Source organism: Onychomys torridus, chromosome 1 (genome assembly GCF_903995425.1).
Source record: "Onychomys torridus chromosome 1, mOncTor1.1, whole genome shotgun sequence".
Classification (NCBI taxonomy): domain Eukaryota; kingdom Metazoa; phylum Chordata; class Mammalia; order Rodentia; family Cricetidae; genus Onychomys; species Onychomys torridus.
Window position 1 is genome coordinate 3,717,966 of NC_050443.1, and position 72,089 is coordinate 3,790,054.

The 72,089-nt window shown below is 40.1% G+C and overlaps 1 protein-coding gene and 3 pseudogenes across 1 annotated transcript; 3 read left to right on the forward strand and 1 right to left on the reverse strand.

Moving 5' to 3' along the window:
* The first annotated feature begins 9,414 nt into the window (after positions 1–9,414).
* Positions 9,415–10,362, forward strand: LOC118590560 (annotated as a pseudogene).
* Positions 10,363–21,419: 11,057 nt separating this feature from the next.
* Positions 21,420–22,337, forward strand: LOC118590629 (vomeronasal type-1 receptor 4-like). Its single transcript, XM_036198446.1, has one exon. The coding sequence runs from the start codon at positions 21,420–21,422 to the stop codon at positions 22,335–22,337; it is 918 nt and encodes a 305-aa protein (XP_036054339.1).
* Positions 22,338–37,521: 15,184 nt separating this feature from the next.
* LOC118593984 lies at positions 37,522–41,955 on the reverse strand (annotated as a pseudogene).
* Positions 41,956–62,808: 20,853 nt separating this feature from the next.
* On the forward strand, positions 62,809–63,283 carry LOC118594104 (annotated as a pseudogene).
* The last annotated feature ends 8,806 nt before the right edge of the window (positions 63,284–72,089 follow it).

Below are 72,089 nucleotides of genomic sequence, written 5' to 3' on the forward strand. Positions count from 1 at the left end.
ATTCCCTCTTCCATCTCTTCTGTTCTATTGGTTATGCTTGATTCTGTATTTCCTGCTCATCTACTTATATTTTCTATTTCCAGCATTCCCTCTCTTTGTTTCTTCTTCATTGTTTCTAATTCCCTTTTCCAGGCTTCAACTGTTTCCATCACATGTTTAGTTTCTTTTTCATGGTTTTTTTGGTTTTCTTTAAGGGATTTATTGATTTCTTCTAATTTTTTATTTGTCTTTTTCCTCAATGTCTTTATTGATGTTTTCCAATTTTTTGTTAGTGTTTTTCTCAATTTCTTCAAGGGATTTTTAAAATTTATTTCTTGAAAGGCCTATAGCATCTTCATGAAGCTAATTTTAAGGTCATTTTCTTCTGCTTCTTCTAAATTTGATATTCAAGTCTTGCTGCTGGAGTAGGGCTAGCTTCTGTTGATACCTGTATTGTTCTTTATGTTGTTATGTGTATTTTTCCCATGAAATGTGTCCATTTCCTCCTCTAATAGGTTTAAGAGGGGCCTGTGTCTGAGTGTGTTGCTATTGGTCCACTTTGTGCTTGTTGTGTCTGTGTCTCAGGGGGCCCATCTAGGTCCAGTCTTAGCTGTTGATCTCATTGGAGCTGGTAGATTCTGTATCTCAGGGACCTGCTCTTGGCTCAACCCAAGCAAGCTGATTCAGTGGCTCAAGTTCCATGATATTCAATCATTTTATTGTGATGCATGTGGTACATATACAAATATACAAGTAAACATTCATACATACAAAATAAAATTTAATTGTTTTCATTTGTTTCCTTAGATTGAAAGTAGATTCTGTTCTCATACAATCTATCTGATGACAGTTTCCCCTCCCTTTTTAAATGAGTCCCCTTCTCTGGATGCAGTCTTTCTGTCTCTAACAAGAAAAGGATGGTCTTTTTAGAGATGAAAACCAAATGAGACAAAACATAATATACTAAGAGAAAAAACCCCTCATATTGTAACTTAACAAGGCATCCCCCCAAAAAGAAAAGATCCCGAAGAGTAGACACAGGAATCAGAGACCCACTCATTCCCACACTGAGGAATCCCACAGATATACTAAGCTAAAGGCAGTAATTTATATGCAGAGGGCATGGTGAAGACTCCTGTAGGCCCTGTGCTTGCTGCTTCTGTCTTTGGAGCTTATATGCATCTTGCTCAGTTAATTCTGTGTGCCTTGTTTTTCTGGTGTCCTCTGTCCCCTCTGACTCTTACACTCTTTTGCCTTCTCTCCTGTAGTTCAAAGAGGAGGGTTTTGATGCAGACATGCCATGTATAGCTCTGTGTTCTGAATGTTGTGATTCTTGTGAATTCTCAAATCCCAATGCAGTGATACACCTCTGCCAAGGAGTCCAAACCTCTTCTCCTTTCTCATAGAGTTCCCCTAACTTAGGAACAAGAATACAAACATATGAGTCTACAGGGGCCAATCTCATTCAAACCACCACATATCTAAATCTAATCTTTCTACACCACAAAGGAACCAAGCAATTCTCAGATGATGAGTCCAGCCATCAGCCAAAGGAAAATGATAGAGGAGGGTAATGGGATGATTTCGTGAACCAATCATAAGTACAAAGGCATTAATGGGAAAGTTGAAAAACTCTGATGCTAATCCTCCTAGTTTCCTGCCTAGGATTCTCCACTCTAATAATTCCTGCTTTTAATTCACTCTCATCTCCTCCCAGGCTCCAGTCAAGGATCATTTCCCTCTCTCTACCTCTAACACAAATGGAACTTCAGTGTCCTTCTGTGATTTATTAGACAGATCTCTCTGAGTGGTCCCCCTTCTCTTGTACTCACTGTCCTACATCAGTTATAAGGAACAACAGGAGCAATCTCTCCAAGAACATATTGAAAAAGGGAGTTAACTTCAGAGTAGGCATTGTCTTTTATGGTTTGCCCATGACTCTCCTTTGTAAGCATCATGGTCTAGACCAGTGTCACCATGGTGCTTCTCCTGCACAGACACTGCCAGAGAGTGCAGCACATTCACACCTCAAATGAGAACCAGTTCATCCCTATTCATATGGGGAAGATAAGAACATGGTGGCACATATTGCCTATGAGGTTTCTACTAATGAGATGGAAAATAAAAATAACCAGATTCTTTCTTGTCTACAACCAGGAATGTCTGTGGACCTCTGAGCACCATCACCCTCTCCAGATATCAAAGATGCCAGAAATGGCTGGGATCTCTGATCCCTGATCTGGTTCCTCAGTGATTTTGTGTTTCCACATCAGAGGGGAGGACATTTGAGTAACAGTGAAGTCCATTAAGTAGAAACCTGGTCAAGGCTAGCAAGTACATACTCTGGCCTAATTCAACATTAAAGTTACATGGGTCTATCACCTTCCTGAGGTATTCTGACTCAAGGAGGAAGGGCCACCTTAGGAAGTTGGGCTCACCTTAAGCCATGCTAAAGAGAGTTTAGAAAAATTATCGCCATGATGAAATTCTTTACTTTTCCAGATTCTCTGCCTAGCACAGGCTTATACAAGAGCACAGCCAAGCTGTTCTGAGTCACATTCCTCTCTATCTCTGCTCTAAGCAATCTTGCCCTAAGATTGGCATTCTTTAGTCTCTTCCTACCCCCTCAACTCAACTCCCACTACGTGGCTGTCTTCCATTGTGTGGCTGAATTCCATGCTGGCTTAACTGGAGTTCATAGCTCTTCTGCATGACATGTTCCTTTTCCTCCTGCCTCTGAGATTTATGGCGTGCCTGCCTTTTCTTTTCAACTTGAATCAACTCATCCTTCAGCTTGTGTTTTTAAATCCTTTTGTTAACACTAAAAACTCCAAAAGAGAACCTCCAGTTCCCTTTTATAAACCAGGTATGATTAAAAAAAGTCCCTTTTAGTTGAAGACATAGAGACATTCATTTGGAGCATTCATGTTGTTGGTGAGGTGTGATGTGGCAGAACCTTGTTCCTTTGTCTCTGTGATTTCCCAGCATTTACCCCAATATTTGGCTCTGGGTTTTTATTATAAGTCTGTTTTCAAATTTGAGCAACATCTCTCTCTCTCTCTCTCTCTCTCTCTCTCTCTCTCTCTCTCTCTCTGTGTGTGTGTGTGTGTGTGTGTGTGTGTGTGTGTGTGTGTGTGTGTGTGAATCTGTGCAGACACATTTGCCAGGGTAGCCATGGCGTGGTTACTGGATATCTTGATGAAAAATACCTTGTAGGCAGGCAGGGTCTTTAGTGGCCCTGAGGAATGAGCCACAGCTTGGAGTGTTTCCTGTGGGCAGGGCCTACAGAGAGAGAGGTGGGCCCCATCTAAACACTTGAAGGAATCAGTTCCCCCATTAAACCATATAAGTCAAATGGTTCAAACAAAGTCCTCGGGTTTCAAACCTTGTGGTTGTTCTGAGTTTTTCCTGTGGCATTCAATGTCTCCTCAGTTTCTTAAATGACATCTTCACTCGAATAAAGGTCACCTGTCCACAGTCTAACTCAATGACACTGACTCTAAATGCAAGTGTGTCTGCTCCCCACTAGTTTCAGTGGAGATGTGGTCTCTAGTGGTTTGCCCATGACTCCCTTTTGTCAGCATTGGCCTAGACCAGTGTTGCCATGGTGATTCTCACATGTCTGTCATTTGACAACCAAAGATACCCTGACAGATGCAGCAGTTCTTTGGAGGGAAGTGATAACATAAAATGGGTCATAACCTTCCATGGATCAGTGAGTGTCCCTGGGTGGCTCCAAGAAATATGCATTCATGAAGATCAAGAACCATGTTCCAGATGCTGACTTCACTCTGTTCTAGTTACTACCCCAGGATGTCTGAAGAACATCAGTTTGAAGAAGTCTTTATGGATTGTCTCACCAAGTGCTGGACCAAGCTTGCTATAATTTTGAACAACCTGTCAAGATGTGACAACTGGTGCTATTGAGGTGACATAATCTGTGGGAATTTCTGACAGAAATATTCTTACAGGTATTGTTGTTAGCAGCGGAAACCCTGAGAGTGAGCAACCAGCTTAAAATTCCAGTATGGACAGGCAATGGAGAAGGGATGTCCCAACACAAGTTGAAGGTGGTAGGTGGAGAGATGGTGGGAAAATAGTGTCAATTTTGTTTGTGAGATAAAACCTGGCAGTGTCCCCATGCCATTGAGCATGACCCAAAATCCATAAACCTGTGCGTAGCACTATTGGACTTTTAGAGTAATTAAAATGAAAGAAGACTTGAATATAGAGATGAAATGTATTGGAAGGAACAGAGAATTTCTGGCAAAGCCTAGGGTGTGTATGAAGTAGTTTCAGTAACGCATCCTGAATAGACAAACCACTGCCAGGGTTTTGTAGCCCTCTTGTGGTTATTCTACTGGAATATCTATCTGAGGGGGAGGGAGGAACATTGCTGTGAACCAAAGACGAGAGACATTCCTTCTTTTACTGGTAGGAATAAGACTTGTCATCTCCCTTGTATCTGCCAGTACTATAACAACTGCCATCATCCAGACACATCCCCTGGCTGGAGAACTCTCCTGCCAGGGTTGTGGTCTACAATAGAAGAACACTAGACATAATAACTGCTGAACATCGGGAGACTTGCTTGGTATTGGGGGAAGAATATGGTTTCTATGTAAACAAATCAGATGCTGTTAAAATTAATGATACCACCATCAAAATACTCCATAAAGACCTACTCTAAAAATTCCAGCCATTGAGCAAATTTGCTGGTTCCATTCCTGCTCATTTTCATGGCTCCCACACTCTGTCAGTCCTCTGATTTTACTCTTTTACTTGGAAGCTTGCCCCCTGCCCTCTTCATTGACTCTGGCCACCACCATAGATAAAATGACCAACAATCAGTTCATGGTTCACTTCTAGACCCTGGACTCTTCAGACACATGTGAGAGATTCCTCAAGGTTTACAATGATGCATCTCCATTAGTAACTAAATCAGGAAGATGTTGGAAGCCATGGCTGACTGGTCAAGGTCACAACCTAACATAAGCCTAGTAGCTTTTTCTACAAGCTGAGCAAAATGGAACTACTTCCCTCTAGCAGAACTTCCTGCTCTCTATCTAACCTTATCTGGAGCATGTCCCATGGACTGGAAAATTGACCTTACCCAAAAGCTGTCTCTGAAACCAAATGCCTGATTCTTCTTTAACTTTGTCCTTGGCACATATGAGCACTTAGAACACTTGTTTAAGGAGCTCTGCTATAGGACTCTACTGCCACATACTAAGCCTTGTGATAGGGGTGTGTGTGCCCATTAATGTCAATTAGGGTTTGCCCCTACACTATCCAGTCCTATACATTCTTTATACTCTGGAATAAAATTGAACGTAATCATGAAATCTGTATCCCAAAGAGCTATCTGCAATCCTGCTCAGGGGTCACTAAAGATTTCTGTTGCCCCATCTGCCTTTTTCACCTCTCAATCTGGTGGCCAACAGGCCCAGAGGGAGAGGACCTCCACAAATGTCATTGTCTTTTACTTTGTATCTTTGGTCTAGTTATATGTTTCATAATTCCTGGAATATTGACCAGGGATAATTGTTGTACAAAAAATTAGAGTGACATAGAAGGTAATTAAAGAAAAACGCATTGTGTCCAACACAAAAAATATCTGGCTTGACTGGAGATTCTACATTCACATCACATGGGGCCAATCACCTGGCCAGGAGATTATGCCCCAAGAGGAAGGGCCACCCCTAAAAGATGGGTGTAGTAGGAATCTTAGAGGTACTTGTTAACAAAATCAAACCTGAGGCTAGTTATTGGGGTGAATGCTGGAAGATCAGAGAAGCAGAACAAGCCACAGCTATGTCACCTTGCTAATTCCTCAGGTGATCCTGTTTCCTCAGGATGGAAGCTTCTGAGTCCTCATCCCAATGGCTCTCAGCTTAACTGTGCTGCTCCAAAGCCTGAATGCTAAACCAGTCAAATGCTTAACCAACTTAGTTCCTGTTTCTCACACCTTATATACATCTCTCTTTCTACCCCCACTCCCTGGAATAAAAGGCTGGGTTTCTGAGATTAAAGGTGTGTATCACCATGCCTGGCTGATTGTAATGTGGCCTTGAACTCAGAGATCCAGAGGTATTTCTGTCTCTTAAATGCTAGGATTAAAAGCATGCACCACCACTGCCCAACTTCTGCTATGGCTTGCTCTGACCCATTTTCTAGCCACTATTTTTGGCTTTGTTCTAGTGGCTGTCTGTTCTCTGAACCCAGATAAGTTTACTAGGGTGCACAATATTGTTGGGAACACAACACCACCTCAGATGTGTACACCTTGAGCCTTGCTTAAGAAGAGATTTTTAAAAAAAATTTTATTTTGATGAAATATGTACTTTTTCTTCCATATTCCCACATCCTATCAAGGCTCTTACAGAGCACAGCCATGTTGCTTCAAATTATCCTTCCTTCTTTCTCTGCTCTAAGCATGATTGCCACAAAGTTTTGTATGCTCTAGTATTTCTTCAAGCCCCACTACCCACCATGGGGCTGTCTGACAGTGTGTGCCTTAATTCTGTTTTGGCTTATCTCAAGTTCATGGCTCTTTCCCTACACTTGTTGGTTCAAACATACAAAAATTTTCTTGAAGGACTTCCTGCCAGCATTTTTTGAAAGTTTGAAACAGTACTGTACAATGAACTGCCTTGGAAATACATTCAACAAATGCCTTGATGTACACTGGAGTGCACCTCTCCACACCTGATTAAAACACAAATCAAAAACTTAGATGCTCCCAACGGAAACATGGGAAACTTTTTCTAAATTCTGACAGCTATTCCTTAGAATCCAACCAAGTCAAAAACATTATCATTAACAAGGTAAAATTGTGATTTGCCCTCAGGACCTATGTTTTTTCCTTCATTGGATGTAGTCTCCATGCAAACACTGTCACTGACATCACATATGACAAAGTAATGCACTCTCTGAGGATGTTAGTCTAGCAAACAATCCTTTTTATGAACATTGGTACCCTGTGTTCATTCTGTCCTCTGCACAATATTCCCTGGATTATACTAGAGATGTAAGCATTTCATTGGAACTATCTCAGGGAAGATAAGATCTTAAAATGGAGAATAAATATGAGCTTTGTTTCTTTAGTAAGTGTTCAGGAGCTGGCCTTCATCTCTGTGAGCAATCTATTCTTGCTGTGTCTGGATGGGTGGGATTCTTGCAACTGTTCATTTTGCTTATCATTCTCTTCTCCCTACTGTAACTTTTCTGAAGTCAACTTTAATGGTTAGGAGAGTTGCTTTTTGTCTCTTTTTTACCTAATGATGTCAATGATTTCTTCATCGAAATGAAATGTCTGTTTCACAGCTTAACATTTAGTAGAAAATGACTTTGAACTTGACATCTAGTTCAAGTTTTGATGGCTGATTTTTAGCTGATGGATGGAGACAGACTGTTCCTCTGGAAAACAATATATGAATTCGGCTGCTGAGTAAATAAGAGCTTTCAAAGCCATGATTCAGAGACATCAGTTTCAAAAGAATTGGTCTTTGCAAATGGTTTAACTGTGATGGTGTATCACTCATTTTGAGTGTTGCTGAGGGAAGCTGATCATGGCTCAGTTGCATCTCCAGTTTCTGCTTCCTCTTTAAAATAGGTAAGACACACAAAATTATGAACAAATGAAATACTCTTGGCCCTGGGTATTTTTTCCAAACATATGTGGAAATTGAGTTATTTATATATTTTATAAATCAGCCCTCTGTATTATGTGGGTTTGGAGAAGATCTTTCCCATTCTGAAGGCTGATGTTTTGTTCTAGTTTCAGTGTCCTTTGCCTTACAGAAGCATTTCAGTTTCATGGGGTCCCATTTATGAATTGCTTATCTTGTGTCTGCACTATTAGTGTTATATTCTGGAAGTGGTCTCTTGTGCCAATCTGTTCAAGACTATTGTCCACGTTATCTTCTAACAGATTCGGTGTGGCTGGATTTATGTTGAGGTCTTTGATCCACTTGGACTTGAGTTTTGTACATGGTGATAGATATGGATCTATGTGCAGTCTTCTACATGTCTACATCCAGTTGGACCAGCATCATTTTTGAAGATGTACCTTCTTTTTCCACTGTATAATTTGGCTTCGTTGTCAAATGTCAGGTGTCCACAAGTGTATGAACTTATATATGGGTCTTGGAGTCCATATCTTTCTGTTTTTATCCAGTAATATGTGGTTTTTTAATTACTATTTTTCTCAACTCTGGATACCTCTTTAAGTTATTTCATTGTACAGGATTCTTTTAACTATCTTTGGTTTTCTGGTTTTTCCATATGTAGTTGAGTATTAAGGTCTGTAAAGGATTGTGTTGTAATTTTAATGGAGATTGCATTGAATCTGGAGATTACTTTAGATAAGATTGCCTTTTCTACTATGTTAATCCTATCAATCCATGAGCATGTGAGATCATCCTGTCTTCTGATATCTTCTCCAATTTCTTTCCTCAAAAACTTGAAGTTCTTGTCATACAGGTCTTTCACTTACTTGGTTAGAGTTACACCAAGATAATTTATATTATTTGTGGCTATTTGAAGGGTGTTGTTTCCTTGATTTCTTTCTCAATCCATTTGTCATTTGTATATTGGAGTGCTACTGATTTTTTTAGTTAGTCTTGCAAACAATCACCTCACATAAGGTGTTTATCCGCTGAACAAATTTTCTCATAAAAATTTTGTGGTTGCTTATGTATACAGGGATATGTGTGTATAAATTGACATTCATATGTGTGATCTGAGAACTGGTTACTTTATTGTTATATTTTATATTCTATCACTTTTATGATCTGTATAAAATTTTCTCAAAAGGTGACTGTTTTTTGCTACTTACTTTACTTACATAATTTTTTGAATTATAAATTTGTTTTGTTATCCTCTTTAAGATATAGTAATTTTACATTATGTATATAGAATTTTATTTGCCTGTATGTCTGGTACGACATTTGTGCAGTGCCACAGCAGACATAAGAGGACATTCAATTTGGAGAACTGATGTTGCAGATGGATGTGAATCATCATGTGGAAGCCTGATTTGAGCATGAATCTTCTGAACATCTATCTCTCCAAACTCCAATTTGAATTTCTTAAAATTGTATCATTGAGGGAAGATGTTGCATTTGAAAGATAAAAATATGTGTTCCAATGTTTAGTGTTCATGTGTTTTTATGCCATAATGTGTTATCATGGGTGTCATGTTGACCAAGAAAGATAGAGTTGTATCACTAACACACTTCCATCATGAGGTGAGGGAAAGTACATGAAGTACAAAATAAAATCTGAGTTGTCTACGTAGTATTCTCCAGGCCAAGCTCCTGTACTATGTGTGATACAGTAGTGTCTCCCTTCATAGGAGAAGTAAAGTCTCAAAACATTGATTATGTTCAGACAATGAGAAGTGTATTGAAGACAGCAGTGTTCCTCCTGGTCATCACTACAGACTGCACAGAAATCATGTCCATGTCCTCTCAGAGTAAAGCTCTAAAAACCACTGAGGAATTGACTCTTCAGATCCTCCTGCTCTTCCAGGTTGGGATTGGGACTCTGGCCAACATTCTTCTGTTTGTCCACAATTTCTCTCCCATATTTACTGGTTCTCAACTGAGGCCCACACAGGTCATTGTCAGCAACTTGGCTTTGGCCAATGCCTTCCTTCTCCTCATGACTGCATTTCCAAACAAGATGATGGTTTTTGTTCCAAGGAGTCCTCCAAGTAACCTGAAATGCAAAATTGAGTTCTTTATTCGTCTGGTGGCTCGAAGTACAAACATGTGCTCCACCTGTGCCCTGAGCATCCATCAGTTTGTCACTCTTGTTCCTGGTCACTGGGGTAGGCTGATGCTCCGAGGAAGAAACCCTGATGTCCTAGGTTATTCTTGTTACACTTGTTGGTTGTTCAGTGTCTTAAATAGTGTCTATATTCCAGTGAAGGTCAGTGGTCCACAGAGCACAGGCAATGACACTAACAATAACAGCAAGTGGGTCTGCTCCACATCTGGATTCAGTGTAGGCATGGCTATCTTGCGTTTTGCCCATGATGCCACATTCATCAGCATCATAGCCTGGACCAGTGTCTCCATGGTGCTTCTCCTCTAGAGACATCACCAGCGAACACAGCACATGCTCACTCCCAATCAGAACCACAGAGGCCATGCTGAGACCAGAGCAGCCCAAACTGTCCTGATGGTGGTGGTCACATTTGTTGCCCTGTACCTCCTAAATTTTGTTTGTGTAATCTTTCACACTTTTTTAATGGACTATCGTCTGTGGTTGAGGCATGTAGATGAAGCTTTGACTGCAGGCTTCCCCACTATTTCCCCCTTCCTGTTGATCTTTAGGGATCCTAAGGACCCCTGTTCTGTGCTCTTCAACTGTTGAGAACCACAGTCAACATGACAAACACAGAGGACAGCTTCTCTAGCAGCTGTAAACACTCTGTTAAGTAATAGTTGTTAGAAAATCCTTCCTCATAAACCAGACATGTTGACTCACTGAACATATATGCTCAGTCATATGTTGGACTAGTCTTATGTCAAAGATATTTATATTTGTTGTTTGAACAGTTTATGGAAATGTTATCTTATATAGATGATACTAATAACTTACATGTATTTACATGTAATTTTTAATTGGCAGACATGAATTTTACAGTTGAAAATGGAGATGTGTGCTTTTCCTAGAGTCTAGACCCACATAAGGCACCCAAACAAAATTAATATGCTCTGCTCCTTTTTGTGAGTTTTTTTACACTTATGTTTATCTTAAATACTGGCATGTTAGATAGGGAAAATATTGTGTAATGATAGATTGCTACTTACATATCCAGGTAAACATTCTTTGTGTCTCTCTAAAGAAATTTTGCTGGAGGGACAAATATACATAAAGTAGCAGAAGCTTCATTTCTGGGAATCAATGAATGATATTTTCCTTATCATCATTGAAAATCAAAACAAATCTCCTAGTTTCCTAATATACTCATTTTTTTCCCCTGTTTATTTTGCCCTTCTCTTGGTGGTATACTCTGTTAGCCGATATGGGCACAGTTTATAATTTTTAATATTTTGGGTTTTTTTTTTAATAATGGTGGGTATTTGTTTAGGAATAGAGGTTGAGTCACAAAATACTCATCTTCTGTTTAGAATAACTGTGGAGCACTTACAGAATATCTAAGATGATACAATAAATCTATCTCACCTCCAGTATGCCATACACTGCTCTAGGATTCTCTCAGCATCATCAACCATGAACACACAAGGAAGAGTACATCTCCATACCAAAGCCTACATGTGAAGGTAATATACACTAGGGTGTCGATTCATCTGTTGGCTACATAGTAGTTATATGCAATTGTGTGTGTGTGTGTGTGTGTGTGTGTGTGTGTGTGTGTGTGTGTGTAAACTTACTTTTGATGAAGCATGAGGAAATTAGAGATTCTCAGGTGTTTAGGGTCCACTCTGCCATTGTCAGAATGTAAATCTTCTGTCCAGAATAATACACATGTCCAGCACACACAGTTGCTTCTTTCTATAACCTCTGGTCATCTAGAAAGAGGTATTATTTGCAGCCTGTAACATTACAGAGGGTCTAGATTTTTGTGTGTGCACTTCCAGGTGTGCTGTGAGATCACTGAGAAGCAGGATCGGGAGATGGGGTTAGGTCTACTCAGTTGAGACACAAACACTTTGTTTCAACAGTCCTCTAATATCCCTTCCCTGAGTCACGATGGGCTCTGATTCTGTGGCAAGCACCAATATGAACAGCAAAACAATACAAGGGGAAAGACATCACTCCCATTATAACAAATGAGGGGAAAACTATTTCAAGGACAGGGGACAATTGTCCATCTCTAGATATAATGATGTCTACAATAGAAAGAGTTAATGGGCTACTCATCCACCTGCAGGATAGAGGGGAACATCTGTCTTAAACTCCTCAGCCTTTGCCTCAAGATGACATTATATCAGGACTTTTCCTTGTTTTTCTGTTAGATTTTGTCAATTTCAGTTGGTTGATATTTTGCTTTGATTCATCTGCTATTTTACCTCCAAGGAGACCACAAGCATGCAGATGTGAGAACATTTCCTGGACTGTACAATGCAGAAAACATTGTTGAGTGACCTGTTGTGTATGGTGTTTGCAGGGGATATACAATGCTTCATATTTGAACACTGTGTATACTGGAGATATTAATTTATTGCTATAATGTTACACTTCAAGTTTGGAGCCAACTTTCTCCTTATCTTAATTCACTTTTTTGCTCTGTTTCATCATATGATGAAAGAAAATACAAAAAGGAAACAGGACACAGGAAAATACATTGTTGAAAAGGTCTTAAAATGAAAATATTTGTAGCTAAAAAATGTATATAAAGATTAACATAGCTGATGATTTACCAGCATCAGGAAGACAGTGGGCAAGCCTGATCAAGTTATGAAGGTCTGAGTAAGTTATGAATGGAAGTGAAAGGTGAGATTTGATATGTCATCTGGGATCATATCTTTGTAAGGTCAAAGTTCAATACTTTGAATAAAAATGGGATTCTCTCCAAGTATTGGTCTTTTGTTGGTAAGATTTTCAAGTACTGCCTTAAAAGAACAAAATATGTGTCCACTCAGTCTGTATTTGAATGGATTGGGCTTTATTAGGTTTTATTTTCCAGCTCTGTGGTTATTAATACCAGCCTTGGAGAAATGACTGAGCGGTTAAGAGTGCTTGTTTCCCTTAGGAAGGACCCTGGGTCGGTTCACAGTATCTGTGGTTCAGGTTCCAGGGGATTCAGTGCCCTCTTCTGATCACTCAGGGTATCGGGATACATGCGGTACACATACAAATATCCAAGCAAACATTCTTTTATACAAAATAATATATATCTGTTTTCATCTGTTTCCTTTGATTGAAAATAGATTCTGTTCTTATACCTCATATTCTGATGACAGTTTCTCATACTTCTTTTCAACCCAGTCCCCTCTTCTGGATTCACTCTGTCTCTCCTAAGAAAAAATGGTCTTTTTAAAGATGAAAACCAATTGTGACAAAACATAATATACTAAGAGAAAACAAAAGCAATCATATTGTGACTGGGAAAGGCATCCCCACAGAAATAAAAGAGCCCCAAGAGCAGATACAGGAATCAGAGACCCACTCATTCACACATTCAGGAGTCACATAGAAATCCTAATCTAAAGGCAAATGTATATGCAGAGGACATGGTACAGACTCCTGCAAGCCCTGTGCTTGCTGCTTCTGTCTCTGTGAGCTCACATGCACCTTGCTCAGTTAATATGGAGACATCCCATGTAGAGCACTGTGTTTTGAATGTTGTGAGACTTGTTAATCCTCAAATTCCAATGTAGTGCAACACCTCTTCCAACAAGGCCACATGTCGTCTACCTTCTCAAAGAGTTCCACTAACTTAGGAACAAGAATTCAAACACATGCATCTACAGGGGCCAATCTCATTTAAACCACCACATATCTAAATCTAATCTTTCTACAACACAAAGTAACCAAGCAATTCTCAGATGATGAGTCCAGCCACTGAGGTCAAAGGAAAATGATTGAGGAGTGTAATGGATGGTCTTGTGACCCCATTACAAATATAAAGGCTTTGATGAGGACGCTGAAAACCTGTGAGCTTGGTTCACCTAGTTCCCTGCCTAGGATGCTCCACTCCAATAACTCCTGCTTTAAATTCACTCTCATCTCCTCCCAGGCTCCAGTCAAGGATCTTTTCCCTCTCTCTTCCTCTGAAATGCCCCCCGTCTCAGTAACTTAGCCTAAGAAACGGCCTTGAGAAAGATAATTGGGAAAGTAACCTTGAGTCAAGGCAGGAGATATCAAACACCCGGTCTTGGGAGGAACAAACCTTGAGTCAGAACAAGATATCTATAATTGGCTACCTGGCCTTGGAGAACAGACAGCTGCACATTTCTAAAAATTAAAGATAGCCCCCAAGTTCACCCTGGCCTTATTTGAATTAACCAATGGGGACCCTGTAACTATGCTTCTCGCTTCTGTAACCGTGCTTCTGCCCCCAGGACTCTATAAGAAGTCCCCCTTCCCCTAGGAAGGCGCGCAAGTCCTCCAAGAGACTTGTCGCCCCAGGTACCTGTGTATTCAAATAAACCCTCTTGCTGTTTGCATCTGATCTGTGGTCTTGGTGTGTTCCTTGGGTTTGGGGTCTCTCTTGAGGAAAGATCCCCTGTGGGGGGCTTTCTTTCACCTCTAACAAAAATGGAACTTCAGTGTCCTTCTGTGATTTATTAGACAGATCACTCTGAGGGGTCCCCCTTCTCTCGTACTCAATGTCCCACATCAGTTATAAGGAACAATAGGAGCCTTCTCTCCAAGAACATATTGAAAAAGGGAGTTAACTTCAGATTATGCATGGTCTTTCATGGTTTGCCATGACTCTCCTTTGTAAGCATCATGGTCTAGACCAGTGTTACCATGGTGCTTCTGCACAGACACTGCCAGAGAGTGCAGCAATTCACACCTCAAATGAGAACCAATTCACACATATTCAGAGGGGGATGATAAGAACATGGGGACACATATTGACTATTGTAGTTCAGCCCAATGAGATGGCAAAGTAAAAAACCAGTTTCTTTCTTGGCTAAAACCAGCAATGTCTGTGGATCCCTGAGCACCATCACCCTCTCCAGATATCCCAGATGTTAGAAATGGCTGAGATCTCTGATACCTGATCTAGTTCCTCAATCATTTTAGATATCCACTTAGGGGAGTATATTTGAGTAACAGTGAAGTCCATTAAGGGTAAACATGGTCTGAGCTAGTGAGTAGAACCTCTGGCCTAATTGTAGACTCAACATTCAAGTTACATGGGTCCATTACCTTGCCGAGGTATTCTGCCTCAAGAAGGAAGGACCACTCTAGGAAGTTGGGCTTATCTTAAGCCATGCTAAAGAGAAGTTAGAAAAATTATCGCCTTTCAGGGGCAGTGGTGCACATCTTTAATCCCAGCACTCAGGAGGCAGAGCCAGGTGGATCTCTCTGAGTTCAAGGCCAGTCTGGTCTACAGAGTGAGTTCCAAGATAGGCACCAAAATGACACAGAGAAACCCTTTTTCAAAATCACCCCTCAAAAAAGTAGAATACTCTACTTTTCCAGATTTTTATGTCTAGCATAGACTTTTTACAAGAGCATATCCAAGCTGTTCTGAAGTATTTTTCTATCTCTGCTCTAAGCAATCTTGCCCTAAAATTGGCATTCTTTAGTCTTTCCTCACACCCCACACCTCACCAGGCAATTGTCTTCCATTATATGGCTGAATTTCATGCTGGCTTAAGTGGAGTTCATGGCTCTTCTCCAGGACATGTTCATTACCCTCCTGTGAGAAGCATGCCTTTTTTTTCAACATGAATCATTTCATCCTTCATCTTTTTGATGCATTTTTAAATCCTTTCGTTAACAACATTAAGAACTCCAATAAGAACCTGCAATTCCCTTTTAGAAACTTGTGATGATAAAGAAACCACACAAAACCCCCACGTAAACACTTGAAATCACACGTTAAATGTTATTTTAAGGATCAAGTATTTCTGAAAGCATCCTGCATATTCCTTTGCTTCTCTGTCTCCAACTGTGGTCCCCACTGTCTTCTGCTGCATGTCCTCTCAGGATCTGTGAGGAGACACCCCCAAACTGAGTCAGTTCCCCCAGGTTTACTGTAACCATCACATCAGGCTTTGGAGCTGCTACTGACGTTATGGTTCAGATGTCCCAGCATTCCACACTTGTTGTAAGACCTGTTTTCAAATGATCATTAGTATATTCCTTGGAGATTTTAGAAGACAAACATGCCTGTTGTCCACCCTCTTGGTTAACTTTGATGATTGTGTCCAACAGTCTAATTTTTCCTCCATTATCCTCAACCAGTCTTACCACTAAAAGAAATATTCTTCAGACTCTCTCCAGCTCATGCCTTTCGAATCTTTAGTACTTTATTTATTGACAGTGTGTGTGTGTGTGTGTGTGTGTGTGTGTGTGTGTGTGTGTGTAGACACATGTGCCAGGGTACCCATGTAGTGGTCACTGGACAACTTGATGAAAAATATGCTGTAGGTATGGTCCGGAGGAGCTGCAGTTTGGCAGATTTAACGGGTGGGGTCTGGAGACAGAGAGGTGTGGCCCCGATAAACACTTAAAGAATCAGTTCCCCCCTTAAACCATATAAGTCAAATGATCTAATTGAAGTCCTTAGGTTTCAGACCTTGTGGTTGTTCTGAGTTTTTGCTCTGACACTTGATGGTTCCTCAGTGTCTTAAATGATATTTCATTCCAATGAAAGTCACCCATCCACAGCCCAACTCAATGACACTGACTCTAAGACACACACACACACACACACACACACACACACACACACATATATAACATTCTGTGCAAGAAGTAGTTTGGGATCAAAATTTTCTTTAACTTTACTAATGTTACTGAGTCTAAACATATGAAGAAAGGAAAGAAAAGAAAAAGAAACAATAAGTTGGAGAATAAATATGTTAAATAGGTACAAGAATGGAAATACTTTTAGCAAAAAAAAAAAAAAAGGATTTCTTTGTAAAAGTTTAGATGGCTGGACGTTTTTCTAGAGTGGGAAAGAAAGTGGGAATGTCTTACTGCCACAGTCCAGCTGCAGCCTGGTTCAGGTCCTGTGACAGGGAAGGGTCATCAGAAGAAAGAAAGGAATTATCCGACCACCAAATGAGTTTCATGCAAGTGACCATCCCAAAAGCTCCAGTCATCTTTATTTGTACATCAAAAACAAGCATGTTTTTTCACACTGACAAACAAGTTTTTCCCATCCTCCGATGTTAACCTCCAGCAAAAAACAATATGTCAAATACGTTCTTTTCCCAACTTTGAATCAAATCAAATTTAAACTGAAAACAACACTTAACATTTTGTTAGCTTGGCTCATATCAAACCAGGTAATCCTGTCTTTGCAAAACTAAAGGTGATTGACATAGGCACACATTTTCAAGAACAACAATCCTGTTCAAAACATGTTTACAGAAGTAGGGAAGATCTGCCTTCTATCCTATCAACATTGAATCAGAACAGCTGGGGTCTGAAGTGAGAGCTGACGTCCCCAGACAAGAAAACTGAGAAGTATTAGCTCCCAAAGAATTTTAGGGGAAAATATTTTAGAAAAATGGGATTTCCAGCAATGATCACATCTGTCCCATACATGATTGACAAAATGACACTAAAACCTCCAATATTATAAGGGAGAGGAGAGCATGCAGGCTGCATGGGCCCAGTAGTATCCTATACTGTCCCAAAGTCCACTGGTCCTTGCCAAGTGAGACTGTCTCTGTGGGCTTTTACCTCATCTGGAGACCTGTTGGACAGGCACTCTTATACTGGTCTGAAACTAGGCCTCATGGCTCCCAACACCTTACCAAGTTATTATTGTCAAGAAAATGCCCCACAGACTTGACTACAGACAATCTGATAAAGGCATTTTCCCAGTTGAGGTTGTCTTTCCAGAAAACTCTAGATTCTTCTGTCCTGTTGACTAAAACTAATTGTCCATTCTGTTACAATCCTGGTGGGTTAATATCTGTAACTGCCCCTGTTGTGTCCAGAAAACACCATTCCCTTGACGTTATCAACTACCTCTGGCCCTAAAATTCTGCTTACTCCATACTCCATGAAGACTTTGAAGCCTTGGTGGCAAATGGAATGATATGTGTATCTGACTGAGCAAACCAGGTTCATATTGTCTTCATACTAACCAGTTGACAACTCCAGTGTTAATTGACATCTACTCCAAGAAGCTTCTCTGATGAGGGCTGAGATACGTATTGATCTACAGGTCTAGTAATAAGTCATTAGGAAATGTTTCATTGTTCTGTCCATTAAGCAGAGCATTAGTGTCTAATTCTCTTCTACTATCCATTGGCCCACATGTTCTTAGTCCTGTAAACAGTGCCACTTATGAGTTCTAGCTCATGGACTGGGACTTAGATTGAATAGGAAAGTGGCTGGTTTCTCCCATGACATTCATGTCACAATTGCCCCAGTCTCATTATGCCAGACTTCGTTGTAGCTTGCAAGGTTCATAATAGGATGGGATTTCTGGCAGCTTTTCTTTCTGCTCAAGGACTTTGCATATCACCTTCCAAGACTATGAAATCTGGGCACGCCACATAACTTTGTCAGCCTTCTTTCTTATACCACCTACAGACACATGGGTGTTATACAAATCTTCAAGGTAAGGGTCAGTTTGACTTCTCCATGTTCTGTGAGTCCAGTATGTGATGTCTTCAACCACCAAGTTTTGGAGAGATGCCAGCAATATTTATTGGTAATGGCCTGTGATACTTGGGGGGTCTATGGGAGTTGATTAGCAAGCAACTGAAACAGAAATAACCAGTCCTGGAATTGGGACTTACATTATTCAGCATGAGATTTCTAGTTGGGCTACTGTCCACCTAATATAGTGTAACTTCATTAAAACTCTTTTGAAATACGCATGTGTACAGATTATAGGATGCTCCTACACTAGTATATATCTGTACTGTTTTTCAAAAGACACTTAGGGTTAGTTATCCATGTCCATATTCCCTTCTCTATGTTTCGCTCCTCCACACACCCAGATTTAACTCTTCATGTCCAATTACTCTTCTTTAATCCTTTATTTCTCTGTATTATATCTCCTATCCCTTCATTTTTCCATGATCCTTATTAAATTCCTGACTTTTAAGGTTATTCCACATGAAAAACACACTTCTACTATCCCCTTCCTCCCTGGAGAATAAACTGCATTCAGGACATAATATATGAAAGGAGAATTTAAAAACATTAAAAAAGGATATCAGAAAAATGTTTTAAAGCAAATACTAACTGATGCAGTAAACAGTAGTGTAGCATTCTGGAGACACAGAATCTAGTCTCTGTCACTTCTTACTTTTGTGAATGTGCTCAGGTGTCTTCATTTAATTCATCCTCAGTGCATTCATCTGTAAAACAACATTACCAATGGAATCATAGCATATTTTATTATGGATGTTCATATTCAAATAAACAGGATTTCCCACAATGAAAAATTCTATAATATATTTGTTGGTATTCAAAAAATTTCCACATATCTAAATATGAATTTGTGAGGCTAATATTCCATGTGTAATTGTCAATTGGCCAATGCAAATTTTACAATTGAAAACAGAGATATATATGCTTTTCCTAGACCAGCATAAGGTACCAACTCAATAAAGGATATATTATTCTCCCTTTTGTGTCATATATATATATATATCAGAAATACTGGTGTGTTCCCTAGGAAAAATATTGTGCAATGATAGTTTGCTTCTTACACATCCAAGTAAATGTTCTTTAACTGTACCTGAGACAATCTTGCTGCTGGTCTGAATATTAATAAAGGTTTAGAAGATTCAATTCTTGGATTTATCACAGCAGTTTTTACTTTACACCACTTGAAAATAAAAAATAAGTCTCTAGTTTTCTATTAAACCCAGAGCAACAATGAATGTGGTTGGATCTATTTACTTCTTAGTGTTGCTCAATTTGTATCTTTGCCTGTATGTCCAGGATTGCTTCTCTCCACAGCAGATTCTCCAGATACTAACATAGTCTATTAGGCCTCTGATCAGAATTCATGAGTGTCTCAGAAAACAAGTCATGGTGTACATGAAAACAAATGGAGTAACCCCGGGACTTGGGAGGGAAACAATGACTTCAGTTAATCAGTCTGTCAGACTTAAATGTCCTGGGACACATATGGGAAAATATGGAATGAAATAATCCTGAAGAATAACAGACTCCAAACAACATGTTGATAACTTTCTGGAAGGACTTGGTGTCAGCATGATCTTGCAAGAGTGAACTAATATGGAGGAAAGTACTCCCTGGAAATACACATAACGAATTCCTTGAACTACCCTTGAGTACAGCAATTCACACCTGACTACAAGACCAATTCAGAACTTAGATTCTCCCAAAGGAAACATGAAAACTTTTTTCTAATTTCTGCCCAGCTATTCATTAAGATCTAACAAACTTCTAGATACCATCATTAATCACCAGAAGGTAAAACAGGAGATTTGCTCAAAGTTTTCCTTCATTGGAGGTATCCCAAAGTTTCCATGCAGACAATCTCACAGACACCACAGATGACACAGTAATGAGCTCTCTGAGGGATGCCACATCCAGGTACGCTGTTATTTTATAATCACTGGAAACCTGGACTCTTCTGGGTCCCCTTCATGGCTTTGCCAGGAAACTAAGGAACAGGTAAGTTCCTTGCATTCTTTCTCAGGCCAAGAGCTACACAGAGAAGGTCTTCAGTGGGCGAGGCACTCTGAGATATGCTTCAACAGGAACTGTGCTCAGGAGCTGCCTTCATCCTGTGAGCATCCTCATCCTTGCTGTGGCTCTGAAGGTGGGGTTCTTTCAACCATAGATTTCTTAAAATTCCCTTCTTCCTTCTTCACTGTTCATTCTCTTCTGAAGCCAACTCATTGTTTCTTGTGGAAGTCTGCAGTTTAATTAACATAGGCCAATGCTTTGTTTTCTTCTCAAAGAAATGTCTGTTGCATGGATTAGCATTCAACTGAAAATAGCACTTGGTGTGACATCTGTATGTGGGATGGTAGGTTTTTGCTGATGCATGGAGGCTGAGTGTTCCTATGAACAACATATAACCAACTGAGATGCAGACCAGGCATCGGCTTGCACAGGGTATAATTGTGATTGTGTAGTGATTTTAAATGTGCCTGAGGGGAGCTGGAGATGGTGCAGTTTCTGGGACCTGACTGCTTAGAATGACAATTAAGATAGTTAAAATTGTGAATAAACGAGTCATTAGCAAATGGGGATTTTTTTTTGTATAGAGGATATACAGATAAACCTGTGTGATCAGAACACGAGTGGCTTTATCAGAAATAATTGGTATTCTGTTATGTGAATGCGTAGTATAAAATTTTCTCAAAGGTCAACAAATTGATTTCCCACTACTACATTCAGCTATACAACTTTTATTGGTAGCCTATAAACCTTTATTTTTAATACATTACTATAACTTAAGGAAGTTGTATTGAATAGTGATGAGGAACCGTGTGCTCATGCCAGCCACTTTCCTGTATTCATATACAAAGCCCATAGGGTGTGAAAATGTGTGTCATTGTGTTTTGACCAGTAATGATAGAATTACAGGATCCACACAACTTCCATCTCCAGGCAGGAGGAATTCAATCAGCACAAAATTTTATTCTGAGTTAATGTCCATGCTTTGTCTTCTAGGCAAAGCTCCTATAGTACGATACAGTAGTGTCCCCCTTCTCAGGAGAACAAACCACCCCAAATCAATTGGTAAGCTTGGAGAATAGAACAAAGCCTTGAGGACAGAACTGTCTCACCTGACCACCACTCCATTGTCTGGTGACACTCCCTCCATGTCTGCTCATAAGACAGCCTTGAAAACCACTGAGGAAGTGGCTCTTCAGATGGTCTTGCTGTGCCAGGTTGGGGTTGGGACTGTGGCCAACATCATTCTGTTTGTCCATAACTTCTCTCCAGTCTTGACTGGCATTCGGCTGGAGCCCAAACAGGTCGTTCTCAGCCACATAGCTGTGGCCAGCACCTTGACTCTTCTCGTCACTGGGTTTCCAGACAATGTAATGGTTTTTGCTCCAAGGAATCCTCTGACTGACCTCAAGTGTAGACTTGAGTACTTTATTCGCCTGGTGTCCCGAAGCATAAACTTGTGCTCCACGTGTGTCCTGAGTACCTATCAGTGTGTCACTCTTCTTCCTGGTAACTGGGGTTGGATCATGCTTAGAGGAAGGGTCCCAAATTTGGTGAATTATTCCTGTTACAGTTGTTGGTTGTTCAGCATCTTAAATAATGTCTACATTTCAATGACAGTCACTGGTCCACTGAAAACATGCAATGACACTGTTTCTAAAAGCAAGTTTCTCTGTTCCACATCTGGTTTCAGTGTAGTCATCGTGTTCTTGCGTTTTGCCCATGATGCCACATTCATCAGCATCATGGCCTGGACCAGTGTCTCCATGGTGCTTCTCCTCCACAGACATCACCAGCGAACACAGCACATCCTCACTCCCAGTCAGGACCACAGAGGCCATGCTGAGACCAGAGCAACCAAAACCATCCTGATGCTGGTGGTCACATTTGTTAGCTTGTACCTCCTAAATTTTATTTGTATCATCTGTCAGACATTTTTAATGGACTCTCGTCTTTGGTTGAGGCACATAGGGGAAGTTTTGGCTGTCAGCTTCCCCACTATTTCTCCCTTCCTGTTGATCTTGAGAGATCCTAAGGATCCTTGTTCTGTGCTCTTCAACCATTGAAAACCAGTCTTTAAAAATACCAACCCTAGCCGGGCGGTGGTGCTGCATGCCTTTAATCCCAGCACTTGGGAGGTAGAGCCAGGCGGATCTCTGTGAGTTCGAGGCTAGCCTGGTCTACAAAGTGAGTTCTAGGAAAGGCGCAAAGCTACACAGAGAAACCCTGTCTCAAAAAAAAAAAAATACCAACCCTGAAGACAGCTTGACTAATACCATTAAAAATATTGTATTCCACAAATATGAGTTGAACATCTTTTTTTTTCTTTTAGTCAGGCATAGTACTCACTGATTTTAATGTTAAGAGTTAGGTTATAATTATTCTGTTGATGTGAAATGATTTCTGGTCAGGATCTGATCGACTCAGTGGCTGAGTTATCTACGACCTTCAGTTCTCTTGTATATAATTGTGCTCTGCTGAAGGTTGGTCTAAAACTGACTAAACCCATGTGCCTTAAACATCAACTTAATGGGTTATAAGGTCTCCTCCTTCTAACTCAACACATTAGATGTAAGATGAATAAAGAATCCATCTGTATTTACTTACCCCTTTGAACAAAATAGAATCTATCTATTGTTATCACGAAAGATTCCAAAGGTGAAATTTCTATTAATGCTACATATATTGCATGTCATTTCATTTTTAGTTATGAGGGATGTGCCTTGCTGTCTTGGCCTCATACTCAAGTGGGAGTTAAGCACTGGAAAATATCACTTCTTTCTCTATTGAGTGAGGCAAACTGCTTGTCACAGGAGTAAAGAGGAAAAAGGAAAATGCAGCTCATGCTCAGGAACCTTAAGAGATTTAAAATCTCAGGACCAGGGGAAAAGACCTGGATCCAAACTCAACATCTTTTCCTGATAGACCTTGTCAAGGGCTTCACTCTGGGCCATGGTGAAACGGTTCTTCCAGCTATCAAAGACACCTGTCAATCATAAGGAGACAGGAAGTGTCAGAGCAGTGAGGAGGTTAAGCTGTCATTCTGCATCTGTCAGTGGCCTCAACAGTCACAAGATTATTGTCTCAGACTATTAAAATCAAGCATCTAACTAAAATTTTCTACTGCCTGTGAATGACCAAAGTCAGCAGAGCCCTGAAGTCTATTGACCTGATGTGGTTACAGCTGTCAGTGTGATGAAATTCAAAATCTTACTTGCGCTACTAACTGCAGTGAACAAACATAAAAATATTAATATTCATTTTTACTTTATGGCTATTTATAGGGGGTGCCCACTGTGGGGGCCCATAGTTTCCCACAGGGACTCAGTTTGAATCTGAAGTCCATTCTAACCCAAAAGAGTTGGAAGCTTGCTTGTTCTAGTCTCTTCAGAAGTTGTGAGAAAGCTCTGATCAGGCTCCTGGGAAAAGTACAGGGGCTGTGAGAAAGACCCAATTAGCTTGAGAGAAAGAATTATTATTTAGCAAATGCCCAATTCTAGGCAGGCTGCTGATGTTAGCAGGTGGCACATGTTTGAGATAACAAAACTGCCTGTTCCTTGATTCAAGGACAAGCTAGACCACCTGTGTTGTGTTTTGTTATACTTTAAACTCAGGGCTTGCATGGTATTGGCCAGAAGTCCTCCTGGCACTGATCTTCTTCTGTCTCTGTCTATTCTTCTGTCTCTGTTTTTTTTCCCCTCAGCCTCATGCCCCACTCAGCTACCATAGTCAACTCCTTGGCTGGCTCCGACAAGTGGTGCCTGACCTTGGTGCTGAATAATGGGAAGTAACTGTGAAGGCTACCACTTTAGCAAAATGAGTACACTCAAAAATAGTGGAAGTGTGGTGAGTAATTCTGGAGTAACTGTAATATAATTAAAAGCAGATGCATTGTTAAAGCAATTGCACAGGGTAAATATAAATGAAGAGTAACTCGAGGAAAAATGTAAATATAAACATGAGCCAAAGAAGTAGTAGACAGCTGTTTGTTCATTTACTTAGATCTACTCTAGGCCAGAGGTGACAAAGCACGATATCAACAATTGTGGAAATTTTTAGAATTTATAGAGAAGATTTGTCCTTGGTTTTGGATGCAGATATTTGGGGGCATATTGAATAAAAATATAGCAGTATTATGCTAAGCTTGGTTCAGAAAAAAATCCAGTAGATATTTTTAGTCTCTGGACACTTATTCAGGATAGTTTAGATTTCTGTCCTGAAAGACAGGGAGCATTCACCAAATCAAGCAAAACTGAAACTAAATCTTGTGTTCTGCCAGAGGGACCCCTTTATGTGGTGGATGCTTTTACAAAGTTATCTGATGATAATGACCAGTTAGATCCTGGTAGTGAGGCAGAATTAGAGGAAAAGGCTGCTAAGTATCATGATGAAGATTCTCCCTCTCTCCTCCACTCCTGGCTATGAATGGCTCCTCTGGAGAGATTGAGTGGGTCATGACTGCAAGTGGTTAGCGAGGTGTCTCACTTTCAGATCTGTTCACAGCCAGCCAGTAAATGTAAATGTGAGCACTCTCTGCCTTCGTCTGTGTTCTGACTGTTACTATGCTACTGTTCTGTTCCATGTGTTTAAGGGGACTGAGTCTCGCTGACGGATCTGAGATGAGCTTACTAGCCACAAGTGGGCTATCCTCTCAGTGCTGATGTACTGGTACCTGGTTGTCCGTGTTACTGTTATTTGTTTCTGTCTACTAACCTCCTTCATTTTTCTGGAAGAGAAGAAGAGAGAGGCATGGCAAGGGCCACCTCCCTCTGTACCTCTCTTGCTATCAGGCCCACAGCATGGGCAAGGCTGGTCTTGGCCTGCAAGAGAGGCCTGCAGCCAGCCAGTGGCTCTCACAGAGGGTGGGGGTGCGTGCACTTGGTGCCGAAAGGGCAGAGATGGGAGCTACAGATGACCTGACAGAAACACTGGCAATCAAAGACACACTCTGTGCCTACCGCTTTCCCTTTCTTCCTTCCTGAGCCAAGTTCTTCTTCACTGTGATAACATCAAGGTCTCTTCTACTGGCCAGCATCTTCCCACCTTAACCCTTCTCTAGCCTGATACTGCTTGAAAAGAAGTATGTTCAATTACCAGCTTGCATACTTTGAAAAGCTTTGACTTTAGAAGCCAAAGATACATTATGTTTGGGAAAACTTATGCTTTTGCTTCCACAGGAAAAGAAAAAAAATATGGATTTTGGTCACTTCAGTTCAATGAGTTACAAATACTTGTCAGCTTTTAAGCGAATTGGTTACAAATTATTATTGGTTAAGAGCAGAAAATTTACTGCTTATCTCAAGTGTTTCACATTGATACAGGTTTTTATATATTGATGCAAATAAAGGTTTTTATTGTGATATATATATATATATATATATATCTTCTGTTCTTGTTTGAAATGTTATGCCTGATATGAACTATGCTGAATTCTAAGGAAACTGTAAAATACATTCGTGATTTAATGATATTAGGTTGATTCTAGTTGGTTTTCTTCCTTTTAAATAATAGCTAATGATTCTTCATCACAAAATGTTTATGTTTAAAATGGAAATATATACATGTGTAGGTATGCGGACATGTATGTGACTTAGATTTAACTCTATATATGTGAATATAAGCTAGCTTTAACTCTGTATGGGTATGTACGAAAGTTGGTGAATCCTTTCTTGGGATTCTTAGTTTTATTAATAAAAGGGGTTTAAGGATGGAAGCCAAAGTGTGGTTTTATTGGACTTGAATTTTCTCCTGTGGATCAATATCTCATGCAATCAAGAGAGTGCTAGGTTACACTCAGAGACAGTTTTGCCACATTAGGACCCCGTGGCCACACCTGCATGTTTGGTCAGAGTTATAGCTCAGTCTCTAGCACTGGGTAGGACATTCCACTTATGCCACCTTACACTATTGCTGAGACATGCAGACTGAAGTCAGAGATGGGTGACATAGTGCCCTATGTTCTCTCCAATGTCCACACCACTGCCACATTCACAGTAACTCTACATGATCCAGTAGAAAGAGATTGTTGACCTCTTTCTCCATCTCTGCACTTCTGCTATGACCTATAGAGTTTCTAACCAGACACTGTAACATCACAGACACATATCCTGGCATTCCAGCACAAACTGTCTTAATTTACCGTGCTCAAAGGCCATATGAATGACTCTTCAAAGCAACACCAACTCTGTTGATCTGGTTTGTGAGGTCAAAGGCAGTGCTTTCCCTAGTCAAGAAAGGTGTTCTTCAGCTGCCACAATCAGAATCAAGGGAAACGCATAGGGGAATATCTTAAAGTCTGAAAATAGAACTAACCATGTGGTCTGAGGCCTAAGATCATTACTTGGACTCACAAGATTGAAGGGAAGAACTGGCTCTCTTTATTTGTTCTATAATCTCCTCCACATGTAAGCCATGACATGTGCACATGTGTGCAACAAACACACAGGGTAATAGGAAGATTCAAAATTATTTTTCTTTGGTAGGGTCTCTATTGCTGCGGCAAAACACCATGAACAAGGAACTTAACAAAAGAACTGTTCTTGTGTTTCCAGAGGGTTTGAGTCCATGACAGTGGATTAAAAGCATTGGTGGTAGGGATAGCTGAGAGCTTACATCTTGATTCCCAAGCATGGGTGAGGGAGACAGAGAGAGAGAGAGAGAGAGAGAGAGAGAGAGAGAGAGAGAGAGAGAGAGAGAGAGGTGGGAGAGAGGGAGAGAGAAACTACATCTCATTTCTTACATACCTCTTACATACCCAGAACTTCATAACATGGTAAGGTTTGCCAGCCTTCCTTTGCACTCTGGAAAAACATCCAGCCATAATGTACTTAAATCCTTCTTTGATTAAAAAATATTTCCATTCTCCCACTTTTTCAAGATTTCCCTTTTCCTATTACTTATATCAAGAGACACAATAACATTACCAAATTCAGTTCAAATATGAAGTTGAATACCAACTACATACATAGTATGATGTGATTACCTATACACATATTGTTTAATTATGAGATTTATATTTTCTCCAGCAGACCCCACAGAAAACACAAGACAGTCAACACTATCTTCTGCCTTGTACAGTCCAGGAAATGATGTCCCATAGGCGTGCTTATGGTTTCTGTTGAGTATACAAGGCAGATGAAGAGAAGGAGCAGCCAGACAGTAAAACATCATCCAGCTGATGTTCACAGCATCCACAAAAACAAAAACGAGAAGCCCTGCTAAACTTGTCCTTTCAAGGTAAGGACTGAAGATGTTTAGACAGATGGTGCCCTCTCTGCTCTGGATAAATTAGCATCACACCAGCTGTTTCCATTAGAGACATCTTCACATCTTGAGATTAAACAACTACCTCTACTGGAAAGAGTTTATGCTTTGGCTGTTCTTAAGGATGTAATGCCTTTGACCTTAGTCTGTTTTGTTGTTCACATTTCTGCTTGTCACAGAGTCTGAGGAGTTACACTATATTAGGGGGACAATACTCCAACTAGATACCTCATGTTAACAAGGAGCCCAAGTTCCAGGAATTGGTCACCTCATTTTCAATTGTTTGCCAATTGACTCCCATAGACCTTCAAGCACTCAAGACTATTGTCAATACTTTGGTCGAGTCTCCAAAACTTGATGCTTGAAAAAGGACTCACAGAACATGGACAAATGGAGCTATTGCTGACTTGATTTTTTTTTTAATTCTTTGATTAAGTAATAATTCCATTCTCATACCTTTTCAAGATTTCCTTTTCTCAGGGGTAGTACTATACCTGTGCAAGTGGTCTAGGTGAGATATGAAGGCAGGCTGAGCAAGGCATGGTGAATAAATCAGTAGACAGCCATCTTCCATGGTCTCTTGTTCTGTCACTGCCTCTGGTTCTCTCCCTGATGTCCTGCATTGGCTTCCTGATGATGGACTGTAAACCAAAGCCGAGTAAACTCTTTCCTTCTGAGTTTATTTTAGTCATGGTACTTGTGAAAGCAAGTGAAAACTTAGACATGGATAATATCCCAGCATAAAGAGACAATGGCTGGCACAAAGTGCCACCACTAGCTAAGGAGGTATTGTAGTTGCTAATTGCTGGTAGAGATTTGGTTCTTTAATAATGTGAGTCCAGTAGGTCAGACACACTGTAGGAAGGTCCTATCCTGAAGAAGAATGCCACATAAAATGGAGTTGATGGGAACAGAAGTAAAATTGTAATTGTATTGGTGGGGCAAAGGTGGATGTGGGCAGAGCTTGATGAGGAAACTGAATATAATCAAAGAGACTGAATGAAAGTCACAAAGAATTTGCATATTAAGAAAGACAGAGAATCAGGACACACCCAGAGAGGCCCGCACCTAGGTCCCACCACTGGGCACCCAGCCATTCCAGGGAACACCTACCCAACTTGGGCCCAGGTTCTGGCCATAGGGCAGGACTCTCAAACCCCACCAGGAAGATTCCCCCTTTCAAAGACCCTCCAGTGAACCCTACAACCACCACACCCTGCCCACACACCCATCTACCAGAGACCCCAGTCACGTCCTGACACTCAGAGACCAGCCCCCAGCTTCCATCCTGCCCTGGAACTCCCACCTGGACCAGAGGTGAGTGCCTGGGGTCACACACAGAGAGGCTCCCACCTAGGTCCCAGCCCTGGGCACCAGCCATTCGGGGGAAGACCTGCCCAACTGGGCCTAAGGTTCTGGCCATAGGACAGGAGCCCTCAGCCCTACCAGGAAGGTTGTTTCCCCTCTCCAAGAGCCTCCAGTGAACCCTACAACCTCCACACCCTGCCCCCACACCCATCTTCCAAGCCCCAGTGACTTCCAGAGACTTAGAAACCAGACCCCACCTTCGATTCTGCCTTGGAACTCCAATCTGGACCAGAAGTGAGTGTCTGGGGTTATAGGCAGAGAGGCACCCACCTCTAGGTCCCACCCCTGGGCACCATCCATCCCGGGAAGACCTGCCCAACTTGGCCCCAGTTCCTGACCATTTGGCGGGCCGTGCAGGAAGGGCCCTTTTCCAAGACTGCAGACAGACCCTGCAGTCTCTACACCCTGCCCCCACACCTATCTGCCTGAGACCCCAGCCACTTTCTGAGACTCAGAGACCCCCCTCCAGGCTCCCATCCCCCCCCAAACTCCCATCTGGACCAGAGCCCCAAGCTACCATCTGACCCAGAACTCCCATCCGACCAGAGCTTCCATACTGCCCCAGAACTCCCATCTAGACAAGAGAAGTTCCCATCTGGACAAGATAAGGAGACCCCAAGGACTTCCAGAGACTCAGAGTCCAGTCCCCCAGCTCTTATCTGGCCAGCACTCTCATCAGGACCAGAGCTCCCATCTGGACCAGAGCTTCCATCTGGACAAGAGAGAGGCTCCCTAAATCTGTCATCTTTCTCTGGACCAAGTACACTGATAAGACCAAGAACGAACACACAAGGAGATATGCAGATGCCAAGGCAGAAGTACATACAACAAAATAAAGAACAATACAGCATCACCAGAACCTAGCCCTTCTCCAACAGCTAGACCTGAACATCACAGAATGGAAGAAGAAGAATAAAACAACCTTATAAGTAACATCATGAAGAGGCTAGAGCCTTATATAGAAGAAATAAAAAATAAAGTGGAGGAACAGACAAAAAATGGAATAACGCTATAAAAAACTAGAGGAAAGGACAAATAAAGTAGAAGAAAACAATAAGTCCCTGAAAGAAAATCATGAAAAAGCAAGGGAAAGAGTCCAAGACCTGAAGAGGGAAATAGACAAAATGAAGACACTAGCAGTAAGAATGCTGGAAATAGAAAATCTGAGTAAACAAATAGGAACTTCAGAGGCAAGTATGACCAACAGAATGCAAGAGATGGAAGAGAGGATCTCTGGTGTTGAAGATACAGTAGAAGAAATAGATTCTTCAGTCAAAGAAAACCCTAAAACCAACGAAGTCATGACCCAAAATGTCCAAGAAATTTGCGGCACCATGAAAAGACCAAACCTACGAATAATAGGGATAGAGGAAGGAGAAGAATACCAACTCAAAGGCACAGAAAATATATTTAACAAGATCATAGAAGAAAACTTTCCCAACTTAAAGAAGGAAATGCCTATGAAGACACAAGAAGCCTATAGAACATCAAACAGACTAGACCCCCCAAAAAAGTCCCCTCACCACATAATAATTGAACAACTAAATGTACAGAATAAAGAAAGAATATTAAGGGCAGAAAAGGAAAAAGTCCAAGGCAAACCCATCAGAATAACACCCAATTTCTCAGTGGAGACTTTGAAAGCCAGAAGGACCAGGACAGATATAATGCAGACACTTAGAGACCATGGAGGCCAGCCTAGACGAATATACACAGCAAAACTTTCAATCATCATAGACAAAGCCAGATTTAAACAATACTTATCCACAAACCCAGCCCTACAGAAAGCACTAGAAGGAAAATTCCAACCTAAGGAAGGCAGATACACCAATGAAAACACAGGCAATAGATAACACCACAGCAGTAAATCCCAAAGAAGAGAAGTACACACACACTACCACCAAAAAATAAAAATAATAACAGGAATGAGCAATCACTGGTCATTAATACCCCTTAATATCACTGGACTTAATTCACCTATAAAAAGACACAGACTAACAGAATGGATATGAAAACAGGACCTGTCTTTCTGCTGCATATAAGAAACACACCTCAAATTCAAAGACAGACATCTCCTGAGAATAAAAGGCTGGGAAAAGACTTTCCAATCAAATGGTCTTAAGAAGCAAGCTGGTGTAGCCATCCTAATATCCAGCAAAATAGACTTCAAACTAAAATCAATCAAAAGAGATGATGAAGGGCATTACATACTCATTGCAGGAAAGATGCACCAAGATGAAGTTTCAATTCTGAACATTTATGCTCCATATACTAGGGCACCCACACATGTAAAAGAAACATTACTAAAGCTTACATCACACATAAAAGCCCACACATTAATAGTGGGAGACTTCAACACCCCACTTTCACCTCTGGAAAGATCAGCCAAATTGAAACTTAACAGAGAAATAATGGTCTTAACTGATGTTATGACTCAAATGGACTTAATCGATATCTACAGAACATTCCACCCAAACAAAAATTAATATACCTTCTTCTCAGCACCCCATGGAACCTTCTCTAAAATTGACCACATACTTGGCCCCAAAGCAAATCTGAACAGATACAAAACAATTGAAATAACCTCCTATGTTCTATTGGACCACCATGGTTTAAAGTTAGATGTCAACAACAACAACAACAACAAAAACTGTATAAATCCTACAATCTCATGGAAACTCAGAAATGCTCAACTGAATCACCAATGGGTTAAGGAAGAAATAAAGAAAGAAATTAAAGACTTCCTAGAAATCAATGAAAATGAATACACCACATACCCAAACTTATGAAAGCAGTGCTAAGATGGAAATTCATAGCACTAAATGCCCACATAAAGAAGTTGGCGAAATCACACACTAGTAACTTGACAGCACACCTGAAAGCTCTTGAACAGAAATAAGCACTCTCCCAGGAGGAACAGACACAAGGAAATTATCAAATTGAGAGCTGAAATCAATAAAATAGAAATAAAGAAAACAATAGAAAGGATTGATGAAACACAGAGTTTGTTCTTTGAGAAGATCAACAAGATAGACAAGCCCTTATCCAAACTAACCAAAAGACAGAGAGAGAGAGAGCATCCAAATTAACAAAATCAGAAATGAAAAGGGGGACATAACAACAGACAATGAGGAAATCCAGAGAATCATCAGGTCATACTTCAAAAACCTCTACTCCACAAAACTGGAAAATCTAAAAGAAATGGATAATTTTCTGGATAGGTACCACATACTTAAGTTAAATCGAGATCAGCTAAACCATTTAAATATTCCAATAACCCTTAAAGAAATAGAATCAGCCATTAAAAGTCTACGAACAAAAAAAGCCCAGGACCAGATGGTTTCACTGCAGAATTCTCCCAGATCTTCAAAGAAGACTTAATACCAATACTCATTACATTTTCCCACACAATAGAAGCAGAAGGTATACTGCCGAACTCCTTCTTTGAGGCTACAATTACCCTGATTCCATATTACCACCTTATACCTGTCAGAATGGCTAAGATCAAAGACACTGGAGACAGGTCATGCTGGAGAGGATGTGGAGCAAGGGGAACTCTCCTTCACTGCTGGTGGGAATGCAAGCTTGTGCAGCCACTTTGGAAATCAATATGGCACTTCCTTAGGTAATTGGGATTCAATCTCCACCAAGACACAGCTAAACTACTCTTGGGCATATACCCAAGGAATGCTCAATCATACCACAAGGGCATTTGCTCAGCTATGTTCATACCACCATTGTTTGTAATAGCTAGAACCTGGAAACAACCTAGATGCCCTTCACTGAAGAATGGATAAAGACAATGTGGTACATATACACAATGGAGTACTACTCAGCAGAGAAAAACAATAACAACATGAGGTTTGCAGGCAAATGGATGGATCTAGAGAAAATCATCCTGAGTGAGGTTACCCAGTCTCAGAAGGATGAACATGGTATGTACTCACTCATAGTAGGATACTAGATGTAAAACAAAGATGACTAGTCTGCTACACAACTCCAGGGAGGCTACCTAGAAAGCAGGACCCTAAGAAAGACAAAAGGATTGCCCAATGACAGAGAAATGGATGAGATCTACATGAACAACCTTGATGACAGTGGGAGTAATGAAGGGCAAGATTTGAGGGAAAGAAAGCTTAGGGGAGCAGGAGATACCAACTGGATCAAGAACAGAAAGGGAGAATGAGGAATAACAGACCATGATAAATGATGACCACATGAGAACAGGAATAGGCAGAATGCTGGAGAGGTCCCCAGAAATCCACAATGATACGTCCTCTGTAGACTGCTGGCAATGGTTGAGAGAAAGCCTGATCTGACCTAGTCTGGTGATCAGATGGCCAACACACTAACAGTCGTGCTGGAACTCTCATCCAATAACTGATGGAAGTGGATGCAGAGATCCTTGGCCAGGCCCCAGGTGGAGCTCCAGGAGTCCAATTGTCGAGAAAGAGGAGGGACTGTAAGAATGTGAATTGTTGAGACCAAGATTGGAAAAGCACAGGGACAAATAGCCAAACAAATAGAAGCAAATGAATTATGAACCAAAGGCTGTGGAACACCCAGCTGGAGCAGGCCCTCTGGATAAGTGAGACAATTTAATAGCTTGAACTGTTGGGGAGGTACCTAGGCAGTGGGAGCCAGTCCTGTCCTTAGTGCATGAGCTGGCTGTTTGGAACCTTGGACTTACACAGGGACACTTTGCTCAGCCTGGAAGGAGGGGACTGGACCTGTCTGTACTGAATCCTCTAGGTTTAAATGAATATACAAGGGAGTCTTGGCCCTGGAGGAGGTGGGAATGGATTAGAGGCTCTGGGGTGAAGGCGGGAACAGGGTCAGGAGGGTAGAGGACAGGGGAACCCATGGCTGATGGGTAAAATTAAAACACAAATATAATAATTTAAAAAAAAAAAGAAAGATAGAGAATCAGGCAGGGGTACATGATTGTAATGCTATCCTGTCAAAAGCAGTATAAAAGGCCAGTCTCTCATAAACAAGAATTATAATCCCAGCCACTGGTGCACAGCAAGACCCTATCTCAAAACAGCTGGAGAGTATTTGTTGAAAACTTTGTTGAAACTGCATCATACACACCCCACAGCTTTCCCAGTATTTCTCTGCTCCCTCCAATGCATTTAATCTCTTAATTTAAGTCATTTTTTTAATTTTAATTACCCCAAAATTCCAATACTGCTTTCCACAAGTTTATTGGTTTTGCTTCATGCATGAAGGCATGGGGAGATGGCCAGCTCTTATATCACAAAGAAAATGCCTCTATATCCCCACCATCTCATGTTGGTACATCCCTTCTCCCTTGCCTGTCCATACTGGAATTTTAAGCTGGTTGTTCATATGCAGGCTTTCTGCTGCTAACAACAACAAACATGAGATCAAATGATTTGAGTTTAATTTATTTTAGTTTAAAAAAAATAGCTTAGGCTTTTGTTAGAGTTTCATCTTGGGTGTTTAAACTACAACAGAGTTAAAGTTAACCCTTTACTTCTTAAATATTGAGACTACTTGAAGATATTTTCCTCAGGGATTGACTGGTCTTTCAGGAACCTCTAGTTCTTTTAGCCTTTCTTCTACAAAATTATCCATTTGGGTGAGAATATGTCAAAGGCCTTTCTGGATCATGATGGCTTTGCTTAGGATTAGGAGGAAAAATTTCCTCTATCTTGAATGTCAACTTTGTAAACTGGACACTGGTTAGAGTCTACCTAGTAGGGTCTCCATGCCTCCCTGAATTAGGGGACAGGTGACTTAACAAGGATACAGGATAATTTAGGAGATTCTCCATATTCCCACAGGAGTTAGTTGACCTTGGAGGATCACCCCTCTTCATCCCACTGTCCACAGCAGTATAGGCTTGCCAGTATCCTTATTGAGAACCCAGGAGGGCACTTGTTTCAGTCTGGTATTTTTCATATTATTTTTATTTGATATGTATAAATGTTTGCTTGAATGTATATCTGTGCACCACATGCATGCCTAGTACCCTGTGTGTCAAAAAGAGGACACTGAATCTCTGGAACTGGAACCACACATGGCTGTGAGCTATCACATAGGTCCTCTGAACTGAACCTTGGTCTTCTGTAAGAAAAACAACTCTCTGAACTGTTCAGCCATATCTCCAGCCAAGTCTCATATCATTCACTCTTGGGTAGTATTTATATAGACAGAGTTGGAGGAGAAGCTAACACCTTTTAATACACACTGACTGATTGGAAATGTTGTTTTTTTAAAGCAGAACTTGAAAAACTTACCAAGGGTAGATCATTATTCTCAGAGACCTCCAATGACTTCAGTGTGTTGAATTTTGAGCTTAGAAAGTCAAGGTCACAGGTGCCATATGGACATCTCATCTTTCACATTCAATTTACGCCGTACTTAGTCTTGCTAAGGACTTCCAGCTTTCTAAGTGATTCTGAGGAAACAATCTCCATCTTAATCTTTATACACAAATCCTTCTTTGCTTAATTATTTTCTTTCTAACACTTTTCCATCATTATCTTTTTCCTACATCCTTTCCCCTTTCCTTTTCCTGTCTTTCCTTCACAGGGTGAACACTTGATACAATTTGCAAGTTAATTTAAAAATAAAGTTTAATTGCAACAACATACATAGCATAATGCAATAAACTAATGTTACTAGTACACATAATGTGAAATTGCAAAGCTTTAGATGTTCCCCACCAGTCCTCAATGAAAACAAAAGTCAGCTAGCAATGTTTTCTGCCTTTTTCCATCCAGAAAGTGTTCTCTCAAAAGCATGCTTGTTGTTTCCATTGAATGTAAATAGCACATGGAGAGAAGAAGCAGAAATACAGCAAAATATCATATTGAAATTTACAACATCCAACAGAAAAAAAGGAAAGAAAAGCACTGATAAAATGTCATCTTAAGTTAATGGCTGAGGAGTTTTGGTCAGGTTGCCCACTCAATCCTCTAGATGGATGAGCAGCCTATTAGGTGTTTCTATTGCAGACATCATTATATCTTGAGGTGAACAATAGCCCCCTCTGCTGGAAACAGTATGCCACTCAACTGTTCTTAAGGACAGAATGCATTTCCTTTGGACTGTTTTGTTGTTCACATTGATGATTGTCACAGAGTCAAATGGCATTCGACTCAGAGAGGGGATTTTGAAGGACATATTAAAACCACTGTGCTTATTATGTCTGAAGTGTGAGGGGGAAAACACCATCTCCAGAGCCAGAATCTCAGTGAGCTCATACAAAACATGACTGTCTACTCAAAGGCTTTAGATCCTTTGTAAAATTGCAGACTGTACATGAAGATTTTTTTCCGGGTGATTATAGAAGTTACTTGTGGTGTATACTGGACAGAAGAAATTGAGTTGAGTTCACAATGACAGGCTAGACACAAATCACATGTGAATGTTTAAGATTTCTCATGCCTCACCAAAAGAAGATTTACACACAACACAACACACACACACACACACACACACACACACACACAGAGAGAGAGAGAGAGAGAGAGAGAGAGAGAGAGAGAGAGAGAGAGAGAGAGAGAGAGAGAGGAATGGGAGACAACTATAAACAACCCTTATTTTAGGATAGAGCTATACTCTTCCTTGTCCGATTATTGTTGCTGCAGCTGAGAGAAACCTACAGCAGAGTATGCTATATTGGAAGTGAGTTAGAATTATCAAATCATTCTTCAATATCTAATAAAAGGGTCTACAGTTGGTCTAATGATAATATGATTATTCTGTGGGTCACCCTCAATTCCCAAAAGACTCACCAATAACTGAAAAATGTAATATTAAAAGGATAAAGTGTGATGAAGTCAACCATACAATATTCTACCAGGAGAAAGAGAAGAATTAGGGTAGGATGAGGTTCTGTAAGACTTCATAAGAAACCAGGGTCTTCATTTTGATTTTCAGTGATGAACTGTAAAAACTCATGGGATGAATCCCAGAAATGAAGCTTCCACATATTTATTGATATTTATACCCATACCACATTTCTTTAGGGAAAAGGAAAGAATGTTTACCTGGATGTGTGAGAAGGAACCTTTCAATGCACCATCCTCTCCCTATCCAACATGGTGTCATTTCAGATAAACACATGGGAAACAAAGACACAAAGGATAGGAGAAATATATTTATTGTTCTGGTATCTTATATGTGTCTAGGACAAGCACAGATCTCTGTTTCAACCATAAAATTTACATCAGTCCACTGAAAACAACATACCAATACGTAAGGTTATTAGCCTTGTTTACGTGAGAAAATATTGGTATAAACTGTTCACATGACAAACTAGTCATGTTTGCAGGATCCCACTGGAAGAGGAAAGATGATCAAGTACATGGATCTATTGAGATACATGGGATCCTCTAACACATCAAGACTAACACATTGACTACATAGAGTAAGTGCAAAGTTACGTCATAACTGGCTCTTCTTTCTTTCAATCCTTCATTGAATTAATTTCTTTCTTTCTTTTGTTCATTCTTTTCCATGTTCTACTTTCTTTATGGTTGTAGGTTTTTAGAGTGTTATGACACTAAGTTTCCTTATCAGAGGTTGTCCAGTATCTCATTCTGTGGCTCCGAGAAATATTAATTACATTGCAGTTCTCCTGGCTTAATATTCCCAGGGCTGGAATGCCGGCAGAGAGTCACAATGCCACTTTTGTAAAGACGGATTTTTCAAATGCTTATTTACTATAGAGTGTTTATGGCTGTTGGTAAAGCTGTTTTCTGTGTTTAGCCTTTTGATTGTGGTTTTCAGCAGCTTAATATCACTGTACGTGTCCGTGGGATCCCTAAAGATCAAGAGGAAGGGAGAAACAGTGGGAAAGCCTGCAATCAAAGCTTCACCTACATGCCTCAACCAGACAGGAGAGTCCATTAAAAAAGATTGAAAGGTGGTACAAATAAAATTTAGGAGGTACAAACCAACAAATGTGAGCACAAGCATCAAGACAGTGTGGGCAGCTCTGGTCTCAGCATGGCCTCTGAGGTCCTGATTGGGAGTGAGGATGTGCTGTGTTAGCTGGCGATGTCTATGGAGGAGAGGTACCATGGAGACACTACTCCAGGCCATGCTCCTGCTGAATGTGGCATCATAGGAAAACGCAAGACGACCAGACCTACACTGAATCCAGATGTGGAGCAGACTCACTTGCTGTTATTGTTAGTGTCATTGCCTGTGCTCTGTGGACCAGTGACTTTGATTGGAATGTGGACATTATTTAAGACACTGAACAACCAACAACTGTAACAAGTATAACTCTGGACATTAGTGGCTCTTTCTTGAGGCATCAACATACCCCAGTGACCAGGAGCAAGGGGCACAAACTGATGGATGCTCAGGACACAGGTGGGAAACATGTTTGTGCTTTGAGACACCAGGTGAATGAAGAACTCAATTTTGCATTTCAGGTTAGTTGGAGGGTTCCTTGGAACAAAAACCATAACGTTGCTTGGAATCCAATCCCAACCTGGAAAAGCAGGAGCATCTGAAGAGTCAATTCCTCAGTGGTTGTTAGAGCTTTACTTGAAAGGTAATGGAGAGGTCATCTGTGCACACTGGAGTGATGACTAGGAGGAGCACTGCTGACTTCAAAATACTTATCAATGGTCTGTGCACAATGAATGATTTGAGTCTTTATTTGTATGAAGGGAGACACTACTGCATCACAGTCCAGGAGCCTGTCCTGGAGAACACTGCATAGACAACTCAGACTATTTTTCCTTCATGTGCTTACCCTGGCCTCATGATGGAAGTGTATTAGTGTTAGAACTGTATTTTTTTTGGTCAACATGACACCCATTGTAACACAGTATGGCTTATGGATATATGAATAGTGAACGTAGGAAGACACATTTGCATCCTTTGAATGCAACATCTTCCCTAAATTTTAAACAGCATGTTAAGAAATACACATTGGAGGTTAGAGAGATGGCTCTTTGCAAGACTCATGTTCAAATCCAGCACCCACAGTTCGATAACATTCATCTGTAACATCAGTTCCCCAAATTGAATGCACTCACGACTTTTGTGGCACTGCACAAATGTGGTGCCAGACATACAGGCAGTTAAAACACTAGATGCATAAAGTAAAATTACTATATCTTGAAAAGGACAAGAATACAAATTTATAATTTATAAAATCATGTAAATAAGGTAAGTAGCGAAAAAGAACCCAACATCTTTTGAAAAAATGTTATACAGATCATCAAAGTGATGGAATAAAAATATTTCAAAAAAAGTAACTAGTTTTCTGATCACAAATATGAACCTCAATTTAGACATATACCACTATATATATATCAACCCCAAAAGTTCTACTAGGGAACTCCTTCAGCAGATAAACACATTTAGAGAAGTGACTGGATACGGTATTAATTCAAAAAATCAGTAGCCCTCCTATATACAAATGATAAATGGGATGAGAAAGATATCAAGAAAACAATACCCTTCACAATAGTCACAACTAATACAAAATATCTTGGTTTAACTCTAACCAAGCAAGTGAAAGACTGTAAGAAGACAATAACTTCAAGTCTTTGAAGAAAGATATTAGAGAAGATGTCAGAAGATGGAAAGATCTCATATGCTCATGGATTGGTAGGATTAACATAGTAAAAATGACTATACTACCAAAAGAAATCTACAGATTCAACAAAATCCCTGTTAAATATATCTACACAATTCCTTACAGACTTTGAAAGAACAGTACTCAACTACATATGGAAAACCAAAAAACCCAGGATACCTAGAAGAATCCTGTACAATATAAGAACTTTGGGAGGTATCATCATCCCAGATTTCAAGCTGTACTACAGGACAATAGAAATAAAAACCACATGGTATTGGCATAAAACAGAAACATTGATTAATGGAATTGTAGACCCCTAAATAAATCCACACACATGTGGCCACCTGATTTTGACACAAAGCCAAAATTATACAATGGAAAAAAGGAAGCATCTTCAGTAAGTGTTGTTATTCTAACTGGATATCAGCATGTAAAAGATTGCAAATACATCCATGTTTATAGCCGTGAACAAAACTCAAGTCCAAGTGGATCAAAGACCTCAACATAAATTCAACTGCACTGAACCTGGTAGAAGAGAAAGTGGGGAATAGCTGTGAAGAGATTGGCACAGGAGATCATTTCCTGAATATAAGACCAATAGTGCAGGCACTAAGATCAACAATTCATAAAGGAGACCTAACAAAACTGAAAAGCTTCTGTAAGCCAAAGGACACTGTCAGTAGGACAAAACAGCAGCCTTCAGAATGGGAAAGATCATCTCCAACCCCACATCTCACAGCAGGCTAATTTTCAAAATATATAAAGAACTCAATTTACACATATACATGGAAAAAATCCCCAGACACCAAAGTATTTCTTTTATTCATAATTTTCCGTGTGTTAACTATTTTAATTATGTAGCAGAAACTGGAGTTGCAACTGAGCCATCACCAGCCTCCCTTAGCCACACTCAAAATACATTGATAAACCATCACTGTAAAACCATTTGCCCAGACAGATTCTCCTGAAACTGGAGAGTTTTTCAAACATATCTTTGAAAGCTTTTGTTGAGTAAACAACTTACTTTGAATATTGTTTTCCAGAGGAACAGTCAGTCTATGCCCACCAGATAAAATCAGTTATCCCATATATAGATGTCACATTAAATGTCATTTTCAACTAAGTACTAATCTGTGAAACAGATATTTCCTCGGGATGAAGAATTCATTGACAACATTAGGTGAATAAGAGACAAAAAGCAGCTGTTCTAACCTTTAAGAGCTGCAGTAGGGAGAAGAGAACTTTAAGCAGATATCTACAGTTGCAAGAATTCTACCTGTCCAGGCACGTCAGGATGGAGATGCTCACAGGGATGAAGGCCAGCTCCTGAATGCTTACTGAAGAAACACAGCTCTGACTTCTCCATGTGTATCTATTTCCCTGACACAGATTCAAGAAAATGCTTACATCTCCAATATTTTCCATGGTGCATTTTTCAGATGACTGAATGAACCCAGAGTACCAGGTCATAGAATTATAGCTCATAAAAGGGCTATTTATCTAGACTAACATCCCTCAGTGAGTGCATTACTTTGTCAATTGTGATGTCAATGACAGTGTTTTCATGGAGACTTTAGGATACCTCCAATGAAGGAAAATAATTGGTCCTGAGGTCAAATCACAATTTTTACCTTCTGATTGTTTATTTTTATTTTATTTTATAATTTAATTTAATTTTACTTATCAGCCATGGGTTCCCCTGTCCTACCCCCTCCCGCCTCCACCCCTTTCCTTGCCACCACCCCACACTCCATCCCATCTCTTCCAGGGCAAAGACTCCACTGGGGATTCAGCTCAACCTGGTGCAGTCAGACCAGGCAGGCCCAGTCCCCTCCTCCCAGGCTGAGTGAAGTGTCCCTGCATAAGTCCCAGGTTCAAAACAGCCAGCTAATGCACTAAGGACAGATCCCGGGTCCAATGCCTGGGTGCCTTCCAAACAGTTCAAGCTAACCAACTGTCTCACTTATCCAGAAGGCCTGGTCTACTTGGGGACTCCTCAGCTATTGGTTCATAGTTCTTGTGTTTCCATTATTTTGGCTATTTGTCCCTGTACTTTTAGCAATCTAGGTCTCAACAATTCTCACTCATACAATCCCTCCTCTTTTTTGCCAATTGGACTCCTAGAGCACCACCTGGGGCCTGGCCATGGATCTTTGCATCCACTTTCCTAGGTCATTGGATGAGATTCTAACACAACAGTTAGGGTGTTTGGCCATACAATCAACAGAGTAGGTCAGTTCAGGCTTTCTCTCAACCATTGCCAGTAGTCTATACTGGAGGTATCTTTGTGGATTTCTGGGGACCTCTCTAGCACTCTGCTTCTACCTATTCTCATGTGGTCTATATTTACCATGGTCTCTTATTCCTTGTTCTCCCTCTCTGTTCTTGATCCAGCTGGGATCTCCTGCTCCCCTAAGTTCTCTTTCCCTCGAAACTTGCTCTTCATTACCCTCACTCAGGTCCAGGTTGTTCATGTAGATCTCATCCATTTCTCTGTCATTGGGCGATCCCTGTGTCTTTCTTAGGGTCCTGTTTTCTAGGTAGCCTCCCTAGTTGTGAGTAGCAGTCTAGTCATCTTTGTTTTACATCTAGTATCCTCCTATGAGTGAGTATAACATACCATGCTTGTCTTTCTGAGTCTTACCTCACTCAAGGATTATTTTTTCTAGATCCATCCATTTGCCTGCAAAACTCATGATGTCATTGTTTTTCTCTCCTGATGGATACTTCATTGTGTATATATACCACATTTTCTTTATCCATTCTTCAGTTGAAGGGCATCTAGGTTGTTTCCAGGTTCTGGCTATTACAAACAATGCTGATATGAACATAGCTGAGCAAATACCCTTGTGGTATGATTGAGCATTCCTTGGGTATATGTGCCAGAGTGCTGCAGCTGGGTTTTGGGGGAGATGGATTCCCAATTTTCTAAGAAAGCACCACATTGATTTCCAAAATGGCTGTACAAGCTTGCATTCCCACCAGCAGTAGAAGAGAGTTCCCCTTGCTCCACATCCTCTCCAGCATAAGCTGTCTTCTGTGGTTTTGATCTTAGACATTCTGACAGGTGTAAGGTGGTATCTCAGAGTCGTTTTGATTTGCATTTCCCAGATAATTAGGGATGTTGAGCAATTCCCTAAATGTCTTTCAGCCATCTGAACTTCCTCTGTGGAGAATTCTCTATTTAGTTCTATAGCGCATTTCTTAATTGGACTGTTGGGCATATTGATGTCTAATTTCTTGAGTTATTTATATATTCTGGATATCCAGATGTGGGGTTGGTGAAGACCTTTTCCTATTCTATATGCTGTCGCTTTGTCTTGTTGACCATGTCCTTTGCTCTACAAAAGCTTCTCAGTTTCAACAGGTCCCATTGATTGATTGCTTCTCTCAGTGTCTGTGCTACTGGTGTTATATTTAGAATGTGATCTCTGGTGCCAATATGTTCAAGAGTATTTCCTACTTTCTCTTCTATCAAGTTCAGAGTAACTGGATTTATGTTGAGGTCTTTGATCCACTTGGACTTAAGTTTTGTGCATGGTGACAGATATGGATCTATGTGTAGCCTTCTACACATTGACATCCAGTTATGCCAGCACCATTTGTTGAAGATGCTTTCTTTTTTCCATTGTACAGTTTGGGCTTCTTTGTCAAAATTTATATGTTCATAGGTGTGTGGGTTAATGTCAGGGTCTTCAATTCGATTCCATTGCTCCACATGTCGATTTTTAGGCCAGTACCAAGCTGTTTTTATTATTGTAGCTCTATAGTAGAACTTGAGGTTGGGGATCTTGATGCCTCCAGAGTTTGTTTTATTGTACAGGATACTTTTGGCTATTGTGCGTTTTTTGTTTTTCCATATGAAGTTGAATATTATTCTCTTCAGGTCTGTGAAGAATTGTGTTGGTAATTTGATTGGGATTGCATTGAATCTGTAGATTGCTTTTGGTAAAATTGCCATTTTTACTTTGTTAATCCTGCCTGTCCATGAGCATGGGAGATCTTTCCATTTTCTGACTTCTTCTTCAATTTCTTTTTCCAGGGACTTAAAGTTCTTCTCATATAGGTCCTTCACTTGCTTACTTAGAGTTAACCCAAGGTATTTTATATAATTTGTGGCTGACTTCCTTCTCAGCCTGTTTGTCTATTGTATACAGGAGGGCTACTGATTTTTTTGAGTTGATCTTGTATCCCGCTATGTTGCTGAAGTTATTTATAGGCTGTATCAGTTCCTTGGTTGAATTTTGGGGGTCATTCATGTATACTGTCATGTCATCTGCAATAGGGAAAGCTTGATTTCTTCCTTTCCATTTTGTATCCCTTAATCTCCTTATGTTGTCTTATTGCTCTGGGTAGAACTTCAAGTACTGTATTGAATAAGTATGGGGAGAGCAGACAGCCTTACCTTGTTGCTGATTTTAGTTGAATCGCTTTGAGTTTCTTTCCATTTAAATTGATGTTGTCTTTTGGCTTGCTGTAGATTGCCTTTATCATGTTTAAGTATGTTTCCTATATTCTCGATTGCTCCAAGACCTTTATCATGAAGGGGTGTTGGATTTTGTCAAATGCATTTTCTGCATCTAGTGAGATGATCATGTGTGTTTTTTCTTTAAGTTTGTTTATCTGATGTACTACATTGAAATACTTTTGTATGTTGAACAATCCTTGCATGCCTGAGATGAAGCCTACTTGATCATGGTGGATAATTGTTTTGATGTGTTCTTGGAGTCTGTTTACCAGTATTTTATTGAGTATTTTTGAATCAATGTTCATGAAGGAGATTGGTCTGTAGTTATCTTTCTTTGTTGCATCTTTGTTTGGTTTAAGAATCAGGGCAATTGTAGCCTCATGGAAGGAGTTTGGTAATGTTGCTTCTGTTTCTATTGTGTGGAACAATTTAAAGAGTATTGGTATTAAGTCTTCTTTGAAGATCTGGCAGAATTCTGCCCTGAAACTATCTGGCCCTGGACTTTTTTTTTGGTTGGGAGACTTTTAATGACTGACTCTATTTCCTTAAGGGTTATTGGACTATTTAAATAGTTTCCCTGGTCTTGATTTAACTTAGTATGTGGTACCTATCCAGAAAATTATCCCTTTCTTTTAGATTTTCCAGTTTTGTGGAGGAGGGGTTTTTGAAGTATGACCTGCTGATTCTCTGGATTTCCTCATTGTGTGTTGTTATGTCCCCCTGTTCATTTCTGATTTTGTTAATTTTGATGCTCTCTCTCTGTCTTTTGGTTGGTTTGAGTAAGGGCTTGTCTATCTTGTTCATCTTCTCAAAGGACCAACTCTTTGTTTCATTAATTTTTGTATTGTTCTCTTTGCTTCTACTTTATTGATTTCAGCTCTCAATTTGATAATTTAGTGTCATCTATTCTTCCTGCGATACTTTGCTTCTTCCTGTTCTAGAACTTTCAGGTGTGCTGTTAAGTCACTAGCGTGTGATTTCTCCAACTTCTTTATGTGGGCATTTACTGCTATGAATTTCCCTCTTAGCACTGGTTTCATAGTGTCCCTTAAGGTTGTGTATGTGGTGTATTCATTTTCATTGATCTCTAGGAAGTCTTTAATTTCTTTCTTTATTTCTTCCTTAACCCATTGGTGATTCAGTTGAGCATTATTCAGTTTCCATGAGATTGTAGGTTTTCCATAGTTTTTGTTTTTGTTGAAATCTAACTTTAAACCATGGTGGTCTGATAGATTGCAGGTTATTCCAATTGTTTTGTATCTGTTGAGATTTGCTTTGTGGCCAAGTATGTAGTCAATTTTAGAGAAGGTTCCATGTGGTGCTGAGAAGAAGGTATATTCTTCTTTTTTATGATGGAATATTCTGTAGATATCGATTAAGTCCATTTGAGTCACAACATCAGTTAAGTCCTTTTATTTCTCTGTTAAGTTTCTATTTGGAAGATCTGTCTAGTGGAGAATATGTGGTATTGAAGTCTCCCACTGTTAATGTGTGGGGTTTTATATGTGATTTAAGCTTTAGTAATGTTTCTTTTACATATGTGGATGCCCTTGTTTTGGGGGCATAAATGTTCAGAATTTAAACTTCATCTTGGTGGATCTTTCCGATGATGAGTATTTAATGCCCTTCTTGATCTCTTTTGATTGATTTTAGTTTGAAGTCTATTTTGCTGGATATTAGGATGGCTACACCTGCTTGCTTCTTCTTCTTCTTCTTCTTCTTCTTCTTCTTCTTCTTCTTCTTCTTCTTCTTCTTCTACTTTTTTTGTTTTTGTTTTTTGAGGCATGGTTTCTCTGTGTAGCTTTGCGCCTTTCCTGGAACTCCCTTGGTAGCCCAGGCTGGCCTTGAGCTCACAGAGATCTTCCTGGCTCTGCCTCTCTTGTGCTGGGATTAAAGGCGTGTGCTACCACTACCCAGCTGCTTGCTTCTTAAGACCATTTGATTGGAAAGTCTTTTTCCACCCTTTTATTCTTAGGTAGTGTGTATCTTGAATTTGAGATGTGTTTCTTGTATGCAACAGAAATATCTGTTCTGCTTGTGTATCCATTCTGTTAGCGTGTGTCTTTTTATAGGTGAATTAAGTCCATTGATCTTAAGGGATATTAATTACCAGTGATTGTTCATTAATATTATTTTTTTTCGGTGGTAGTATGTGTGTACTTCTTTTCTTTATGGTTTACTGCTGTGGTGTTATCTATTGCCTGTGGCAAGGGGACTTTTTTGGGGGGTCTAGTCTGTTTGGTGTTCTATAGGCTTCTTGTATCTTCATAGGCATTTCCTTCTTTAAGTTGGGAAAGTTTTCTTCTATGATCTTGTTAAATATATTTTCTGTGCCTTTGAGTTGGTATTCTTCTCCTTCCTCTATCCCTATTATTCATAGGTTTGGTCTTTTCATGGTGTCCCAAATTTCTTGGACATTTTGGGTCATGACTTTGTTGGTTTTAGTGTTTTCTTTGACTGATGAATCTATTTCTTCTACTGTATCTTCAACACCAGAGATCCTCTCTTCCATCTCTTGCATTGTGTTGGTTATACTTGCCTGTGAAGTTCCTGTTCATTTACTCAGATTTTATATTTCCAGCATTCCTTCTGCTAGTGTCTTCTTCATTTTTTCTATTTCCCTTTTCAGGTCTTGGACTGTTTCCCTAATATATTTCATTTTTTTTTTCATGATTTTCTTTCAGGGATTTATTGTTTTCTTCTGCTTTATTTGTCCTTTCCTCTAGTTTTTTTCTAGCATTCTTCCCATTTTTTGTTTGTCTGTTCCTCCATGTCATTTTTTATTTCTTTCTTATAAGCCTCTAGAATCTTCATGATGTTATTCATAAGGTTGTTTTCTTCTGCTTCTTCTATTCTTTGATGTTCATGTCTAGCTGTTGGAGGAGTGCTAGGTTCTGGTGATGCTATGTTGCTCTTTATTTTGTTATATGTTCTTTTACCCTGATGTCTGCCCGTCTTCTTGTGGATTTGTTCTTGGTCTTATCAGTGTACTTGGTCCAGACAGAGCTGACAGATTCAGAAAGCCTCTCTCTGGTCCAGATGGAAGCTCTGGGCTGGATGGGAGCTGGGGATTGGTCTCCAAGTCTCAGGCAGTGGCTAGGGTTTCAGTTGGATGGGTGTGGGGGCAGGGCATGGAGATTTCAGGGTCTGCTAGGGGATCTTGGAGAAGGGGAACCTTAGGGGGTGTCCATCCCACCTGATGCCCTGAACCTGGGGTCAAGTTGTGCAGGTCTTCCCCAGAATGGTTGGTGTCCAAGGATGGGACCTAGGGGTAGGCCTCTCTGTGTATCACCCCAGGCACTCACTTCTTGTCCAGATGGGAGCTCTGGGGTGGGATGGGAGTCGGGGTTTGGTCTCTAAATCTCACGAAGTGGTGGGGGTCTTGGGTGGATGGGTGTGGGGGCAGGGCACGGAGATTGCAGGGTCAGCCCGGGGTCTTGGGAAAGAGGAACCTTCCACTGGGGCCCACCCGATGGCCAGAACCTGGGGCCAAGTTGGGAAGGTCTTCCCAGGAATGGATGGTGCCCAGAGATGCGACCTAGGGGCAGGCCTCTCCGGATGTGACTCCAGGCACTCACTTCTGGCCAGGTGGGAATTCTGGGCCAGATGGGAGCTGGGGCACCTTCTGGTGGTTAATGATAATGTTTAGGACTTTGTTGGATGCTTAGGAATAGCTGCCAGAAGTCAGAGTAAGTTTTCCACATTTCCTTTGGGAGCATCTAAGTTTTGAGTTTGTGTTGTCATCAGATGTGGAGAGATGCAGTCCAGGGTAGATCAAGGGGTTTGTTGAATGTATTTCCAATGGGGTTCATTGTACAGTACTGTTTCACACTTGCAAAGCCATGCTGGCATGAAGTCCTTCAGGAAGACCTTCAACATGTCATAGGTGACTGATATATTCCCATCTGTGGCCCAAAAATATTGGGAAAGAGCCATGAACTTGAGGGAAGCCAGAACAGAGATGAGTCACACAGTGGCAGAAAGCCCCAAGGTAGGGAGTGGGGCTTGAACAAATACTAATGAACTAAAACCATTGTGGCATTCATGCTTAGAGCATAAGAAGAAAGAAGTACAATTCAGAGCATCATGGCTGTGCTCTGTAAGAGCCTGTGATAGGGTGTGGGAATATGGGAAGGAAAAGTACAATATTTCATCAATGTCATTTTTTTCCAAATGTCTGCTTCAGCATTGCCTAAGGTGAGCCAGCTTTCCTAGGAGTGGTCCTTCCTTCTTGGGGCATAATATCCTGGCCAGGTGTTTGACCCATGTGATGTGAATGTTGAGTCTCCAGTCAGGCCAAACATTCCACTGTCTTGGATAGAATGAGTTTTCCTTTAAGTAACTTCTGTGTCACTCTAATATTATTTGTACAATGATTATCCTTGATCAATATTACAAAAATTAGGAAAGATAACTAGACCAAACATAGAAAGTACAAAATGATGACATTTGTTGGGGTCCTCTTCCTCTGGACCTGTTGACCATCAGATCAAGAGGGGAAGAGGCAGAAGGGGTAACAGAAAGCTTTGGCGACCCATGAGTATGAATAGAGACAACCCTTTGAGAGAACGATTTTGGTGAAATAGCTCAATTTTATTCCAAAAACATAAGGAAAATATAGGATTGGGAAGCCTGGGGATAAACTTTAATTTGCATTAAGTGGCACACCCCTATCACAAGGCTTAGTATGTGGCAGTAGGGTCCTAAAGCAGAGACCCTCGTACAAGTCTTCTAGCAGGAATCTGTGTCAAGGGTAAAGTTAAAGATGAATCAGGCATCTGGTTTTAGAGACAGCTTTTAGGTCAGTTCAGTCCTCTAGACCCAGGGACATTCTCCAGATAAGGTTAGGTAGAGAGCAAGAAAGTCTGCTAGAGGGAGGGAGCTCCATTTTACCAAGCTTATGGAAAAACATTCTAAGCTTATGGCATACTGGGATCTTGACCAGCTAGCCATGGCTTCAAATATCCACCTGTTTTTATTTTTTAATGGAGAGGTGTCATTGTAAATCTTGAGGAACCTGTCACCTGTGTTAGAATGTTCCAGGTGCTGGGATTCTGCCATGTTCCAGCTGCATGACTGCACATGTGCAGTTCAGGAGCTAGACAGGGGTCTTACATCTTATGTCATCAGTATGCACTGGTGATTACATATGCACAGTGTGGTCATGTAATATGCACATACATGGTGTAGCTCCGTAAGCCTACCTGTGACTTAAAGATCTGGACACAGACCCTACCTCCTCTCTCTATTCTGTTCTCTCTTTCTCCCACCATTGTTCTCTCACTCTCTGCACATGCTCCTTCCCCTTGTCTTGTTCACTTGTTCCCTGCCCCCTTTTCTCTTAGTTAAAGCTCTGATACTGATACTGGGGTAGTCATGACAGTGACCTTTCCACTCGGTAATCAGCACTGGTAACCAGCACCACTTATCATTCTTATACCAGGGTCTGGTAGTGAACCATGAACTCATTGTTGATAATTTTAGCAATGGTAGTGATCTGTCACCAGAGGAAATAAATAAGACTGGGGGCAATCATCAAAATAAAACAGCATAGTCAGAGCTCTGATAGAAGGTAGGAGCCAAGAAAATGAGGGTCTATGGAACCAGCTAACTTGCCCTATCACTGGAGTTTTGAGAGCAGGTCTAGTAGAGTATTTTTGAGGGTGTTGACATTAGTTTTGACATTTGATGTTTTTACATAGAAGCCACATTCTTCCCCCAATACCAAGCAAGTCTCCCCAAGTCAGCAGTTGTTATGTCTAGTGTTCTTCTGTTATGGAACACAACCCTGGCAGGATGGTTCATCTGTGTTTGGAGTGACTGGAGGCCCTTCCCTGTAGATGTCATTGTCTGATCAAGTCTGTGTCTGAATCTCCGGTCAGAGGATGTGTCTGGATGATGGCAGTTGTTATAGCCCTGGCAGATCCAAGGGAGATGACAAGTCCTGTTCCTACCAGTGGAGGGAAGAATGTCTCTCCTTTTTGGCTAACAACAGAGTTGCTTCTTTCTCCTCATTTAGACAGCTCGGTGAAAAAATCACAACAGGCATGCAAAACCCTGAGAGAGGTTGTCTATTCATGAGGACATTTCCACCTTATACCAAAAAAAGGGGGGGGAGAGCAGTCCCTGGAAGGAATGATGGTAGTGAGACATGGGTCCTGGGGTAAAGGAGAGAGTATTGACCAGCACAGCTGTCAGCAGAGGTCTGTTGCTGGATGCACTAGAGAAGCAGTTAGAGGCGTCAGGGTGGGTGGTGAAAAGGAGAACATTAACAACATATTGAACAAACTGTATTGGTGAAATTATTAAGGCCACTCCATGTAGTTAAAAGGGAGATTTATTTTGTGGGGTAACTTACAAATGAAGGGATAGGTTGTAGGGTCTGGCAAAGGTAGGGTGCAGTCTGGCGGTGTTCTCTGGAGAACTCTGCTCAGGCTACCTCCTGCATCCAGCGTCCTAGAACCAAGAGAGAGCCCTCCTCCAGATCCTTGGTCTTCCGCTTCCTCCTCCACCCCACCTTGTGGGTGTGACCATTACCAAATTCTCAGTGGGAGTTGGAACTTCCAGGCCAATGCTGGGATGGCTATCCACTACATCTCCCCCTTTTGTCTAAATAAGAAAGTTCTAACCTAATACAACACTATATACAAAGAGATGATTATCAAATATTGTCCAGGAGTAATGAGGGATAATGACTTAGATAAGTTGGAATTACAATAAGTGCAAACAATATCAAGCAAAAAACACATAGTAAAATCCAGGGAAGTCCAGAGCATGGGTAGGTGGCATGTTACAAAGATCATTCCAAAAGGTGTCCTATCCTAAAGAACCTGAGTTTAATACTTAATATATTCTATCTAAGATATTATATATGTATATATACTAAGTTGTAACTATAACTGCTAGTCTTCAACCTCATCAAAGACCTGAGAAGGAATATAATAATACCTGAGAAATGGGAGAAGGATGCAAGCAACTTTCCAGAGTCTTGCAAGAGTAGACAGAGACAGCTGGCAGCCTAATGTTTCTCAGCATCGTTAGTGCATTCAAATTGGCTACAGGCCTAGAATTTCTGACAGACCATTTTCAGAAGCAGGAATTCTAAAAGACCATCTTACTCTGTCTTGTCAAAGTATGGTGGTCACTTTCCTTGTGTCCCGCTTGTCCAAAAAGGACAGCATTTGTACTGTCAGCAGTTGAGGCAAGGACAGTTCTTTGCCAAGTAGGCCATTTTGTGCCAAGAAGACAAACTTCCAAATGGAAATGTCTTAGAAGCCCAACACTCTCTTGGGATCAAATTAGTGCTGCCAGGAGCAATTGTGTCTCACGCCAACAGAATTCTAAGTTATTTAAATGCCATATTCTCTAGGTCCATGAAGTGTTTGAAGATTACCTGTCCATCTGACCTATGTATTTTTAAATCTGGATAACCTAACTAACATAATTATAGAGATAACAAGCATAGGTGACAATAACCCTATAAGTCTTATCTACCTAAACAACCTAAGGACTAAGGCTTCCTATAAATAAGGCAAACAGTCTGTATGCCAATGGACAGTAAAAGGACAATGACTTTAAATCGTGACAAAACACAAAATATCTTTAACAGAGGTAGGAATGCATAGTGCAATATGCAATATGATAATAATCCTAAATATATATCAGTGTACAGAATATCTTAAACAGAAGTAGAACATACATACAGTATGACAGATATAAATTCACATTTGTATCAATATACAAATATTTCAAATAATAGTAAAAATATGTATACAATATAACAAACATAGTTCTGTATTTGTGTCAATATACAAATTATCTTAAATAGGAATATAAAAGTTTATATTTGTATCAACATAACAGAATTCACAACAGTGCAAAGGCTGCTACATTACTAAATTTGTTTACTAATGTATATGATAGTTATATGACAGTCTACCAAAATATCTTATACCTATCCATTCCATTTCTTCTTTTCCTTTTTTTTGAGACATATTTTCTTTCCTTAAGGAGAGTACTGAGTTTAACAGTTTCTTCCACCTCCAAACCTAGAACCATTATCCATAACCATGAGAAATATGAAACCTTAGGGATAAGGGGCATCATTTTCTTAGAATTGCTTCCTGCAGTTTAGGGAGCAATAGTATCTCTATTGGGTATTGTGAGAAAGCTCAGATAGTTAAATCTCAGTTAGCCTAACTGTAGATTCTGCAGCAACTCTCAGAGTAATGGGTAAGATTGTCTGAAATTCTGGCAAGAAGTGTAGTATGATGATGATTACCATGGCATCATTCTGGATTGGGTAGAGTTGTGGTTGTTGGGGACCCATCTTCCTTTTGGAGACTTCAGAGATTGCTATTGGAAAAAAACTTATTTTTTTTATCAGAATGGAAGGTTTGGATTTAAAGAAGTCATGACATGTAAGAAAGGATTCCAAAAAATCAAGAGTAAGCATGGAGAGAATTAGAATCTTGAAGATACTGGTCCCTTATAATAGGTTTCCTTCTGTCTCACACCAGAGGGCTCTTCTGATATGGGACAGAAGAATCTCTCAACTTTTTCTTTTATCAATATGCTTGGGTTTAGAGAAGGAGTGAGCCAATTCCATCTCCAAAGCCAGCTTGGTTTATAATTAAATTGGAACCACAATATTCTAGATTGATAGAGATATAGAAGTTAGACAGTGATATCTTACCCTGTGTAGATTGTTACTAATATTTTCTTTATGCTGTAAACGTCTGGATATCTAAGGCCTTATGATTTCTGGAAGATGGGTATTTCCATTATCCTGGAAAGACAAAAACAGAACCCTACCCCAACCTTTGATTGTTAAATTTTTCTTACAACCTGAAGAGATGTCACATTGGTGGATGATCTTTTACTTCTCCTCATCAAGGGGTTTCTCCTGTTCAAATCAAATTTTTATTAATTTTGTTGGTATCCATAGCTTTTTTTCTCCTGCAGAAACAAAAGCAAAACCCCTTCCCCAATGTAGGACATATCCAGGTTTCCATTCTGAGGTCAACACATCTTTGAAATAAACCAGTTGGTTTAGCGCAGGAGTTGTGTCTGTCATCCAATGTCTCTCCACAGCTGTTGTTCCTTTCTCATAAGCATTGAGAAAATTCAAGGTTAATAAAGCACTATGCAATCTATTTCTAGGAGTCATTGTTACCTGTTGCTGTTTATTTAGCATATCCTTTAAAGTTCAATTGGATCTTTCTATGACTGCTTGGCCTGTGGGATTGTGTGGTATACCTGTAATGTGCTTTATATTGTAATAAGCAAAAAACTGTCTCATTTTATTGGAGACATATGTTGGGGCATTATCTGTCTTAATTTGTACAGGTATTCCCATGATGGCCATAACTTCTAATAGGTGTGTAATCACAGAATCAGCCTTTTCAGAACTCATAGGAGTTGCCCAATGAAATCCTGAATAGATGTCAATGGTATAGTGTACATACTTTAATCTTCCAAATTCTGCAAAATGAAACACATCCATCTGCCAAATTTCATTTCTTTGTATACCTTTTGGATTGCTCCCTGCAGGTAATGGAGTTTGGTTACAGAAGGAACAAGTAGGACATTTTTTCACAATATCCTTACCTTGTTGCCAAGTAATGGAGAAATCCTTCTTCAAACCTTTGCTATTTACATGGTGTTTCTTATGAAATTGTGAGGCTTCTAGCACATTACCTATTAGTAACTGATCAATCTCATCATTACCTTGTGCTAGAGTTCCTGGCAGACCAGTATGGGATTTGATATGTGTTATATATATAGGATGTTCCCTTTTTCTGATGATTTCCTTCAATTGTATGAATAATGAAGTTAATGCTGTATTATCAGGAATAAATTCAGCATTTTCAATGTGTAAAACAACTCTCTATGCATATTGAGAGTCAGTGACTATATTGAGGGATTCTGTGAAGTCCATCAGTACCATAAGAATGGCATACAGTTCTGCCTTTTGTACAGAGCTGTATGGATTTTGTACCACTTTACTTAAGTCTCCTGATTTGTATCCTGCTTTCCCTGATTTATTTGCATCAGTATAGAATGTGAGGACTCCAGAAATTGGCTTGTGTTGTACAATGTGAAGAAGGACCCATTCAGTCTTCTTTATGCATTCTATTCTCTTGCTTTTGGGATAATGGTTGTTAATCTCTCCCAAAAAGTTACTGCAGGCTCTCTGCCAGTATTCATTATCTTTCCATAGTGACAAAATTTCCTCATTAGTTAAAGGTACTACAATTTCTGCTGGGTCTATTCCTGTCAACTGATGAAGTCTTAATTTACCTTTTTGAATCAAATCAGAGATCTTTTCTATATAAGTCTTTAATTTCTTATTTGGTTTATGTCGTAGGAATATCCATTCCAATATAATATCTTCCCTCTGCATCAAAATACCTGTGGGGGAATGTCTGGAGGGGAATATGACAAGAATGCACTTAAGTTCTGGATCCACACAATCCACATGTGCTTCTCGAATTGTCTTTTCTACCAGAGCCAATTCCTTCTCAGCTTCAGCTGATAATTCTCTTGGACTATTTAATTCTATGTCCCCTTCTAGAGTATTAGCCAAATTTTGTAGTCCATCTTTGGGTATTCCCATGATACCCAATAGGTTGGAAATGCTTCCTAACAACTTTTGAAAATCATTAAGAGTCTTTAATCAATCTGTCTCCAGTTGTACCTTTTGGGGTCTAATTTTTTGTAACTCTATCTTATATCCTAAGTAATTAATAGAATCTCCTCTTTGTATTTTTTTCAGGAGCAATTTGCAGTCCCCAGTGAGGCTAAACTTTTTTTACTTCTTCAAACATGCTTTCTAATGTGTCTAACTTTGGATCAGCTAATAGGTTATCATCCATATAGTGATAAATTATGGATTGTCTAAACTTTACACAAATTATCTCCAATGGTTTTTGCACAAAGTATTGGCATAAGGTAGGGCTGTTTAACATTCCCTGTGGGAGGATCTTCCGTTGATATCTCTTAACTGGCTGGAAATTGTTATAATTAGGTACTGTGAAGGCAAATTTTTCTCTATCATTTTCTTGTAAGGGTATGGTAAAGAAACAGTCTTTTAAGTCAATAACTATTATAGGCCATTCTTTGGGTAGCAGAGAGGGCAAGGGCATCCCAGTCTGTAGGGAGCCCATTGGCTGAATTACTTTATTAATAGCTCTACGATCTGTCAGCATTCTCCAATTACCAGACTTTTTTAAAATAACAAATACAGGAGAATTCCAAGGGCTGGTAGATTCTTCAATGTGCTGAGCATTTAAGTGCTCTTGAACCAGCTGTTCTAAAGCTTGTAGCTTCTCTTTTGTCAAAGGCCACTGTCCAACCCAGACAGGTTTATTACTTAGGCATTTTAAAGGTAAGGCAGTTGGTACTTCTGAGAGTTCAACAGCAGTTGTGCTCTGTTTGTGTACAGCCTAAATGGTTGGTGACTGTTTTTTATAGAATGTTATGATATTATTCCTAGAAACATGCATTGGCCTGTATTCCTTTTCTGAGAGTGTAGGAATTTTAATCTGTGTATTCCACTGTTGTAACAGATCTCGGCCCCATAGATTTACTGCTACATTTGCTACATATGGCTTCAGCCTTCCTCTCTGTCCTTCTGGCCCTATGCATTCAACCCATCTCGAACTCTGTTTTATCGGAGATAGGGTGCCAATTCCTAAAAGTTGGACATCTACCTCTTGAAGAGGCCAATTAGGATGCCATGATTTTGCTGTAATTTCAGTCACATCCGCACCTGTGTCCACCAGGCCCTCCAGAACCAAGCCATTAATTCGAATTCTAAGCTTTGGTCTTTGTTCATTTATGGAAGTCTGCCAAAATATTTGTTTTATTCTGTTCTTTGTAAACTGTGATTCATCTATCAGAGCTGTTTTATCATCCATTGCAGTATTGGTTTTTACATTAGGCATTGGTTTATTCAGTTGTCCTGGAGAGGAATGTCTTCCACAGTGGCTGGGAATGTTCTTACCACATTTGATTTGGGGGCCTGCAAGAGGCCCCCTGAGGCATTTCCCGCCAGTAAAGGGTTGCCTCATATATCTATTTTTGATCTGCACTCACTGGTCCAATGCTGGCTGTTGCCACATCTTCTACATAATCCAGGAGGTGGTTGGGGTCTCCTGTTTAGGCTATTCCTAGAAGGAGTATTACTTCTAGGATTACCCCATGTACAGTTTTTACTTATATGACCTGGTGTACCACATTTAAAACATTTGGTACCACGGGGCCTTCTTTCACCTCTGGGATTTGTCTCTCCTATCCAAGCTTCATTACTTTAGTTAAGAGATTCAACACCATTAGTATACTGAATCCATTCTTCCAAAGGAGCTGATCTGATCTTTAATGGTGTAAGTATTCTTTTGCATTCTGCATTCGCATTGTCAAATGCCAAGGACTCAGTTAATACTTTTCTTAATTCTTTATCTGATACAGCTTTTGTTATAGCTGTGTTCAGCCTTTGTAAAAAATCAGTGAAGGGTTCATGCAGTCCCTGAAATATCTTTGTGTATACCTCAGTTGCTTTTCCAGGTTCTGGAATTTTTTTCCCAAACATTTAGAGCTGCTGTATGGCATAGGGATATTGTATGCTCATCATAAATGGCTTGTACATTCCTGTCAGTGAAACATCCCTCACTAAGTACTTGATCTTGGGAGATCTCAAAACCTCTGAGTTTATCTTCTTGTTCTAAATTTCTTGCCTCTTCTCTCAACCAGCTTTTCCATTGTAACTGCTGCCTATATTCTAGAACAACTGAAATTAACTGATGCCAGTCATCTGGAATGATTCTTTGTGAGGTAGACCACGAATTTAACATCTGTTTTATGTATGTGGAGTGTATCCCATATGTAACTACTGCTTCCTTTAAATTTTTAAAGTCCTTTGTTGAAATTGGTTGTAATGTATATAGTGTATATGGCTCGGGGTATGTGTCATCTGCTGGCTTCTCATTGATGATAACAAGATAAGCCATTATATGAGAGCCATTTGGAGATGTTACAACCTATATGGTCTTGCCCTTCTGCTTATTAGGTCCCTTGTCATGTTTATTGAGAGTTTCCTCCAGGGCTTGTAAACGAGCACCGAGGGTCTGTTCCAGGGAGTAAACCTCCTCTCTTGTAAGGGATTCCAGATTTTTCATGGAATCATGGAAGTTTTTATGTTCTTCTGAAACACATGATTCCATGGACCTTATCTTATCAAATAATGATAATTTTTCTTCATTATATAGTGTCTGAGTAGCTACAACTTCACTCTGGAGAGTTAGTGTTCTATCCATTAAATACTCATATTTATTATCAATAAAAGCAATTTTGGGTACAAGCTTGTTTTGTAAATTCTGGGTAGCAGATTCCAGAGATAGAATCTTTCTATGTAATTCCTGGTCAGCAGCTTCCATAGAAAGAATCTTTTTCTGTAAGCCTTCATTGCTAACTTTTGAAGCCTGTAAATCCTGGTTGGCAGATTCCAGAAAGAGAATCTTTTTCTGTAAGCCTTCATTGCTATCTTTTAAAGCCTGTATAAGTCCCAATAATGACTCATCTTTGTTCTTATTATTAAACCAGAGTTTGAACACTGTGTGAATTATTACAATGAATGTCAAAATGGTATAGGCCAGATATGTCTTAGGGAGGTCGTATAATTCCAGGAAAATGTCATTTATCATACAGGCAAAAAGGTTTTTAAATTCTTGTGAGGTAATGTTGTCAGCCATATTACAAGAATTACTCAAAATTTGTTAGTCAGTTTTAAGGTGTAAAATTATCAAGTACTTTTACTTGAAATAAGCTTACCTTTCCATGGTTCTGGGGGGTGCAGTAGCACTTTTCAGTGAGCAGATGGCTTTGGTATAGCTCCAAAGCAGGGCCTGCTGGCAACCTTGTCTGGTGGCAGTTGAAGGCAGGAGCCAAGATGGCGGGGAGCTGGCACACAGGGAGGAGTGGGAACGCCTCACTCACAGTGGTTTTCACTGGTCTAGGGGCTAAGCTAGGGAACTGAGACTGGACTAGCTGCTCCCTTTTTCGGGAATGTAACCGTGTAGGTGTCTCCTGGTTAAATGGAACTTTGCAGGGGGGTTTAGGTACTGGCCAGCCGGGGAGAGGCTGAGGGAGGGAGCCGCCTAGGCCTTTGGAATTTGCCCCATGTGAGTGCCAGATATTGGTGAAATTATTAAGGCCACTCCGTGTAGTTAAAAGGGAGGTTTATTTTGTGGGGTAACTGACAAATGAGGGGATAGGTTGTAGGGTATGGCAAAGGTATGGCGCAGTCTGGCAGTGTTCTCTGGAGAACTCTGCTCAGTCTACCTCCTGCGTCCAGTGTCCCAGAACCAAGAGAGAGGCCTCCTCCCGATCCTGGGTCTTCCTCCTCCACCCTGCCTTGTGGGCGTGACCATTACCAAAATCTCAGTGGGAGTTGGAACTTCCAGGACAATGCTGGGATGGCTACCCACTACAAAACTGTGTCCAGGGTGGACTGAGCATTTCTTCTTAGTTGTGTCTCCTGTTGACAATTTCACGGTTATTGTGGACTGGGTGTCCCACAGCAACTGTGGAGAAATAGGAATCTCAGCAGAGGATGTGCACCATACCTGTGTGATGTAGTTTTCCCATGTCTCCTGTTCTTTGTCTTCCATTCCAGGGGTCATCTGTAGTATTGATGAGATGGTTAGTTAGAGCTCGAAACAGGACCAGCATCCTTGGTTGTTGTTATTCATGGATTCAATCTCATGGGGTTTTCTTCTCCTCATAGGTTTTCTGCATGGACAAAACATCAGTGGTGAGTATTGAGTTGAGAATTAGGGCGTTGAGCAGAGGCTGGTCAGGCCTGTGACAGAACAAAGACTGTCATTAAAATAGCAGAGAGGGAGAGTTCTGTGGCAGAATGCATATGGCATTGGCAATGGCGATCAGATTTTGTTGTTCTGGAAGGGGTGGCATTATATCCATCTCCTCTGTTCCTGACCAGTCATTGATAGGCAAGACATCTTTCTGGTTGGCAAAGTGATGTTGGAAAATTCTGGCTGGGCTCCAAATAGGCCTCAGTAGGTCCTTTCTATGGAGAAAACACAAGCAAAGGAACCTTTTCCTGCATTCAGGAGGGGGTTGGGTCCCTTCCATATTCCATCCATGGGATAATGCCATCATACCCAGATGAGAGGGTATTTGCAGTTTTTGTACATGTAGAATATTTTTAGGGTGGTCATTGGCATTGCCAATTCTATGTTGGAATTTTTGTTTTTTAAGTGGACCATTGTTAGTTTTTATAAATTTTAAATTTAGGACAGGGTATGTGATCTTGTCCTGTAACAGGTAATGATTTAGGAACAGTGGAAGGTCCCAGCAGCCAAGCCCAGGTGTGATGTAGTAAATAGCCTCTTGTGCCAGGTTTGACACAGATATATATTAGGGACAGAAAGTAGAGTTAAAAATTAGCTTTTATTAAAATTTAAACATTGACCAAAATAGAATCTAGTCAAAACTGCCATTTGGAAACTTCTTAGTTGTGTGGCTTTGATTTATATGTTTTGGAGTTTCTGTGGACAAAACTCATGTCACCATAACCTTTGCTAAGCCTATGTTGTTATATTTAAAAGTACAATTCCTAGAGTCCTAAAGGTGTTATCTTTTAAAAACTACAACCCAAAAATTCCAGGAAGTTACCTTGTTTCTGGGCAGGTACTCTCTTTTAACAACTATTTTAATGAATGAATCAACCTATTGATAAATTTAGGGATTTTTGTATGTCAATTGGCATTATAGATACTTTGTTTCTTGTTTCAGGGAGTTTCCTTTTGTCTCAATCTATCTAGCAGCTGTTATAGGGACAGGGAGGATGCCTTCCATAGCTGCTTTCAGCTGAACCAACGCATAGGTTGTCAGAGCCTAGGAAGGCTGAGAAGCTAGTCAAAGGATGGGCATGGAACATTTATCAGAATCATCTGATGAGCTGTTCAGGTTAAGGGACAGGGAGCATTTATATCGCTAGACTGGTTTATGTTGTTTATAGTAAGTCCAGAACTCAGTAGGCTGCAGTTTGTAGGTGTTTTTTGGATGGTGATTGTCAGACAGGTGGAAATCTGTTAAGATATAGAGTGGGCAGAAATTAAAATTCAGGAGCTTAAGATAAAATCTTACATTTGGAACCCTTTTTGTTTGATGTGTTGACAGGTGGATCCAAGCCTTATGACTTTGATTCAAGTGGCTTATTTGGTGGTATTATATTCCCCAAAATATTGTGTACCCTAATAAACTTATTTGGGGTCAGAGACAGAACAGCCACAATATTATACATAGAAGATAGGCAGTGGTAGCACTCGCCTTTAATCCTAGCATTCCAGAGGCAGAAATTTGTCTGGATCTCTGTGAGTTCAAGGCCACAAGGATAGCGTGGTGACACAAGCCAAGCATGGTGACACACGCCTTGAAGCCCAGGGAGTGAAGGTAGAAAGCAGAAAGGTATATAAGGCATGAGGGCCAGAAACTAGAAGCATTTGGCTGGTTAAGCTTTCAGGCTTCTAGCAGCAGTTCAGCTGAGAGCCACTGGGATGAGGACACAGAAGCTTCCAGTCTGAGGAAACAAGACCAGCTGAGGAACTGGTGAGGTGAGGTAGCTGTGGCCTGTACGGTCTCTCTGATCTTTCAGCATTCATCCCAATAACTGGCCTCAGGTTTGACTTTATTAATAAGACCTGTTAAGATTCATGCTACAGGCTTATATAAATTTTAGTTTACCAAAGGAGATAAACATTTTTCCATGTCTCAGCATTACCATTGTATTGAATCCACACTGTAGAAAAGGCAGTTCACGGGGTCATTCAAATAGTTGGAAGAGATTTACACCTTGGGGCCACAGCAAGGGATATGGTGAAAAACCATGAACACTGTTTCCTATGTCCAGAGAATCCAACATACATTTGTCTTGAGTCTGATGAGAAGTACTTTTAAGCCAATATTTAGAGAAAAACTAAGGGAAACGTAAAACCTTGAGTTTGTAACTACACGATGTGTAGTCAGTCCTATAACAGCTTATCAGAACTCCAGGACCAGTGATGAAACTCTGAATTTTGTGAGTCTTCATAGAATAATGGAATGGTGAAGGAGAGAAATCTGAAACATTTTGTATACCTTAGGGCTTTTTGTGTCTTTATAAACTGTATCTGTCCAAGAATCTTAAAAAAACAAACAAACAACACTTTTTTTTAGATCCTTAAAATCCCGCTCTTGTCATCTTTAGATCTCTGTAATTTGTATTCACATACCTTAATAACTTTCAATTAACAACTTGTATTTATATATTTAAATATTTAAACACTTAAGTTACCCTTTTATCACAAGTTAGCCGTCACACCTTCAGATACTTATAGCTTGATTTATACATCTTAATACACCTTCTTAGACCTCAAGACATTTGCTTAGATCTTTAAAACTTAAGGTTCAAACTTTATACCCTTTTATAGAATTAATAGATTTTTTACCAAATCTAATAAAATGAACTTATATATTTGAGATGTAGAATATTTATATAAACCAAGTTCAATTTTTTGACTGTTCAATTTTTAGTCTCTTTTAAATTTATAGTTTATTTATTTATTATCTATAAAGTGATCTTTTGTTAAAATTTATATGGTATTCTGCCTGCATGTATGCGTGCAGGCCAGGAGAGGGCACCAGATCTCATGAAAAATGCTTATGAGCCTCCATGTAGGTGTTGGCAATTGAACTCAGGAGGAAAAGCTAGTGCTCCTAACTGCTGAGCCATCTCTCCAGGCCCCATTTTTAGTCTTTACGTCAGGAGGCTCAGTCTGACACAAGACAGAGAGAGGCTTTACACCATGTTTGAATCTAGGGAAGACAGAATGAGACCCCAAGTCGACAAACATCTTTCAATAAGCAAAAACAGCAGCAAAAATTACCTTTATTGATATCTGTATCAAAAGGATAATTAACTTTTGTGAACCTTTAATCTAGTGGCCAGAGGTCTCAGAGGTGTTTTTTGAGGTCCTGCCAAAAGTGGTTAGCCACTTGGAGACTTGAAAGACAATAAGGGTGACAGAGATAAAATATTTAACCCACCTTTGTCTCCATGACATGTTTAAATGACATTTATGAACATAGCATAATGCAAAAAAAGACAAACAGACCAACTTTAACTACACAGCTTTCAAATGAACCCTTCTCCCGAGAGGGATATTTCCCTATGAATTTTTAACTTTCCATGATGGGCATCTTATTGATTCTGAAATAAAAGTGAAGAGTTAGTAGAATAATAGAAAAAAGAATTTTAATGGGTCATTAAGGCTTTGTAGTCAGGATTGAAGTTTCTGGGAGACTGGGAAAGGCAGTACTATGGAAGTGTTGGTTGCAGGACACAGGACAGCGGACCCCAACCCTGGCCTCCCTCACATGCCCCTGCCATCCAGAGCCTGGTGCCCTGAAGGGCCCTCGCAGCTAGCAAGGGGTAAAACATGATGACATTTCTATGATATCAGTCTATAACAAGTATTTACCTCACTTTCCTGAAGTAAACTTTAGGTGTACCCACTGAAAACTTTGTCACAATACGTATAAATCATTTGACACATCAATATGGAGATAAAATGTGTTCAAACCCTGTGGAGAATAGCTGTGAGACTGGGTCTCCCTTAAGACAGCTTGACCTGGAGCTACACCATAGATTTTATGGCAATCTTCTTGCCTCAGCCTCCCTAGTGCTGAGATTACATAGTGAGCCAAAATGCCTTCACAATAAAAAAGCCTTTTCAACCCATGATTACCGAATATTTTGCAGTCACAGTGAAGCTGTCTTGTGTGTTTGTCCCGTGGTATGTGGTTCTCAGGAGCAGAGGAGCACAGATCAAGGATCCTGTTGATCTCTAAAGATCAAAAGTAAGGGAGAAATGGTGGGGATCTTGCAGACAAAACCTCCCTGTCATGCCTCAACCAGAGATGAGAGTTCACTTAAGTAATGTGATGAGAATTACAAATACAGTCTACAAGATAAAGCTTACAGGCATGCTGCTGGGAGTTGTCTGGAGGCCAGTAGCATGGGGTTGAGCGCCCTCAAACAAATTTACTATTTGGACAAATACGATGACAATGAGGAGGAGTTCAAGTACTGGCATGCCATGTTGCCCAAGGACATAGCCAAGCTCGTCCCTAAAACTCTTTTTATGTCTGAATCTGAATGGAGAAATCTTGGCTTTCAGCCGAGTCAAGGATAAGTCCATTATATGATCCATGAACCAGAACCTCACATCTTACTGTTCCAGCAGTCATTACTCAAGAAGCCAAAGAAATGAAGCTGGCCAATCACCTTTCAGCCTTAAGCTTTGTACAGCTCTCCTTACTTCCTACGATCTTCCTGATAGTGTGATTATGTTGCTTTCTTATTTCTCACTTGGATATTTAAAGGTTGTTCAATACACTGTTTAAATGTGCTGGTACCTGCTTTGCTTCTTGAATAGATCCACCAATGCCGCAGCCCTGTCAGATGAGTGGGACCTCAAAGCCCAACTCTATCCTTCAGGCCACGTTTGCCATCCCTTGAAAGCAGGTGAGAATCAGATCATGGCTGTTACAGGGATGGTGTGAATTTGCTGTTGTGGTTTTTACTCTCGGGTATTGTATTTATGGTGACTTATTGGTTTATGTTTCAATGTGTTGGAAACTTTTCATTTTACCTGACAAATGTCTTCCATGCTATTAACCTTGATTAAAGGAAGGTTTTATAATCTAAAAAAAAAAAAAAAGATAAAGCTTACAAATGTGACCTCACATCAGGATGATTTCAGTGGGTGTGCTTTGGTTCTGTCTAATTACTTGAGTCGAGGTGTGAATGTGCCACACTCTCTGGTCGTTTCTGTGCAGGAGAAGCACCATGGAGACACTGGTCTAGACTGATGCTGACAAAGGGGAGTCTGCTGTGGGATGTTCTGTATGCTCTGAATGTGTTGCTCTGATTTGTTAATAAATAAAATGTTGATTGGCCAGTATGCAGGCAGAAAGTTTGGTATAAGCCGGACAAGGAGAGAGAATTCTGGGATGTGGAAACCTGAGGAGACGCTGCCAGCCGCCACCATGAGAAATAAGATGTAAGGATACCAGTAAGGCAGGAGCCATGTGGCAAGGTATAGATTTATAGAGATGGGTTAATTTAACATAGAAGAACTAGATAGCAAGAAGCCTGAGATTCTATTCATTAGCCTAGACCAGGTTTACACTTAATGGACTTCACTGTTACTCGAATATCCTCCCCTCTGAAGTGGAAACCCTGAATCACTGAGGAACCAGATCAGGGATCAGAGATCCCAGCCATTTCTGGCATCTTTGATATCTGGATAGGGTGATGGTGCTCAGAATCCACAACATTCCTGGTTTTAACCAAGAAAGAAACTGGTTATTTTCATTTTCCATGTCATTAGGCTGAACTGCATAGTCAATATGTGTCCCCTTGTTTTTATCTTCCCCCTCTAAACAGGTGTGAACTGGTTCTCATGTGAGATGTGAATGTGCCACACTCTCTGGCACTGTCTATGTAGGAGAAGCACCATGGTGACACTGGTCTAGACCATGACTCTTACAAAGGGGAGTCATGAGCAAACCATGAAAGACCATGCCTACTCTGAAACTTATTTCCCAACTTTAATATGTCCTTTGGGAGAAGGATCCTTTTGTGCCTTATACCTGATGTGGGACATTGTGTATGAGAGAATGGGATCCCTCAGAGAGATCTGTCTAATGAATCACAGAAAGACACTGAAGTTCCATTTGTGTTACAGGTAGAGGGAGGGAAGAGATCCTTGATTGGAGCCTGGAAGGAGGTGAGAGTGATGTGGAAGCAGGAGTTATTGAAGTGGAGCATCCTAGGCAGGGAACTAGGAGAACCAAGCTCACAGGTTTTCAGCATCCTCATCAAAGCCGTTGTATTTGTGATAGGATCACAAGACCATCCATTACACTCCTCATTTTCCTTTGACCTCAGTGGCTGGACTCAACATCTGAGAATTGCTCAATTTCTTCATGTTGTAGAAAGATTAGATTTAGATATGTGGTGGTTTGAATGAGATCAGCCACTATAGGCTCATATGTTTGAATTCTTGTTCCTCAGTTAATGGAACTTTTTCAGAATGTAGAAGAGGTGCAGCATCATTGGAAGAGTTGTGTCACTGCAATTAGTATTGATGATTCACAAGACTCACAACATTTGGAACACAGAGCTCTACATGGGATGTCCCCATCAAATCCCTCCTTGGAGCTCCAGGAACACTACAAAGCACTGCACTAAGTTTTCTGCATATACATTACTGCCTTTAGCTTAGTATTTCTATAGGACGCCTGAGTGTGGGAATAAGTGGATCTTCCTATGCCAGCTCTTGGGAATCTTTTCTTTCTGTGCAGATGCCTTGTTGAATCACAATATAATGGGTTGTTTTGTTTTATCTTGGTATATTATGTTTGGTCACATTTGGGTCTCATCTCTAAAAAGACAATTATTTTCTTATGAGAGACAGAAAGAGTGTATTCAGAGATGGGGACAGGGTTAAATAGAAGGAGGGGAAACTATCATCAAAATATATAGTGAGAACAGAGTCTATTTTAAAATAAAAGGAAACAAATGAAAACAATTATATTTTATTTTGTATGTATGAATGTTAAATTGGATATTTGTATGTGTACCACATGCATCCCAATGCCCTGAGTGGTCAGAAGAAGGCACTGATTTCACTAGAACATGATCCACAGATGTCTGTGAGTCATATGTAGTTGCTGTGAACTAATCATGGGTCCTCTGTAAGAGGAACAAGCACTCTTAAGCACTCAGTCATCTCTCCAAGGCTGGTATTAATAACGACTGGGTAATATTTAGACAGTATTGGAAATTAAGACATAATAAAGCCCAATCCCTTTTAATACATAACACTTGCACAAATATTTTGTTCTTTTAAGGCAGTACTTGAAAAACTTACCAAGGAAAGACACATACTTGGAGAGAGTCCCATTTTTAGTCAATGTATTGAACTTTGACCTTACAAAGATATGATCCCAGATTATATATCAACATCTCACCTTTCACTCCATTCATAATTTACTCAGACTTTCATAATGTGGTTGCACACTTTCTTCCTGATGCTGGGAAATCATAAACCATGTTAACCTTTCTACACTTTTTTCTTTGTTGTAAATATTTTCATTCTTGGACCTTTTCAACAATATCTTTTTCCTATGTCCTGTTTCCTTTTAGTTATTTTTCCTTTCATAATATGATGAAATAGAGCAAAATAGTAAATTCAGTTAAAACAATGTTGGCTCCAAAGGATATGTGGAACATCACAGCAATAAATTCATATTTCCAGTATACATAGTATTCAATTCTGAAGCATTGTATATTACTCTGAAAACATCACATAAAACAGGTCACTCAACAATGCTTTCTGCATTGTACAGTCCAGGAAATGTTCTCACATCCACATGCTTGTGGTCTCCTTTGATGATAAATAGCAGATGGATCAAAGTAAAATATCAAGCAACAGAAGTTGACAACATCCAACAGAAAGACAAGGAAAACCCCTGATAAAATGTCATCTTGAGGCAACAGCTGAGGAGTTTTAGACATACGTTCCCCTCTATCCTGTAGGTGGATGAGCAGCCCATTAACTGTTTCTGTTGTAGACATCATTATATCTAGAGAGAGACAATAGACCTCTCTCCTTGAAACGGTTTTCCCATCAGTTGTTATGAAAGTCATGATGCCTCTCCCCTTGGCCTGTTTTCTTGTTCACGTGGTGCTGTCACAGAGTAAGAGCCCATCCTGATTCAGGGAAAGGGATGTTAGAGGACTGTTGAAATCAAGTGGCGGTGCCCCACTTGAGTAAAACAAACCCCTTCTCTAGAGCCTGATTCTTATTATGTGTTTTATTTTTATACATCAGCCATGGATTCCCCTGTCCTCCCCGTCCCACCCCAACCTCCACCTTCCCCCAAGCCCCTCCCCTCCATTCCCATGTCCTCGAGGACATGAATCCCCTGGGGATTCATTTAAACCTGGAGGATTCAGTACAGACAGGTCCTGTCCCCTCCTTCTAGACTGAGCAAAGTGTCCCTGTGTAAGCCCAAGGTTCCAAACAGCCAGCTCATGCACTAAGGACAGGTCCTGGTCCCACAGACTGGGTGCCTCCCAAACGGAAGAAGCTATTCAATTGTCTCAATTATCCAGAGGGCCTGATCTAGCTGGGGGCTCCTCAGCCCTTGGTTCAAAATTCATGTGCTTCTATTCGATTGCCTATTTGTCTCTGTGCTTTTTGCAATCTTGGATTCAACAATTCACGCTCTTGCAGTCCCTCCTCTTTCTCGACAGTTGGACACCTGGAGCTCCACCTGAGGCCTGGCTGAGTAACTCTGCATCCACTTCCATCAGTTATTGGATGAGAGTTCCAAGACGACTGTTAGGGTGTTTAGTCATCTGATCACCAGACTAGGTCAGATCAGGCTTTCTCTCGACCATTGCCAGCAGTCTACAGAGGATATTTCATTGTGGATTTCTGGGGACCTCTCGAGGACTCTCCCTATTCTGGTTCTCATGTGGTCTTCATTTATCATGGTATGTTATTCCTCCATCTCCCTTTCTGTTCTTGATACAGCTGGGATCTCCTGCTCCCCTAAGCTTTCTTTTGTTCAAATCTTGCCCTTCATTACTCCCACTGTCGTCCAGGTTGTTCATGTAGATCTCATCCATTTCTCTATCATTGGGTGATACCTGTGTCTTTCCTAGTGTCCCGTTTTCTAGATAGTCTCCCTGGAGTTGTGTAGCAGTCTAGTCATCTTTGTTTTACATCTAGTATCCTCTTATGAGTGAGTACATACCATGTTTGTCCTTCTGAGGCTGGGTTACCTCACTCAGGATGATTTTTTCTAGATCAATCCATTTGCCTGCAAACCTCATGATGTCATTGTTTGTCTCTGCTGAGTAGTACTCCATTGTGTATATGTACCATATTTTCTAAATCCATTCTTCAGTTGAAGGGCATCTAGGTTGTTTCCAGGTTCTGGGTAATACAATCAAAGCTGATACAAACATAGCTGACCAAATGCCCTTGTGGTATGATTGAGCATTCCTTGGGTATATGCCCAAGAGTGCTACAGCTGGTTCTTGGGGGAGATGGATTCCCAATTTGCAAAGGAAGCGCTATATTGATTTCCAAAGGGGCTGTACAAGCTTGCATTCCCACCAGGAGTGGAGGAGAGTTCCCCTTGCTCCACATCCTCTCCAGCATAAGCTGTTTTCTGTGTTTTTGATCTTAGCCACTCTGACAGATGTAAGCTGGTATCTCAGAGTCGTTTTGATTTGCATTTCCCAGATAACTAGGTATATTGAGCAATTCCTTAAATGACTTTCAGCCATTTGAACTTCCTATTTAGTTCTTTCTCTGTTTAGTTCTATAGCCCATTTCTTAATTGGACTGTTGGGTATTTTGATGTCTAATTTCTTGAGTTCTTTATATATTCTGGATATCAGCCCTCTGTCAGATGTGGGGTTGGTGAAGACCTTTTTCCATTCTGTAGGCTGTCGCTTTGTCTTGTTGACCTTGTCCTTTGCTCTACAAAAGCTTCTCAGTTTCAACAGGCCCCATTGATTGATTGTTTCTCTCAGTGTCTGTGCTACTGGTGTTATATTTAGAAAGTGATCTTAGGGTCCAATGCAGTCAAGACTACTTCCTAGTTTCTCTTCTATCAGGTTCAGACTAGCTGGATTTATTTGAGGTCTTTGATCTACTTCGACTTAAGTTTTGTGCACGGTGACAGATATGGATCTATTTGCAGCCTTCTACACATTGACATCCAGTTATGCCAGCACCATTTGTTGAAGATGTTTTCTTTTTTCCATTGTACATTTTTGGCTTCTTTGTCAAAAATTATATGTTCATAGATGTGCAGGTTAATGTCAGGGTCTTCAATTCGATTCCATTGGTGCACATGTTGGTTTTTATGATAGTACCAAGCTGTTTTTATTATTGTAGCTCTATAGTAGAGCTTGAGGTTGGGGATCATGATGCCTCCAGAGGTTGTTTTATCATACAGGATTCTTTTGGCTATTCTGGGTTTTTTGTTTTTCCATATGTAGTTGAGTATTAGTCTTTCCAGATCTGTGAAGAATTGTGTTGGTAATTTGATGGTAATTGTATTGAATCTATAGATTGCTTTTGGTAAGATCACCATTTTTTTCTATGTTAATCCTGCCTATCCTTGAGCATGGGAGATCTTTCCATTTTCTGACATCTTCTTCAATTTCTTTTTTCAGGGACTTAAATTTCGTGTCATATAGGTCCTTCACATGCTTAGTTAGTGTATCCCCAATTTTTTTTTTTTTTTATCATTTGTGGCTATTGTAAAGGGTGATGTATCTCTAATTTCCTTCTCAGCCTATTTGTCTATTGTATATAGGAGGGCTACTGATTTTTTTGAGTTGATCTTGTATCCTGCAGTGTTGCTGAGGGTTTTTATTAGCTGTATCAGTTCCTTGGTTGCATTTTGGGGTCACTCATGTATACTATCATGTCATCTGCAAATAGGAAGAGCTTGACTTCTTCCTTTCCAATTTGTATCCCTTTAATTTCTTTATGTTGTGTTATAGCTCTGGCTAGAACTTCAAATACTATAATGGGTAAGTATGGGGAAAGGGGACAGTCTTGCCTTGTTTCTGATTTTAGTGGTATTGCTTTGAGTTTCTCTCCATTTAATTTGATGTTGGCTGTTGGCTTGCTGTAGATTGCCTTTATTATGTTTAGGTATGTTCCCTGTATTCCTGATCACTCCAAGACCTTTATCATGAAGGGGTGTTGGATTTTGTCAAATGCCTTTTCTGCATCTAGTGAGATGATCATGTGGTTTTTTTTCTTTGAGTTTGTTTATATAGTGAATTACATTGATGGACTTTCTTATGTTGAACCACCCTTGCATCCCTGGATGAAGCCTACTTGATCATGGTGGATAATTGTTTTGATGTGTTCTTGGAGTCTATTCTCCAGAATTTTATTGAGAATTTTTGCATCAATGTTCATGAGGAAGATCGGTCTGTAGTTCTCTTTCTTTGTTGGATCTTTGTTTGGTTTAGGAATCAGGGTAATTGTAGCCTCATAGAAGAAGTTTGGTAATATACCTTCTGCTTCTATTGTGTGGAACAATTTAAGAATATTGGTATTAAGTCTTCTTTGAAGATCTGGTAGAATTCTGCAGTGAAACCATCAGGTCCAGGGCTTTTTTTTGTTTGGGAGACTTTTAATGACTGATTCTATTTCTTTAAGGGTTATTGGACTATTTAAATGGATTATCTGGTCTTGATTTAACTAAGGTATGTGGTAACTATCCAGAAAATTATCCATTCCTTTTAGATTTTCCAGTTATGTGGAGTAGAGGATTTTGAAGTATGACCTGATGATTCTCTGCATTTCCTCATTGTCTGTTGTTATGTCCCCCTTTTCATTTCTGATTTTGTTAATTTGGATGTTCTTTCTCTCTGTGTTTTGGTTAGTTTGGATAAGGGCTGTCTATCTTGTTGATCTTCTCAAAGAACCAACTCTTTGTTTCATTAATCCTTTGTATTGTTTTCTTTATTTCCATTTTATTGATTTCAGCTCTCAATTTGATAATTTCCTGGTGTCTGTTCCACCTGGGATACTTTGCTACTTCCTGTTCAAGGGCTTTCAGGTGTGCTGTCAAGTCATTAGTTTGAGATTTCTCCAGCTTCTTTATGTGGGCTTTCAGTGCTATGAATTTCCCTCTTAGCACTGCTTTCATAGTATCCCATATGTTTGGGTATGTGGTGTATTCATTTTCTTTGATCTCTAGGAAGTCTTTAATTTCTTTCTTCATTTTTTCCTTAACCCATTGGTGATTCAGTTGAGCATTATTCAGTTTCCATGAGATTGTAGGATTTCTGTAGTTTTTTTTTCTGTTGTTGAAATCTAACTTTAAACCATGTGGTCTGATCGAACACAGCGGGTTATTCCAATTGTTTTGTATCTTTTGAGATTTTATTTGTGGCCAAGTATGCATTCCATTTTAGAGAAGGTTCCATGGAGTGCTGAGAAGAAGTTCTATTCTTTTTTGTTTGGGTGGAATGTTCTGTAGATATCAATTAATTCCATTTGAGGCATAACATCAGTTAAGTTTATTATGTCTCTGTTAAGTTACAATTTGGCTGATCTGTTCAGAGGTGAAAGTGGGGTGTTGAAGTCTCCCACTATTAATGTGTGGGGTTTTATATGTGATTTCAGCTTTAGTAATGTTTCTTTTACATATGTGGATGCCCTTGTGTTTGGGGCATAAATGTTCAGAATTGAGATTTCATCTTGGTGCATCTTTCCTGCAGTGAGTATGTCATGTCCTTCATCATCTCTTTTGATTGATTTTAGTTTGAAGTCTATTTTGCTGGATATTAGGATGGCTACACCACCTTGCTTCTTAAGACCATTTGATTGGAAAGTCTTTTCCCAGCCTTTTATTCTTAGGAGATGTCTGTCTTTGACTTTGAGGTGTGTTTTTTATATGCAGCAGAAAGACAGGTCCTGTTTTCATATCCATTCTGTTAGTCTGTGTCTTTTTATAGGTGAATTAAGTCCATTGATATTAAGGGATATTAATGACCAGTGATTGTTCATTCCTGTTGTTATTTTTATTTTTTGGTGGTGGTGGTGGTGTGTGTGTACTTCTCTTCTTTGGGGTTTACTGCTATGGTGTTATCTTTTGCCTGTGTTTTCCGTGAGTATATCTGCCTTCCTCAGGTTGGAATTTTCCTTCTAGTGCTTTCTGTAGGGCTGGGTTTGTGGATAAGTATTGTTTAAATCTGGTTTTGTCTTGGTAGGTCTTGTTCACTCCATCTATGATGATTGAAAGTTTTGCTGGGTATATTAGTCTAGACTGGCATCCATGATCTCTTAGTGTCTGCATTATATCTGTCCTGGTCCTTCTGGCTTTCAAAGTCTCCATCGAGAAATCGAGTATTATTCTGATGGGTTTGCCTTTATAAATCACTTAGCATTTTTCCTTTGCTGCCCTTAATATTCTTTCTTTATTCTGTACGTTTAGTTGTTTAATTATTATGTGGTAAGG

What these genes read in the sequence shown, in the direction of transcription:
- LOC118590629 (XM_036198446.1), top strand. Translation starts at nt 21,420, where the DNA reads ATGTCTGCTCATAAGACAGCCTTGAAAACCACTGAGGAAGTGGCTCTT.